Here is a 70,592-nt window from a genome sequence, read left to right on the forward strand (position 1 = left end):
TGTGAGAATATAAGTATTCTTTTTGCTTATTATATTTTATTATTTTATCACTTTATACTGCTTATTATATATATATTATTATAATATCGATAGATCTGTGCAATAGGAATCGGATCGTAATGAGATCACGATAATGAAACTGATTCACCTTTAAACACAGACCCTAAATAATCCTGGTCATAGGTTACTCAAGAGGGACATCGAGATAGCCAGATAGACTTGTGTACTGTATATCCGTCCATATGATAGAGGCAGCTAGTCTCATAGCTACTCGTGTTAGAACACTATGGCTACAATACAGGTGCTCATTGGAGAATGAGTTCATTGATTGATCTGCTCACGGAATGCTGGATATTTAATTATACCTCATTATCAGATAGCAATTTTGTTATTCCAGTGGTATACTTGGTTCTTAAACTTAAGACACTAAAGATATCCTGTATGAGTACTTCATTCTATGATACCAGACTTATAGGCCTAGAAGTTTCAGATCTAGCACAACCAATCATAAGTGGCAGCCAACCTTACGAGGACTATTGAGTGTTGATAGAGGATCATCCACTCTTAGTGTTATGAGAAAAATATCTCATGTGTTCTTGCTCGGACAAATCCCTAGCCATGGTCATTCAGATTGAGAAAGAGAAATAGTTTTCGGGGTGAATCCAATTAAAGCGAGACTTGAGTAGAAACTATATAGGTTTGATAGCACGATGCTCAGTATATGGTCTCTAGGATATTAGATGGATGAGAGACTATAGATACATGGTAATTGAGGATATATAGGCCCAAAGGTTTGGATTCCTTTGTATCATTTGGGGGTTATGGCGTAGTGTGGTCTGGTACATCCGTAGTCGATGAGTCGAGTAAATTATTATAAATATAATAATTTACTAGGCTAGAAGGAGTTCTGACAAGTAAGACTCACGACCAACTCGATATTGGGCCTAGAGGGTCACACACATATGGTAGGTGTTGCAACGAGTAGAGGTTCAAATATGAGATATCCGTCGAAGCTCTTTTCTTATTGGATATCTAATAAGCTCCTGAATTATTGGATCCTATAGATAAGATCCAATAAGAGCCAACAAGAGATCATTGGATAGAGATCCACTAATCTAACAAGCTTGGGTAGTTGGATGGAGATCCAATACCCAATAGGGTAGGATCCATTAGGGTTAAGTTGACATGGAATCTCTATAAATAGGAGGGAACCAAAGGCTCATAGGCTAGAGGTTTCTTGGTTGCCATCTTCTATTCTCCTCTCCCCTTCTCCTCCTCAAATAGTAGGTGTGAAGATTTGGGCAACGATTTGAGGAGCGACATTGCAACCCTACTATGTGGATCACCAGATTTATAGTAGTTTGATCGTCATGACCTACGTTTACTCCCGATTTCTCCTCCATCGAGGCCACTGGCTTTCACTATCGATCTTCTTTTACTATGTGAAGATCAACTATCCTCTTACAACCCTTTTCTCCTTTTCACAGGTTTAGGAGATAACCTTTACAAGTCACACCCCTTCCTTCAACTAAAATCAAGCTTAGAGAAGAGGAGATGAATTCTTACAAGATTACAACAGCGTTTCTCAAGTTTTTATTCTCATATCTTATATAAACTGAGCAGAGATGAGTGAGATATTTATAGGCCTCAAATGAATTCAAATTTAGAGCCAAAATAGTCTCATCCCGGGTTTTCAAGGTACTCGTAATACCATCGTCAGTATTGGGTGATACTACTATTGAATCTCGTATTTTGATGATGAAACTACTTGATATATGTTTATGATTTAATCTGCGTTTTGAGTGACGCATGATGCTTCGATCAGGATGAGACAATTAAAGCAGAAAAATCATGTTGTGCCGAAGGAACATGTCAGAAGATTGGACGTCGGGCCGGTGGATCGGTCGACGTATCGACAGAAGGCTTCGGGCCGTGAACTCGGGCATCGGGCCAAGAAGAGCGGGTATTGTGCCAAGGATATCGGAGTTGCGGAGTCAACTGGCCGATTGGGCAATAGGCTGCAGGAGAGGACGATGCGCCGAAGAATCGGACGAAGCGTCGAGGGACCAATGACATGTCGGACAACTTGGTTAATTGCTTAGGATTAATTGTCTCGATCAAAGTTTTGTTTTGTTGTGCAGGATTAACTATGATAACAATGAAGACATAAAGCGAAACAAAGTGTCGGAGTCAAGCGCGAAGGATTTGTTGCGAGTTCGAGAGTTCGACGGAAGTCCGAAGGTTCGTCGGGAATGCTACCGGAACTAGCCGAGAATGAGTTGGGAGCTTGCCGAAGGGTTTTTCGGAAGCTCGCCGGAAGGTTCGTTGGAAGTTCGCGGAGCTCGCCGAGAAAGATCGGAGCTTGCTGACGAAGCTCGTTGAAACTTGCTAAGATTAAATCGTGAAGTCTAGGAGCTTGCCGGGAGTCCGCAGAATGGTTTCCGAGAGTTCATCGGAAGATCACCGGAAGTTTGCCGGAAGCTCGCCAGAAGAAGTCTTGACTTGCGGACTTTGTAATAGCTTAGAAAATGTCTTTAAATTCATAGTTAGCACATTAATTAGGGTTAGGATTAGGTGTTAATCCTATAACCCAAGTAGGGGTCAATTAGGCCCAAGTTCGGACTGGTTTGGACCAAGTTTGGAGCCAAACCAAGTGAGCTGGAATAGTGAAAGAGGTGGCACCGCCAGGGTTGGAGGTAGCACCGCCCAGGCTATGTCTTCCAGCGAGACTGGGAGGTGCAACCGCCCCAGCCAAGAGGTGCAACCGCCCAGGGCTCAGTCTCCAAGCGAGACTGGGCGGTGCAACCTCCTCTGTCAAGAGGTAGCACCGCCAGAGCTCATGTTTCGAGCTCTGCCAAGAGGTGCAACCACCGAGCTCGGTCTTCGAGCTCTAGCAGAGAGGTGCAACCTCTCTGGACAGGAGATGCATCGCCTGAGCTCGGTCTTCGAGCTCTGGCAGAGAGGTGCAACCACCTCTGGCAGAAAGGTGCAACCTCTCTGGTCAGGAGATGCACCGCCTGAGCTTGGTCTTCGAGCTCTGGCAGAAAGGTGCAACCACCCCTAACAGAGAGGTGCATCCGCCTGAGCTCAGTCTTCGAGCTCTGCCAGGCGGTGCAACCTCTCCAGTCAAGAGGTGCAACCGCCTGATCCCGAAATTCCGGGATTTGATCGTTTTGAGCTCCAAAATTGAACTGGGTTGGGGCCTATAAATACCCCACCCATTCAGCACAGAACAGATACAGATCCACTCCGAATTCTTGATCTTTTCTGTGATTCTAAGAGCTCAAAATTGTGTAAAGTCCAAAAGTTCTCCTCTTTCTGTTCTTCAAAGTCTTGAGTCGTAAAGAGAGGAGAGAAAGGATCTGTAAAGGTTGTCTCCTAAGCCTGTCAAAAGGAGAGAAACTGTAAAAGGGCAGTTGGCCTTCGTCTATTGAAGGAAGGCCTCTAGTTGACGTCGGCAACCTCATCGGTGGAGGAAGCCAAAAGTGGAGTAGGTCAAGACTGACCGAACCACTCTAAATCTCTGGTTTGCGTTTATTTTTTAGCACTTTATCATTACTGCAAACCTCCTACATAGCTACTGCCCTCTGTGCTTTTACGAACGATTCTCTAAGTTCAGATCTTTCCGAATCTGCATTGAGACGTAAATCGGTGTTTTCGTACGATCTTTACATCGCAGTTTACGCTTACGCTTTGATTCCATTCATAACTGCGAATTGCTTTCTGCACATTCACAAAAAGATTTTCAAAGTTCAGTTTCTGCGTTTAGACGCAAAACTGTGTTTAGACGTAAAACCACGTTTAGACGCAAAATTGCGTTCAGACGCAAAACTACGTTCAGACGCAAAACTGCGTTCAGACGCAAAACTGCGTTCAGACGTAAAACTGCATTCAGACGTAAAACTGCGTTCAAACGCAAAACTGCGTTTAGACGTAAAACTGCGTTTAGACGTAAAACTACGTTTAGACGTAAAACTGAGTTTAGACATAAAACTGCGTTTAGACGCAAACTGCGTTTAGACGTAAACTGCTCTTAGACGCAATCTGCGCTTAGACGCAATCTGCGCTTAAATACAAACTGTGAATCGGCTTTTGCATCATAATAGATTTTATTGAACGAACTCACCTTTCGGTTTTAAATTGCTGTAAGATTTCCGCTGCACTAATTCACCCCCCCCTCTTAGTGCTCTCGATCCTAACAATTGGTATCAGAGCAGGGTATTTCTCATTTCGGATTTACACCTGAGAGAAATGGCTCTTCAAGAGGGCTTTTCGGTCTTTCGTCCACCGTTGTTTAACGGATTGGACTACACTTATTGGAAAACTCGAATGAGAGTTTTCTTGATTTCTACGAATTTAGACTTATGGAGTATCATTGAAAACGGTTTTCAACTTCCCTCCAAACCGATGAACGAATGGTCGGATTTGGAGAAGAATTTTTCTTTAAACGCAAAGGCTATGAATGCCTTATTTTGCGCATTGGACAAAAATGAGTTCAATCGGATTTCTACGTGTGAAACGGCTTTTGACATTTGGCGAATTCTTGAAATCACGCACGAGGGAACTAGTAGAGTCAAACACTCGAAAGTTAACTTTTTATTGCATGATTTTGAGTTTTTTCAAATGCAACCAAGCGAGACTATAGGCGACATGTACACCTGTTTCACGGATGTCGTCAATAGTTTAAGAGCTCTTGGAAAATGTTTTTCGGATTTTGAACTCGTAAACAAGATTTTGCGTTCTCTTTCTAAAAAGTGGGATTCAAAAGTAACTGCAATACAAGAAGCTAAAAATCTAAACAACTTACCACTTGAAGAACTAATTGGTTCATTGATGACATATGAAATGGTGCATAATGCACATGATGAACATGTTGAACACAATCACCTTCCAAAGAACAGAAAGGATTTGGAACTCTGGACAAATGAATGCCACTTGAGCGATGACTCAAGTGATGAGGACAATGATGAACAAACCAACCTTCCAAAGAACAGGAAGGATTTGGGACATAGAACATTTGAAGACCACTCGAGCGTAAGCTCAAGTGATGGTGAACTTAAACTACAAATGAAACGAAAATTAAAAAGCAAAAAGAATGGAACTACTTGCTTTAAACGCAAGAAGAAGAACAAAAATTGGGATGAATCGAGCTCATCTGAAGACGAGAAAGTCAACAAAAGCAAGACGGCAAACTACGCCTTACTAGCCTACGACATTGAGGTAATTAAAATGCCTTTGGTTTATTTTAAAATTACTTGATGCTTTCATGATATATTTTCTTTTAGAATTAATTTTCTTGAAAATTACTTGTTTAAAATTAAAAATACAAAAAATTATGATCATGCTGATAATTTCGAAAATGATAATATTGCATGATAAACAAATAAAATGATTTTGATCATGGTTAAGAAGTAATAATGTTTATCATGTTTGATTAACATTGTTGAATGAAATCACGTTTGATTTAAAGTAATGCATAAAGATGTAATATTAAATGGTTATTAACAATTTTATGCATAAGATTTTAAGTTATCCATGATCATGAGCTTATTTAATCTTCTTGATTTAATTTCAAGATCTATAGCAAAAATCATGTCTGAATATATGAAAATGTTAATTTCATTTTCGGATTCACTTAACAATTGATATCCTAATAATCAGATTTTCTCATACACTTATAAAAAATATTTTTCTAAAATAGATTTGATGAAATGATTCCTGCTTATAAATTCCATCTTGAAATATGAATGATAGTGTTTTTGCTTGCAAAGATTTGTTTCACATTCATATCTCCTATGATTCATGTGCAGAAAAAGAATTTATAAATCATAATACAATGAGATTTCTTATGCAAAAATAAAGTGCTTTTGTGATTCTTTGCTAAAGAGAATAATCATAATCATGATCTTGATAATTATAACATGAAGCTCTTTATAAATCAAGATCGTTCATTATGCTCCCTACATTTATCAAAAAGGGTTTCTTCAAATGAAATGCAATTCAATGAAGTGTCAAATTGATATCTTGAAACTTGGAATATTTTAAAATGTGATCTTGATAAGAATGTTTCAAGTTGCTCTTTGTACTATATCTTTTCGAATGAATCATGAGCCTTGATATCATATATTTCATAATACAAGATTTATTTGCCTTATGTCTTGAACTTTCATGCTTATCTTAATTTGGCATATAAAGACTAAGGCATGCTTAGATGAAAAAGAATCTCTTAAAAAAAAAAATGCTTTTCCCATCTGATCGAGATTAATGATTTCATGATATTTCGTGAATTTCGAAATTAATTTTAATGACTTGATTATGAATTTCAAGTTAATGATTTGATTTGAATAAGTTTTATCTAAATCATAATCTTGATCTTGCAAAATTGAAGTCACAAATAATATCTTGTGGTATTCATGGATTGAAACATTGTATGCTTAAATTAATCATTCTCCTATGTTTCAAAAAATTCCTTAAAAGCCTTATGTGATGATTGAAAACTAACTTGCTTTACGATGAATCACAAATCATGACTTGATCTATGATGTAAATGCCTTTAAATGATTGATATATTTAACACTTTTATGCTCTTCCCCCTACTTTCTTCTTGTTTTCAATGATAAAATGGCGAGAAGTTTTTATCATGCATGGTAGGATATAATTTGACAAAATTGATACCATTATGAAACATTTATGATGTGCAATTATGCATGCAATACTTGTGCTTTCTAATTATGATGTGATGTATTGCATATGATGTAAATCATGATTTAAAATGCTATGAGTGCCAAGTTACACATTTTGAGAAGAAATTATTATATTGAAATATTAATGTAATTATGAATGGTGATATGATATCATGCATGTAATACTTCAATTTATGATAATGATGCATGCAATGATAAAATATTCATGATGAAAAATTATCTTGACATTCATAACTTGATTATTCATCATTTGTCATGATTTTGAAATCGTTGTAAAAGGAAAAGAGAACTACAAAACTGTATTCTCTCTTTCTTTTTTACAATGACAAAGGGGGAGATAGCTAGCTTGTACAAGTCAAGAAGATGCAAAAACTTGATTGCTAGCTTGCCTATTTTAAGTAGCAAAGATTGCTAACTTGCTTATTTCAAGAAGAAAAATTATCTTCTTGAACATCACTATCTTGAATATCTCAAGAAGCAAAACTTGCAATTTGCACATTGCAATAGGAAGCAAGAATCATGAGCTTACACAAGAAAGCTATCTTCTTGCATTTGCTTTCGAAATTTTTGCTAGCTTATATATTGTGAAACTTGTATATCGTAAAAATTGCTAGCTTGTTGGTCTAAAGAGAAGCAAAAAGTTGCTATCTCAAAAGAAGCAAATGTGCTATCTTGCCTATCTCAAGAGGCAAAAATGCTAACTTGCTCATCTAGCAAAGTGAGCAAAATTTTCAAGAAGCAAGAGTTGCCTTCTTAAACATCTCTAATTTGCTAGCTTGCATGATGTAGAACTTGCTATCTTGAACATTACCAAAAGTGCTATCTTATATGCTATAAAACTTGATAGCATGAATGTTCTAAGCATGATGTAACACTTGCTAAATCTTCTAGCTACAAGATTGCATGATGATAAAACTTGATATTATGATTTTCATGCAATGAGTTGAACCAATATCACACACAAACGATTAATTGTGATACTTCTCCTTTTTGTTGATGACAAAGGGGGAGAAGTATGTTGATGACATGACATGTGATGCATAAGTTTATGCATATGTTCATGTTGACGTGTTGCAAGTATTCATGATGAATATTGCAATGACTTGAATTCAGTTTGAATTCAAGGTTCTATCAATATGGCATATTGATAGGGGGAGTTTGTTTAAACTCTGGGAGTTAAGGTTAACTCCGTTTATGATGACATGTTGCTTAGATTTTTGAATCTAAGAGTTTCTATCAATATGGCATATTGATAGGGGGAGTTTGTTTAAACTCCGGGAGTTAAGTTTAACTCCGTCATCAAGTAGTTGTCATCATCAAAAAGGGGGAGATTGTTGAATCTCGTATTTTGATGATGAAACTACTTGATATATGTTTATGATTTAACCTGCGTTTTGAGTGACGCAGGATGCTTCGATCAGGATGAGACAATTAAAGCAGGAAAATCATGTTGTGCCGAAGGAACATGTCAGAAGATTGGACGTCGGGCCGGTGGATCGGTCGACGTATCGACAGAAGGCTTCGGGCCGTGAACTCGGGCATCGGGCCAAGAAGAGCGAGTATTGTGCCAAGGATATCGGAGTTGCGGAGTCAACTGGCTGATTGGGCAATAGGCTGCAGGAGAGGACGATGCGCCGAAGAATCGGACGAAGCGTCGAGGGACCAATGACATGTCGGACAACTTGGTTAATTGCTTAGGATTAATTGTCTCGATCGAAGTTTTGTTTTGTTGTGCAGGATTAACTATGATAACAATGAAGACATAAAGCGAAACAAAGTGTCGGAGTCAAGCGCGAAGGATTTGTTGTGAGTTCGAGAGTTCGATGGAAGTCCGAAGGTTCGTCGGGAATGCTACCGGAACTAGCCGAGAATGAGTTGGGAGCTTGCCGAAGGGTTTTTCGGAAGCTCGCCGGAAGGTTCGTTGGAAGTTCGCGGAGCTCGCCGAGAAAGATCAGAGCTTGCTGACGAAGCTCGTTGAAACTCGCTAAGATTAAATCGTGAAGTCTAGGAGCTTGCCGGGAGTCCGCAGAATGGTTTCCGAGAGTTCATCGGAAGACCACCGGAAGTTTGCCGGAAGCTCGCCAGAAGAAGTCTTGACTTGCGGACTTTGTAATAGCTTAGAAAATGTCTTTAAATTCATAGTTAGCATGTTAATTAAGGTTAGGATTAGGTGTTAATCCTATAACCCAAGTAGGGGCCAATTAGGCCCAAGTTCGGACTGGTTTGGACCAAGTTTGGAGCCAAACCAAGTGAGCTGGAATAGTGAAAGAGGTGGCACCGCCAGGGTTGGAGGTAGCACCGCCCAGGCTATGTCTTCCAGCGAGACTGGGAGGTGCAACCGCCCCAGCTAAGAGGTGCAACCGCCCAGGCTATGTCTCCCAGCAAGACTGGGCGGTGCAACCGCCCCAGCCAAGAGGTGCAACCGCCCAGGGCTCAGTCTCCAAGCGAGACTGGGCGGTGCAACCTCCTCTGTCAAGAGGTAGCACCGCCAGAGCTCAAGTTTCGAGCTCTGCCAAGAGGTGCAACCACCGAGCTCGGTCTTCGAGCTCTAGCAGAGAGGTGCAACCTCTCTGGACAGGAGATGCATCGCCTGAGCTCGGTCTTCGAGCTCTGGCAGAGAGGTGCAACCACCTCTGGCAGAAAGGTGCAACCTTTCTGGTCAGGAGATGCACCGCTTGAGCTCGGTCTTCGAGCTCTGGCAGAAAGGTGCAACCACCCCTGACAGAGAGGTGCATCCGCCTGAGCTCAGTCTTCGAGCTCTGCCAGGCAGTGCAACCTCTCCAGTCAAGAGGTGCAACCGCCTGATCCCGGAATTCCGGGATTTGATCGTTTTGAGCTCCAAAATTGAACTGGGTTGGGGCCTATAAATACCCCACCCATTCAGCACAGAACAGATACAGATCCACTCCGAATTCTTGATCTTTTCTGTGATTCTAAGAGCTCAAAATTGTGTAAAGTCCAAAAGTTCTCCTCTTTCTGTTCTTCAAAGTCTTGAGTTGTAAAGAGAGGAGAGAAAGGATCTGTAAAGGTTGTCTCCTGAGCCTATCAAAAGGAGAGAAACTGTAAAAGGGCAGTTGGCCTTCGCCTATTGAAGGAAGGCCTCTAGTTGACGTCGGCAACCTCATCGGTGGAGGAAGCCAAAAGTGGAGTAGGTCAAGACTGACCGAACCACTCTAAATCTCTGGTTTGCGTTTATTTTTTAGCACTTTATCATTACTACAAACCTCCTACATAACTACTGCCCTCTGCGCTTTTACGAACGATTCTCTAAGTTCAGATCTTTCCGAATCTGCATTGAGACGTAAATCGGTGTTTTCGTACGATCTTTACATCGCAGTTTACGCTTACGCTTTGATTCCATTCATAACTGCGAATTGCTTTCTGCACATTCACAAAAAGATTTTCAAAGTTCAGTTTCTGCGTTTAGACGTAAAACTACGTTTAGACGCAAAACTGTGTTTATACGTAAAACCACGTTTAGACGCAAAACTACGTTCAGACGCAAAACTGCGTTCAGACGCAAAACTGCGTTTAGACATAAAACTGCGTTCAGACGTAAAACCGCGTTCAAACGCAAAACTACGTTTAGACGTAAAACTACGTTTAGACGTAAAACTGCGTTTAGACGTAAAACTGAGTTTAGACGTAAAACTGCGTTTAGACGCAAACTGCGTTTAGACGTAAACTGCTCTTAGACGCAATCTGCGCTTAGACGCAAACTGCGCTTAAATACAAACTGTGAATCGGCTTTTGCATCATAATAGATTTTATTGAACGAACGCACCTTTCGGTTTTAAATTGCTGTAAGATTTCCGCTGCACTAATTCACCCCCCCCCCCCCCTCTTAGTGCTCTCGATCCTAACAACTACCGCCTGCCATACTAACAACTGGTGGTACCACTGCTTGTTAGTCTAACACTGGGTGTTATCATCGCCTGCCAAACTAACACTGGGTGGTACTGTAACATCCCATTAGTCCCACATCGGAAATGGGCAATGTGTATGATTAGCTTATAAGGGTCTGGTGAGTGTACTACGTTTATCCCGCTTAAGCATTTTGGTCTGTGGTGCTCGGGTTTCCTGAAGATCGCCTAACCTGACGATATTACTGCTTGGGCCAGTTATGGGTCACTGAATAGGCCTTCCACTTGGCCTAAAACAATCTCAACTCAGACCCAATGAGCCACTAATTGAGTTAGCTTGGTTACACTCGAAACTAACTTAATTAGACCTAAACTACTATGATCCACTAATTGAGTTAGCTTGGTTACACTCGAAACTAACTTAATTAGACCTAAACTACTATGATCTAGACACAATCGATTACAAACACGAATCCTATATTGCCCGATCATTCGGTATGTTGTATCCGAATCTTTCGGTCTAATAACTTCATCTTAGATAAAGAGCAAGCGTGCAGCGCACAGCGAGCAACGGCGTAGAGAGAGAAAGTAAGGTTTTTGATATTTCTACTTGACGATCGGTGGCCAAAAGTTATCTATCAGTTTTGGTCTAAATTTTATACGAAGAATCCTTGCAGTAAGCTCTACAATCCTAACGGTGTTGATCTATATTTTACCCTCTTTGAGGTACTTTCCTGCTATATCCACTTTGTGAGACCTAGAATTCTCTTACGAGAAGATCCACCTTATGTGATGAAGATGTGCTATTTTTGAGCCAAGATCTATGATCTTGATATTATTGTGATCCTCTAGTTATGTTTTCCACGTTAAGTCTCATTGTGTGATTGATTTTTGATGAGAAACTCATTTTGATATAAAAAAAGAAAAAGAATATTCTGTTTTCCCACCGATAACTTCTTATTTTAATATATTTATAATGATCCTGGTTTATAATGATCCTGGTCGTCAATCGACTTAACTCGCACAGTTTAGATCTCTATTGAACAACTCAAAGTTCATCACCTTTTCGTACTTTCCGAATCAATCACTGTTCCGATGAAAGGAATATTGTTAGTACGATCCTCACCTAAATCCTTCAACCTCTCGGCATCGAACTTTTTGATGCTAGACTTGGGTTGATTTCATGTCTTAAACTTGCAACAACACTCAATATCAAATTCGATTTCTTTAAATTTTAAATAAATAATCGAATTTAGTAGAAAAATATGATGTTTAGAAATTTTTTTTGGTCTCCTCTCTGTTCTTATTTACAAATCATCACATTTCATCACCACGGTTAGGGTAGCACAAACAGTCAAAGAAAAATAAATTTCACTATAAAGAACAGAAAAGAAAAATGGATAATGCTAATTAATTGTGGCAGTCGAATGCGGTCTCTGGCTTGACGACGGCGGGAACCGTCATCTCCACCCCGCCCTGCGATCGCGTCCTGTCGATGTAACTGCGCACCTCTTCGGCTATCATCTGTCGCATTATCGTCACAAGGCACACGTCCCCAGGCGGCGCCTCCCACGTCCTCTCCACCCCACTTACAGCGGCCATGACTCCTCCGCCCTCTCCCGGCAGGCTCAGCGACAGCGACGTACCCAGTTCAGCCGCCGACGATCTACATCCTCCTTCGTTCGCGTTGTCGCTCGAGCGCCGCCGCTTCTTGGCCGAGCCCGAGTAGGAATCGTCCGGCTCGTGATTGGCGGTGGGAGATGACGAAGACGGGAGGATCGGATCGGGGGCTGCGAAGGTGGCGCGGCGGCGGAGGGCGGAGTTCCAGTGGTTTTTAATAGCGTTGTCGGTGCGGCCGGGGAGGAGGCGGGCGATGGTGGCCCACTTGTTGCCGAACCGGGCGTGGGCCTCGAGGATGGCGGCGTCCTCAGCGGAGGTGAAGGGGCGGTGGTGGACGGCGGGGCTGAGCTGGTTGCACCACCGTAGCCGGCACGACTTCCCGGACCTACCGGGGATCCCCGCGCTGATCAAAGACCAGTTCCGGGGACCGTGCCGCTCTACCAGCCGCGTCAACGCCTCATCCTCCTCCGGGCTCCATGATCCCTTCACCCTCTGCTCCCTCCTATAGCTCTCCTCCGTCATCATCATCATCATCATCATCTTCTTCTTCTTCTTCTTCTTCTTCGTCCTCCTATTGGTGTTCTTCTTATCCTTCTTCCCTTCCACATACAAGAGATAGGAAGTTATAGAGAGAGGAAGCAGAAGCTGGTACGATTCGTTGGGTTTGTTTGTGGGTGGTCTATAACTAAAAGGGTGGGAAGTTTGGAGTTGAATTCCCTTAACACGTTACGCTTCGGCGGAACGGAGATGTGTTGGCTTCGACCCGGTAACTCTTTCCGCAACTAGGTACCAACCTCCGAAACTGCGTGGACCCCATCATCTCCGCCCTCGTGCCGATCTGTTTCGGGGGACGTTTGCCGGTGGCCATTGACTCAACCCGCCTTGGAATTAAAACATAAATTATTTCTTTAAAAAAAAGATAATTACGATAAAAAAAATATTTTTAGTTATAATAATTAAGAAAACTTGATTAGTCTAATTAGAATATCTTAAGTAGAGCACGTAGAAGCAATCGATCACATCCTTTTTTATTTCTAATAATATGGATATCTTTGAGTCTCATGTCATAGAAACATATAAAAATCAGTAGTTAAATATAAATATAAGATTCATATAGGTTAATGTTCCTTAGATCCAACGATCCAAATCAATCAAATACAAGGAATACATAGTTTAATATTCCTTAGATCATCCTTTCGTATAAATATTTTTTTTAAAAAAATATTTTAAATCTACTATTAAGAGTTAGGCATAATCATTCGAACCAAAATCGAACCAATCAATTTTTAAAAAAAATTTAATGAGATGGCAAATGACCAATTTACCTCGATTAATAGTCGAACAATATTTTCAAGAGTATTTTGGTTATTTTCATAATTTAAAAATATAAATATATAAAAAAAATTTAATATCTATATGTATGTACGTGTGTATGTAAGTACGTACGAAAGAACTTATCCAATTCGATTCTAATCTCTAAAAATCTAAAATTGAAATTGTGGGTTACAAAACCATGATCATGCCTACTAAGGGTATTTGCTCTATACCTCCCTAACATCAAGACTATTTAAAATTTGAAATTTAAATTTTTTATAATAAAATATTTACTTGGATTCTTTATCCTCCAACTATGTGATAATTGAGGTTGATGATTTCGCTCCCATTTTGGTTAGGTATACCGCCTGTTTCAGCCTCATTTGATACGAGGTAAGGAATTGAAGGTCAGTGGAGGTGGTAACCAGATGAGTGTTACCATAAAGACAGTGGGTGCATGGGCTTTAATGCAGTACAGTACTGCCATCGTAATGAATGATTATGTTAGTTCTTTTTGGAAGCAAAAACAAAATAAATCTTAGTTTGCAATTAAGAGCTCAAATAATTTCAGTTGTCAGTCGTTTGGTAAATGTGGGTTTTGTTAATCATTTCACATTGTACACTAAGAATGACCAAGAAATCATTTGAAATCTCTATTAGTATTTACACAGTGAAAACTCTCGCTCATTTTTATTTTACTGTTGTCATATTAATCAAGAGTTAATAAAGTGAATAATATTCATCATGTTTGTGTTATATTTTTTGAATCCTTTAACATCATTTTAAAAGCTACCCTAAATTAACACAGGGAATGATACGTGGACGTTTGAATGTGGTAGTCTTGTATCAATTCGGACATCATCTTAGCTCAACGTATCAATCGAATAACTTGCAAAATCAAGGTGATGCATAATCATAATGCTTAACAGTTTGATCAATCTTCACTTAGTTTGTTTTTACAAGAATTATATTCGAATTCGATTATTTCTTAATATTAAAAGTTTCCTCCATTTAAGGCATAACGTGTTGTAGCAGTGTGTGGTACGAAGTTTAAGGATGCCTTCAATGTGACTTCGATTCCCTCGGTAGCAGGATACATTTATGTGATCTCGTTCCGTATTCCCCGCTCTCGAGGGCAGCTGCTCCACTTGGCCGTCGTTAATGGCGGCCAACTCGACAGATTTATATTTCACGTTAGTCTAACTTAAAATTATTAGGAAATAATGTAAGCCCGACCTAATTCTGAACCATTTTCGTCACAATTTCATTGTCGAAATTAAGTAGATTTGGTGAAGCGACTTAGGTCGATGTGCTCGAGAGATTGGGACACAATGGGTGTACTTGAGGCTTTTTATACGTGCAAGTATGTAACTATTCATATTTAATGGATAGTTATTACATAATTAATAGTTTCATTAAGATGAAGAATTGTTTGAGCCTTAGTATGTTAATTTGACATTGTGTGTTGATCTTACTGTCTCCACGGTGTGGTGTCGATATCAGCACAACATTTGAGTTTCCACGTATTATACATATATATTTAAGTTTGATAATTTAGATGAAATCTAGTCGAACTAAGGGATGTCATATAGACGTTTCAAATTTACGATACTCGATGATGTTAGAGTTCATTAAACACTGGGTTAGAACTCACCGCCTACTTTAGTACCAAAATAAATATTTTTTAAAAAAAATTAATATATTTATAAGCCATAATTTTGAGGTGACAAGAAAAGGTATAATCCAACTCAGTTTTTGTGATAACACATCAAAAGAACGAGAGTTGTGCATAACAAATGCGGAGAAAGAAGTGCCACAATTGATAAGGACAAATTTGACACCCTCAGCAACTAAGTCCCAGCCTCCTCACCTTCTAGCTGACATCTTGAGCCATGCATCTATGGTTGATAGCGCTCTACATTGATGATTTACATTAAGCTACCGGCATTAACTCCTCCGTCACACAGGGCACGCTGTCATTAATACCTCTACCTCTCGGCTAACATAGTGGAGAGTGCACAGCACCAAAGTGTAAGAGCCACACCTCAAGCCAAGCTAAGCCAAGGGCGGTCAGCAGGCAACAATCTCTCGACTCTTTACTCTCTCGTTTTTACATAGCTCATACGGTTATCTTTTGCGCCCTCCATCTTATACTAACTTAAGCATTAGATGAGTTGAGCTGAAAAACCCCCTAGTATCAACCGATTATACAGGATCACTAGCGGCCAGGAGATAACCTCGTAGCTTGAAGATGACCCGACAGTTAAGAGAGGACCTCGTGACCGAGTAGATCCCAATTCCTCTACTTAGCCTCATCGCTCCAAGGTCATATCAGCCCTAGTAAATCGTCTCCCTTTAGACTCCAACGCGGGTTCGCCACATCTGCACTCACACATCGACGCAAAAGAGGCACAAGGATAAACCTGTCTTTGACAATGAACGAACCGTGTCGACAGAGACTCACCTGTCGACGGTATCGATGCTCAATCAACAGTAATGGCAATGCATCTTTGTCACGATGAGTTCAACCACTGACACTACAAATAAGCTGTTTCCTTACCCTTTCAAATCTCCTTCTCTCGTTCGCTTTCTTTGTCCTACCAGATCTCTCTTGCTGGTAAAACAGACCCATCTTTATTCCCAACACACATTACTTCACCTCCACGAAAACTCCAACACAGTCCTTCCATGTCACAAAGGCCAAACCAGAAGCTCGCACACACAAACATCCTTCGAAAGGGACTGATTAGAACACTGTTCCTTCTTACACTTCAAGTAGATGTCTGAACTCTGAAGAGAATGCAGACTGCACTGCACACTCTCGCACGAGATGGTAGATGTAGTCCCAAAGCAATTCTGGCTGTAAATAAAGCACCTGAAACAAAGGAAAAGTTCCACCATAAAGAAAAAGCTGGCCATCTTCGATCATCTATCTTGGTTCTCAAATCTTAGTGAAACACCAACATACCACCAAGCCAAGACAGCTACTCCTTATCAACCACTTTTAAGCCAAGCAAGTTCATGTTCAACCCCATGCATCACTCGGTTTACCTACCTGTAAAGAATTGACACCAGCAGGACCAGCCATCGCCAAATGACAAGCGAGCCCTCAGCTGATCACCACCGTGTTCCTTGGCAATGGAGAATCCAGTAATCTTCCGGTGGGAAGGAGAGACTATAAGATGAACAAAAGAGACATGGTTGTTGGCGATCTCAAAAAGCAGGAGCATCACTTGGGCATCCGTCTTCCTTCACCAAACAAATGCCGAAGGAAGAGGAAGATACATGCGAGTCTCTCCTCAGAAGCAAGCTCGAGGCTTCTCTCCAGAGGATTAGCTTCCTGGAGATGGAGAATGAGCAGCTGAGAAGAGAGAATGCTCTGCTTCGAGCCCAGGATGCTGATAGGAGATCGACGCCGAGGAAGAAAACACAGGCTTTGGCTTTTGTTGGCAGCATCAGCTCATCGCAGGAGAAGCAAATGTATCAGACCGGCACCGATGATGGGTTGCAATGCGAGAACTCGATTTCCAGAACAGAGTTATTCGGCACGTCTGTGGCAGCCAGGACAAGATCGCCGAGAGTGCCGAATCCGCCCCCGAGTCCCAAATCCTCTTCCCCGACAGCGAAACCAAGCAAGGAAACCGGGTTGCCTCCGCCGCCACCGCCGCCGCCTCTGCCGCTGCCTTTGTCTTCTTCGAGGTCGAGCTGCAGGTCCATCAAGGCAGTGCGAAGGGTGCCGGAAGTGTTGGAACTCTATCGATCTCTGACAAGGAAAGAAGGGAAGTCAGACACGAGAGCCGGCAGCCTGGGAGTTCCTGCTGCTACAAATGCTCGAGAAATGATAGGCGAGATTGAGAACCGATCCGCCTATCTCCTCGCTGTAAGCTTAGTTAGCACCACTCACAGATCACAATCTCAACCCGAATCTTACCAGTGATCCATGTCACAGATAAAGTCGGATGTGGAGACGCAGGCTGAATTCATCGGCTTCCTCACCAGGGAGGTAGAAAGCGCAGCTCACGGGGACATCTCCGAAGTGGAAGCATTCGTGAAGTGGCTGGACGACGAGCTTTCCTACTTGGTGGACGAGAGGGCGGTGCTCAAGCACTTCCCCAAGTGGCCGGAGAAGAAGGCGGATGCGATGAGGGAAGCGGCGGTCGGCTACCGGGAGCTGAAGAACCTGGAAGGTGAGCTCTTCTCCTTCTGCGACGACAAGCGACAGCCCACCTCCGTCGCCCTCAAACGCATGCAGGCGTTGCAGGACAAGTAAGACTTAGGAACTAATCCAAAGGTGAGCTCTTCTTCCGCATGAACTGCGGACGCTCGCTCAGTCTCTTCACTGACGCAGATTGGAGCGCAGCGTGCACAACATCGAGAGGGTGAGGGAGAGCGCGAGCAAGAGGTACAGAGATCTCAAAATCCCTTGGCAGTGGATGCTCGACAGCGGCATCATCGCCCAAGTACGTGTCTTTCTTTACAAGGCACCAATCAGATCCTTGGCGAAGAAGATGATCTCAATGCATGAATATATGTCTTGTGCAGCTAAAATTGGGATCCATGAACCTGGCAAAAGAGTACATGAACCGAGTTGTGACTGCGGTGAAGCTTGATGCGTTCTCGGATGACGAGGAAGTAATGCTACAGGGTGTTCGATTTGCTTACCGTGTGCACCAGGTAACCCTTTCTCCTGGGATTCTACTACTTCTCCACGCTGAAGTCACCAACATGCGTCAAATTTTTCTTCCAGTTCATCGGTGGATTTGATGAAGAATGCAAGCATGCGTTCCAAGAACTGAGGAAGGTAGCATGTGATTGATTGCTAGTATTCAACGCGGGAATTACCCGCGAACAAAGAGTTGGACGAGTCCTCACGAGAACCATAGCCACATCATTTTGAGGACATTGGCAGCATCAAAGTCAAGATTTTGAGTACGTTATGTTTTGCCAGTAAAATTGTAGTAATTCATTTCCTTTATGTTTGATGCATGTTGGTAAGATTTTTGTAATTCTTCCAAGGCGATAAAACGTTATGTTTCGCCTGTAAAATTTTAGTAATTCATTTTCCTTTATTTGGTGTTGACAATACAGTTTATTAGTAGAAATTTAGTGGATGAGACTTGAGCGGTGCCGCTGTCACACTCAAGCGGCATCGTTCCACTCTTTGCGGGACGGCGTCATACTCGAGTGGTGCCACTGTCACACCCGAGCGACACCTTTCCACTCTTTGCGGGGTGACGTCGTACCCGAGCGACGCTGTCCCAACTTCTCTTTGCGGGGTGACGTCGTACCCGAGCGACGCTGTCCCAACTTTTACGGGTCTGCCACATTCATTTCAAAGCTTTTCGTTGGTGTTGATATGGCTGTGGACGACTACCTAAGGAAGTATTACTAAATTGTGCCCCCACGCTTCGACTCCTCCTAGAGAGGTTCGAGACATGGCATAGAGGGCTAACCGTCGCTCTTGAATTGTTGGTTCAATCATGAGTTGATGCTGGGCTGGTCAGAAGTAAATGACTCCTCCTAGAGAGGTTCGAGACATGGCATAGAGGGCTAACCGTCCTCCTAGAGAGGTTCGAGACATGGCATAGAGGGCTAACCGTCGCTCTTGAATTGTTGGTTCAATCATGAGTTGATGCTGGGCTGGTCAGAAGTAAATGTCGAACGACTTTATGATTTGGTTCAATCATGAGTTGATGCTGGGCTGGTCAGAAGTAAATGTCGAACGACTTTATGATTGGACGAGCAACTGCCTTTACTTTGAACCGAGAGTGGGACTCCCCAATACACTTCACCACATTCTTTATTATTAGCTTGGCTGCCTCTTCTGTTGAATAGTGTATAGGTGCAGTAATGAAAGTTGCATACTTTGAAAATCAATCGACAACATTTCTGGTACGGGTAACTGCTCTAAAAGTCCCATCGTTTTCTGCTGCTTCTGTCACGACCCGAGTCTGATGAGCCAACTGGCCAATAACTCCATTTTGGTCCTTCAACCATGGACCAAAATGCTTAAGCAAGAGTTAACGTAGTACACTCATCAGGCCCTTATAAGCTAATCATACACATTGCCCACTTCCGATGTGGGACTAATGGGATGTTACAGCTTCACCTTATCTTGTTGGCAAATGAGACATGTTTGAACATATTCCTCCACACCAGTCCTTATCTTCAGCTAATAGAAGTCCCTCTCCACGAGAGCCAAGGTTCTGTGAATGCTCAGATGTCCAACTCAAAGGGAATCGTGACACTCTCTTAAGAGATCACACCTCAAATTGTCCATAAACCCTATTCTCTTTTATGTAAATAAGTCCCTCCTGGACCCAAAATCATCGTATCTTACCTTCTTTGATGAGTTACATTAGGGTTACTACCTAGGGATCACTGTACAATCCATCCCTGATCCTAGAAGGGAAGTTAGAGTGCAACTGACTTACTTAGCCTTTCCCCTCCAATTGTACAGCATTCACACACTCCACTTTTCGACTCAATGCATCAGCCACGACATTTGCCTTTCTGAGCTTGTACTCCATTGCCATATCAAACTCAGCTAGGAAGTCCTGCCATCGTGCTTGCTTAGGGGAGAGTTTCTTTTAAGTTTGGAAATAGCTCAAAGCGATATTATCTGTCCTCAGCATAAATCGCGATCCAAGAAGGTAGTGTCACCAAACTCGTAGATAGTGGACCACTGTTGTCATCTCCTTCTCATGCACCGGGTACCGTCGCTCGGTCTTGTTGAGCTTGTAGTGCTCGTAGGCCATTGGATGACCGTCCTGCATGAGTACTCCCCCAATAGTGAAATCTAAAGCATCTGTATGGACTTTGAAGGGCTTCCCATAGTCCGGCAATTTGAGCATCGGTTCTTTCAACACAATAGTCTTTATATCTTGGAATGCAGCTTCACATTTATCATATCACCTCCAAGGCTTCTCCTTCAGCAACTCTGTCAGTGGAGTTGCACGCTTCGAATACCCCGCTATGAAGCGTCGATAATAGTTGACGAAACCAAGGAAGGATCTTAGCTCTAGCACCTTCTTTGGAGTTCGTCATTCCATAAATGCTTGCACCTTCGATTTGTCTATCTAAATGGAACCATCACCTATTCAATGCCCCAAGAATAAGATATCCGTTTAAGCAAAGTATCACTTCTCCCTTTTCATGAATAAAGTATTCTCCCTGAGAATCTTGAAAATTGTCCGAAGGTGCTTGACATGCTCCTCGAGCGTTTGGTTGTAGATGACGATATCGTCTAAGTAGACGACCACGAATTTATCCAAATACTGTTTAAATAGTTGGTTCATAAGAGTACAGAATGTGGCTAGAGTATTGGTTAAGCCGAAAGGCATCACCAAGAACTCAAACGCTCTATAGCTGGTCACGCAGGTAGTCTTTGCTTCGTCGCCTTCAACAATGTGCACCTGCTAGTACCCCGACTGGAGGTCGAGTTTAGAGAAATACTTAGCTTTGCCCAATTGATCGAATAAGTTCACGATGAGTGGGATAGGATATTTATTCTTCACCTCACTTTATTGAGGGCTCGATAATCGATGCATAGTCGAAAGCTCATATCTTGTTTCTTTTGGAAGAGAACTGGAGCTCCGAATGATGCTTTAGAACTACGGATGAGACCACCGCTTAGTAGTTCACCTAACTACTTTTTTAGCTCTACCAACTCTGGAGGGGGCATGTGGTAGGGTGGTCTCACCGGAGGCTTCACTCCTGGCTCGAGCTCGATATAATGATCCACGCCTCTGCGTGGCGGTAGAATCTTCAGCAACTTAGGTGGCATAACTTCTGTGAACTCCTTCAGGATGTTTGCCACCATAGTAGGTTCATGAATGGCCTTCTCGTCGAGTGGCTCTAGCTTTATAATAGCCACGAATGTTAATTCACCTTTTCGTACCCCTTTCTTCAGTTGTAATGTCAAAATCTATTGGAGTTCCTTGGTTCCTCTCCAAGAGACGGGAACCACATAGGGGTTGTCACCTCCCATTATACATAGGGAGTTTAGGAACAACATTGGTACCAACTTTGCTGCATGCATAAACTCCATTCCAATAATCACTTGGAAGTCGTCCAGTGGCACCACCATCATATTTGTGCTCCTGCTCCATGTTTCGATCTTGATGGGAACTCCCTTTGCCAACTCGGAGATCTGCTTGGCCTTCGAGTTCACCGCCTTCATCTGACTTGGGTTTTTCTCCAAGATCAGTCTAAGTCGCTTTGCTTCTCGATCAGTAATAAAGTTATGGGTAGCATCCATATCCATAATTGCATAGGTTGTTTGGCCATTGAGCTTAATGTCTACATACATCAGCTCGTTATTCCCTACTTTCAATGGTTTTGACTTTATGTTCTCCCCCACTTAACCTCGTAATGCATTCAACAAATGCATCGGTCCCATTCGTAGATCTTACAACTCCCCATCGTCGCTACTAGATTCTAAACTACTTGAATTGAGGGCGACAGCTTTGCCCTTGTCCGATTTGGGGGGATGGATGGAAGCTGTTAAAGCATCGAGTGCATATTTTTGTGGGCACTCCCTCACCATGTGTGGCTCTCCGCACAAGAAGCATCCGCTAGTTTTCGGAGCCTTGCCTTTTGAGCTTGGCCCTTTATTGGAACTCTTCTTCCTTTGTTCACCCTCGGGCTCCTTCCCTCGAGAATATTTTGGAGGGCAAATTCCTGGAGATTGTTTCCTTTTTCCTAGGTCCTCAGAGGAAACAAAGTCAATGAGCTATTCTATAGTAGCAATTGCCTCGATCATATCAGTGACATTCCTTCGATGCAGTCCTTGTTGAGCACATGACTTCAAACTATCGAGGAAGCTAAACAGTTTATCCTTCTCGGACATTTCCTATATATCCAGCATTAGTGCAAAAAATTACTTCACGTAATCTCGAATGGAAGTACTTTGGTGGAGTTGTCTTAGTTTCCTCCTTGTGACAATCTCTATGTTCTCAGGTAGAAATTGAGTTCTCAACTCCTGCTTTATGTCCTCTCATGTGTCCACCTGACACCGAACTTATTGGATCTCCTCTCAATGGGTTCACCACCAAAGTTTTATACCCCCGTTCAGATACATGGTTGCTATTGAAATTTTGGTATCTTTAGAATTAGGCCTTGTAGCTTAAAAATACTGTTATATATCAAATAAGAAATTCTCGAGCTCTTTTGTATCCGTAGCACCTCCATAACAATGAGACTCAAGTGCTCTCAGGTTTTGTAGCAGTGCAACGCGGGTGTTGCTCCCTCCTACATTTAGTGCCCTTGTGAGTGTTGTTACTTTAGAAGTGAGTTCCGCCACGACTTCGTGCAAATGTTGCATGGAGTCTTTAGTATCATCTATCAATCGATCGACTATGGCCTCAACCTTATCGATTCGAGATTTGGCTTCTTCTTGCAAGTTCTCTACCCCAAGAAGTCTTCATTGGCCTTGGTAGAGTTCCTCCAAGCTCTCTTCAAGAATATCCAAGCAGGTTTCCACCACTGTGAGTCTCTCCTTATGGCTTTTCTTCCCAGTTGGTGCTCCAAATTGTGCCTCCTCTGCTTGCGAAGAGTAACCAATTTCTTGCTCATCTTGTTCACTGCCATGATCCTCCAATGCAGCTCCAACGACATGAGAGTAAGTTTGCACTTGCAACCCACCTGCGGTTGCTTGGGGCAAAGGTCCGGCTTGCCCCTCTTTGCTCGATTTGTCATGATACTTGGCCACGGCGAGATTGCGAAGTTGCTTCACTGCATGCTCAAATTGTTTGCCAACTCTGATACCACAATGTCATGGACTTAGCAGGAATTGCCTAAGTCGTGAGGCACACTTGCGGCCAAGACGCGAACTTAGCTTGAGTTGCCTAAGTCATGACGCACCCTTGCGCTAACTTTTCAAACTTAGCTGGGATTGCCTAAGTCTTGAGGCATCCTTGTGACATATGCATCCACAAAGGTTCAGCCTAGTTGCAACCTCATACAGGTCCCGAAGGACCTATAAAATAGAAAGTTGATTATAATGAAAATGAGCGACGGACAAGTCCCGACGTCTCGCGAAGAGGGAAGCTTTACAAGCAATTCAACAAGTACCTTGTGTGCATAGGAGAAAAGAGAGAAAGGAGAAAAACAATGATTTTTGAAGGTAGAACGAATAGTTGCAAGTCCACAAACAACTGCTCACCGGGTGCCGGGTGCGAAGGCAAGTTCCCGTCAAGAAAACGTGCGAACTTGTGAAGATTGTTCAACGCCCGACAATATACCGAAGCCCCATCCAACCTTATGCCACCCAGGAGGTTCTAGGATGTTGAGATGGTTAACGTTTTGTGCGCAGCTATGGCTTACAGAAAATAAGCAGTGGCACATGAAAACGGGGCTATTTTATGCAGTTCAGCCCGGTGCGGCGAGCGGTCGCACTACAGCACTGCAACCCATTCGAACATGTATTTCTACAAGCAAAAACACAAAACTAAGGCAAAACATGTTGCCATGTCTCGGTACGAGCATATAAAAGCGATGAACGGTTCGTTGAACGAAGTTGTTGCGGGTGCGCAACGATCGTTCGTGATAGTGTAGGGCACGCTCATCCTCGACATTACCAGACATGTGTATAGTTCATCGTCTGAGGTGTTGATCGAGAAAGTAGCCAAGTCTTTGGTCTAGGTAGGGATGGCTTGTATTCCTCCTCTCTTTCGTTTGTGCTTCTTCTTCTATCTCTCACTGACTTGCTATGCAGAACCAACACTACAATATGGCACTCATAGACTGAGTGCACGATATTGGTCAGGTAATCAGTGGTCTGGGTGACAAAATCACCGAGCTCCTTGGCCAAATTGAAGAGTTGAAAGTGGGGTCGACGTTAGAGGCCATTACGGTAGCCGAGCAGCGAGCGATCGACCTGGATGGGGAGGTTGCATGGCTAAAGTTGGAGCTCGAGAATGCTGAGCAATAGCAGGTGGGCCTTTGGGAATAGCTGAAGGAGTCTCGCGGGTGGGTTCGCTCGATGGAAGGTGAATTGCTAGACCTGTCCCGAAACCTGGAGGCAGCTCGAGCATCGGCAAGGAAGGCCGATGAGGCTCTCGCAGAGGAGACCCGAGTGGCTCCTGAAAAGAACAAAAAGCTCATAGAAGAATACAAGGAGTCTCATGAGTTTTAGCTTGGCTTGTAGAGGTCAGGGCAAGTTACTTATGTTTTTCCCCAATCTTGCGAGGTGTACATTTTCTCTCGTCTCTTTTGGCGATAAGGGCTTTAATCCAACCCGATAGACTTTTCAGACATAGAACTTCTTCAAATTTGATATGTGCCATGTCCTCGACAATTGCTATCCTTCCTGTGTTGCTAAGTGGTAAGTACCATCCCGGACTACCATTGTTACATGATAAGGGCCTTCCTATCTCGGGGCCAACTTGCCTCAGGAGTAAGTCGGGTCGCTGACCTCGGCCTTCCGTAGGACTAAATCGCCTAGCTTGATTGGCCGAGGGCGCACCCTTTGGTTGTAGAGTCTTGCGACAACCCTTCTATAAGACAGGGCTCGAAGGTGCGCGTCGGCTCTTCGTTCTTCAATGGGATCTAAGCCGGCTCGGAGTCCACTTTCTAACATGACATCATCGAAGTTTTCAACTTGAGGTAGTGGAAAGACTACCTTGGGTGGAAGCACCGCCTCAGTACCGAACGCCAAGCTAAAGGGTGATTCCCTCATGGCGGTCTTTGGTGTTGTTCGGGAGGCCCATAATATGCTTGGGAGTTCATCAACCCAGGTGCCATGAGCTCTTGTGACTCTTCTCTTCAGGCCTTCCAATATCACTATGTTGGGTACTTTGACCAGGCCATTAGTTTGGGGTTAGGCCACCGAGCTAAACCTTAATTGTATCCCATAGCTCGAGCAAAATCTTTTGAACTTTTCATTGTTGAACTATGTGCCATTGTCGGTGGTGATGGCTCTGGGGATGCCGAAATGGGTAATGATATACTTCCATGCAAATCTTTCAACTTGCTTTTCGGCAATGGACACCAGCAACTCAGCCTCCACCCATTTGGTAAAGTAATCCACTCCGACGATGAGGAATTTTCGTTGTCCCGAGGCTAGTGGGAATGGGCCGAGGAGGTCCATCCCCCATTGCGCGAAGGGCCATGCGTTGTCCAGGGGAGTTAGCAGAACTATGGGTTGATGATGTGCTCGGGAATGCTTCTAGCACTACTGGCATCGTTGTATATACGTCGTGGCATCTCGACGCATGGTCGGCCAGTAATAACCTTGTCGGAGGACTTTGAAGGCTAAGGTCCGACCGCTAATGTGCTCCCCATAAATCCCCTCATGGACCTCAGCTCAAACTGTCTGGGCCTCCATAGGATCCAGGCAGCACAAGAGCAGTTGGGTGAACGACCTCCGATAGAGTCATCCGTTCACCTTGCAATACCACACTTGTATGCGTCGGAGTCGTTGAGAGGCCGCTTTGTCGGTCGACAACATCTCGTCCCTTTTGTAGCGGAGGATCTCCTCCACCCAAGTTGGGGTTGTACCAATTGTGGCCACCTCTTCGGTCGTGATGGTTCGATAAGGAAGCTGCTTGACCTCTGGGGGCAGTTCAGTGTTTGCACCTAAAGCGAGTTTTGCCAAGGCATCTACTTGTGCGTTCTACGCCCGTGGCACCCTTGTTATAGCGAAGTGTTGGAAATAGCTAGTGAGTTTCTTTACCTCGGACAAGTATTTTGACATGGTAGCATCCTAAGCATCATAATCTCTATTGATATGACCGACCACCAATTGAGAATCGGTGAAAACCTTGATGTTTTTGACTTGGAGTTCAAGGGCCAACTTAAGTTCGGATAAGAGTGCTTCATACTCAGACTCATTGTTGGTGGCTTTGAATCCAAAGTGGAGTTTACGTCTGAACGATTGGCCATCGAGACCTTTTAGAACAAGGCCAGCCCCGCCCCTTTTGGCATTTGCTGAACCATCCACATGTAGGCCCCACCGTTGCTCGGTATGTCTACAGGTACCACCTTTGAGAGGAATTAATTCTAAGATGAAGTCGATGACAGCCTAAGCTTTGATGGCGGTCCTCGAGACATATTGGATGTCAAATTCTCCCAACTCGACCGACCATTTGAGCATTCATCCGGATATGTCAAACTTGGACAAGATTTGTTGTAGGGGTTGGTCGGTCACTACTCTGAACGGATGGGCCTGGAAATAGGGATGTAGCTTCCGAGCCGTCTAGACGAGCACTAAAGGTAGCTTCTCTACCAGTTGGTATCGCGTCTTGGTGTCGCTGAGGATGTGTCTCACATAGTAGACTGGTTGTTGCACTCCAGAATCTTCTCAAGTCAATACAGAACTAACTACATGCTCAGAGGCCGCGAGGTGGAGACTAAGCGACTCACCCGAGGAGACTGCAACAAGTCGGGGTAGCCAGGCCAAGTGCTCCTTGAGCTACTCAAATGCCTTTTCACATTCCGAGGTCCATCTGAAGTCCTTTGGATTCTTTAGGATCCAGAAGAAGGGGAGGCATTTGTCCCCTGATCGGGAGAGGAACCAGGCCAGGGCAGCAAGTCTCCCAATCAAGCGCTACTCGATGATAGCTTGAACCTTCTTCGGGTTTGCATCTATTCCCCTCCTTTGGATGATAAAGCCGAGGAATTTCCTGAGCTGACTCCGAAGGTGCACTTAGCAGGGTTGAGGTGCATGCTGAACTTTCACAATGTTCTGAATGTTTCAGCGAGATATGCTAGGTGTGTTCGGGTGAACTTGCTTTTTATGATCATGTCGTTGATGTACACCTTCATGTTCCTCCTGATCTAGTGGGTGAACATCTTGTTCATCATTCTCTGGTAGGTTGCCCCGGCATTCTTCAGCCCGAATGACATGACCTTATAAAAGTATACACCTCGGTTTGTGATGAAAGCAGTGTGTTCCTAAACCTCTGGTGCCATCTTGATTTGGTTGTACCCCGAGAATGCATCCAGGAATGAGAGGGGCTCATGCCCCAAAGTCGTATAGACCAACTGGTCGATCCTCGGGAGTGGATAGCAGTCCTTTGGGCATGCTCGATTAAGATCAGTGTAGTCAACACACATTCTCCAACTTCTATTAGGCTTTTTAATGAGAACTACATTCAACAGCCATTGAGGGTATTTTGCTTCGGTGATGAATCCTGCCACCAAAAGTAGCTCTACCTCGTTATCCACCACCCTTTGTCGGTCGAGCACCAGCTTCCGCGAACGCTGCTTTACCGGTCGCGCTTGGGGACTGATATTTTGGTGGTGTTGCATGACCATCCAATCAATCCCGGGAATGTCTACTGACGACCAAGCAAATGATGGGATATAAAGAAAAATAAACTTTTGTATATGAATAAATACTAGCAGGCCATAACATGTAGCGGAATTAAATGGAATCACAATCAAATAGAACACCAAGATTTATGTGGAAAACCCCTCTAATGTGAAGGGCAAAAACCACAGGACAAACTAGAGATAATCCACTATAAGAATAATGAATATACAAATCTCAATCTCTTGCCCAAAATCCTAGCAACAATCACAAGAGAATAACTGGGATACAAGGATCACGTCACTTTGCACAATATCTAAATTCTCCCCAAGTAATCACAGTAAGAATCTACTATAGATCTGATCTAACCTTAGATGAAAACACTGCTAGATGATTGAGAACAGTCTCTCTACGTTGTCCTTGTCTTCTTCCCTTTCTTTCTCTTGTTTTTCTGTCTTGTTCTCCTCATTTTCTTTGAAATCACGTGGCTGTAGTATTCACCACATTGCTGCAGTTTTATGCTCACTTTCTACCTCTAAAACACAGCCACCCGCACTCCCTAATATAATTTAGGGTTAGGTTAAGTGAGGAGGTGAGCTGTGGGCTGATAAAGCCCACCATGGGCTGAATGTGGGCTGTCGGCCCAATAGCAAAGACGTCAGCATTTTTAACTAGTAGGTTGATTAGTTGCTCTCGCTCCTCCTTTGGGAGCTCCAACCTGACCTTGACGACCTTGTATGGTTGGTTGTGGTGTAGCAGGACCTCTTGAGTGTGTTCAGTCGGCTCGGGGTGCTGCGATGGCTTGGTGACGTCCCGAGGGTTGACGATGGAACGTTTATTCTTTGGCTTCTTGGGCAACATGACAATTGCTAGGTAACATTGTCGGGATTCCCGAGGGTCACTCCTTGCTTCCCCGATCCTGGCTCGGATTGGGAATTTTATTGCCTAGTGGTACGTGGAGATGATAGCCCTAAGCTTATTGAGGGTTGGTCGACCCAAAATGGCATTGTACGTTGAGGGGAGCTCCACCACCATGCAGGTCATCATGATCGTCTTGGTCTTCAGCTCTTCCCCCAAGGTGACTGGTAGGATGGTGGTGCCGAGGGATGAAATGGAATCACCTGTAAATACGGTAAGTGCTGATAGCATCGGTGTATGGTCTTCCTTGGTCAAGCCAAGCTTCCGGAAGGCGTTAAGGTAAAGGACGTCAATAGAGCTCCTAGTGTCCACCATGATCCTTTTAACCCAAGCATTGACAATTCTGGCCAAGATCACCAACGCATCGTCATGTTCGGGGTACTCGGTTTCCCTCGCTGGGGAGGTGATTTTCGGCACTTGTGATTGCCTCAGATGCTTTTCCACAATTGCTCGGGCGTAAGCCTTTCATCCCGCCATGCTATCCCCACTTGATGTTAGGTCGCCACTGATCACATCAATCTGCTTCTCGACCGGACCCGAAGGGTGGGGCGATAATTCCCGTGGTCTTCTAACGTAGTGACCCAGGTGTCACTGACGGATGAGCTCCTTGATCTGGTTCTTCAAGTTGCAGCACTCCTTGGTGTCATGTCCGTAGTCGCGATGAAATTGGTAGTACTTTGAGCTATCTCTGAACTCACGTGGGGCCTTCATTGGATTAGGTGCCTTCAAGAGTCTCTTCTCCCTGATTTGTAGGAATATCTCTGTTCTGGAGGAATTTAGAGGTGGGAGAGGGGGCCTCGGGGCAAAGTGTTAGGCTGGTCGATCCTTCTCCTTGGTGGGACCAAGGCTTGCCCTCGGGGCGGTTCCGCTCATGGCCTTTTATGCTCCTCATGCTTTCCCATCATCAGCGCCTCGACAGCTATGTATTAGTTTGCACGTTGAAGCATCTCGAGGATAGTCATTGGCGGTCGCTTGACTGGCAACCAGAAGACTCTGGAAGGCCGAAGTCCCATAAAAAATGCCTACATTATCAAAGAGGGATGAGTGTCAGGTAGCCCCCGGATTTCAGTAGCAAAATGAGTCACGAAATGAGAAAGTGGCTCGTCGTCCTTTTGGTTGAGATCGAGGAGCAAGGTCGTGCTAGTCATAGGTGCCCAGCAAGCCAATCATGTGAGTGATAACATGTGTGACTTGGCATAGAATATTTTTGCTTATTATATTTTGGTGTATATCACTTTATAACTATTGCATATATGCATATATATATTGTGATGTCCTTGGATTTTTGCAATGAGAATCAGATCGTAATGAGATCACGATAATGAGATCGATTCACCTTTAAACACATATCCTAAATAATCCCGATCATAGGTTACTCGAGAGGGACATCATGATAACCGGACAGACTAGTGTGCTGTATACCCGTCCATATGATGGATGTAGCTGGTCTCATAGCTGCTCGTGTAGGGACACTAGGGATACAGTACGGGTGCTCATTGGAGAATGAGTTCATTGATTGATCCGCTTACGGAATGTTAGATGGTTGATGATGTCTTATTGTCAGACAGCGATTTCGTAGTCCTAGTGGTTTATCTGGTCCTTAGACTTTAGACACCAAGAATGTCCTGTATGAGTGCTCCACTCTTAATGGCCGTCAACCTCTTAAGCAGCAAACCCATACCTTTTGTGCTGACACCAATTGTCCTACGCGGCGTCGCACCCGAGCGACGCTGTCCCTGCCTTTGTAAGGTGGAGTCGTACTCGATTGGCGTCGTTTCGTTCTTTGCAAGGATGATGTCGTACTCGAGCGATGCCATTCCACTCTTTGCGGGATAGCATCGTACCCAAGCGATGCTGTCGTCACACCCAAGCGGTGTCGTTCCACTCTTTGCGAGACGGCATCGAACTCGAGTGATGCCATCCCAACTTTTGTAGGGTGGTGTTGTATTAATGTGGTCTACCACATGGACTTCGAAGGTTTTCGTTGGCACTGATGTGGTTGCGGACGCTACCTGCGGGCATGTTATCAAGTTGTGCCTCATCAAGTTGTGCCTTACGTGTGCGATGCATCCGCCGAGCCCCATTCCTTCAAAGATCTGGTGGAAGGCAAGGGCGGCGACCTGGCAGCAGTCGACGAGGGCACCGAAGGCGTCGCGGAGGACGGCCGAAGCACTTGATGGCGCGGCCGCAGGCGGGCTTCCCCTCGAAGAAGAGGACACGACACCCTCACTACCTATCGCCCACCCACGACATTCACGTGGGACCCATACTTACTGGATCCTTTCTCCTCCGAAACGACCTTTGCGTTTTATGCAGATGGAGCCCAGCATCACCGACGATGGCGTCTCAGGAATCGCTAGTCGATAGAAATCAGACGCCGAATAATTACCTAATTATTCAAACTCATTCCAAACTAGATTCGAACATTTCTTTTTATATTTACTTAATAAATATTTGTTTCAATAATAGATACATGTTTAATATTAACCAATATTCTTGTCCTTTTATATAGTTGTATTGGCTAAGTAATTTTTCTTTTTTAAAAAAAAATCTTCGTTCGAAAAAATAATTATCAGTCAACAACAACAAACATATTGAACGTTCCCTCCCCATAAAAGCATTTAGCATTGGGTAAAGTTAACAACCACACAGATTGGCTTCATCCAATCTAAGAGCTTAAGAATCATAAGCCAATTTTAACACCATCAGCATGTATGTACCATTTATAAATAACATTTACCTATACATAATAAAACACTGGCCACATGCTTCACCATCCTATGAATTCTCTCAACTTAGCATTCTTGTACAACAGGAGAATGATCTCATTCGCATACAATTGGTATCTTGAACCTGTCTCGTACGATATTGGTTTATGAGCTGTGAGATTTGTCCCTTTTCATTGACCCCGAAGATGATGGTTCGCCTGTCGAGGAGGGGGAATCTGGCAATGGCTCTTTCTTTAATGATGTTGGCATTCCTGAAAGTTCCTGAGATAAGTGTCACACTTGATAAGTGAGCGTACATTTGAGAAATAAGAAAGGAAAAGGAATAATGTAATCAGATAAGAACTTCCGCAGTGACCGTATATATGCATTTACTCGTACAATGAATGAATGATAAATAACTCTTTGAAGGCCAACCTTTGGCAAAACTTTTGTTTTCTTGCAAGCTAAAGCCTGCAGCTTTTATAAATCATAAATAATGGCTACATTTATATTATGGGACAGGTACTTAAGCAAAGATAGAGGTATCCAAATTAGTGGGCTTCATATATATAGTGAAATTCACAATGTAATCCATAATGTTAGACAATAAAGGATGGAGAATAAAAGGGAAATACCAAAAATTTGGAAATGGAGAGAAGGATTTTAGAAATAAAAGGAAAACAATCACAAAATTTTGAGTGAGCTACAATGGCAAGTTTACTTTCTATAGACGTGGGTTTAAGAAATGGAATGTTTGCCTTTATTTGTTCAGCACAAATACTATGAATATCAGAGTGTGGAATCTAAAAATAAACCATAAACCACATTTGGATGGGAGAAAACTCACAACAAAATGGTAATAGACAATGCAAATTTGAATGCAGAAAACACATAAGCTTGTGTCGAAAAGAACATTTACATGTCCATATCATAAAACCACTCAATACACAATCAGCTGGGCCAGTCTACATGTGTGCCATTCTTGAACAAAAAACTCCTAAAATTTCGGTAGCTGTCTAAGGTGGGAGGATATTTTAAGAATGATTCGAACTTGTGGACAAAACTGCGGTAGTTGCTAGCTAGATAAGATTACAGAAAAACACTAATCTTTCAGCATAGGCATAAAACTAAGTCAAGAAGGTGGTTATAACAAGTAACTTAATGCATTGTCAGTATTATTCAGCATAATGTATAAGTTCTCTTTACTGATTGTTTGACCTGAAGGAAAGAGACATGTAGAGCAATTCAAACAGCACCAACCAGCAATATAGATGCCCTTGTGATAATCATTTTCAGGATAATGGCTAAATGGCCTCCTTTAAAAGATTTTGTTCAAACCTTAATAATTCTCAAATAAAGCTTCATATCTACTTTTGTAATTTGTTTTCACACTGCATTGAGTTGGAATCTTAACATATCAGGATAAACATGAAACCTGATCACATTTGGTCAAGATCAGGATGACTAACTCATAAAAGATAGATGTGTGAATGCAAAAAGATGGTTATCAGAGAAGAGTAATAACTGAGAATGAAATGTAAGCCTAAACTAGAATAATGGGCGGAAGGTCCTACATTTTAAGGAAACAAGGCTCCCTCTACAATCACATAGAAAGAAATGTATACTTCACCACATTCATTGTTTTGGATTTCTTGATTGCCATTTTTCCAGAAACCATTCTAATCATCATATAGAAAGAAATGGATACTCCACATTCATTGTATTGGATTTCTTGATTGCCATTTTTACAGAAACCATTCTAATCCTGGCTTGGGGAGATAACTAGAGACCAGAGCATCTAGATAATGACAAGCCTGTCATCCCACACAGTGAAGCCTACTGAATTTAACGGTTAAAAGAAGAGAGTAGATATCACAGAAACAATAGAGATATCAATACTTTGAAGCATGTGACTCATCTTACTCCATAAACTTCTATTATTCTTATAAAAGCATGTTCTCCTTGGGAAAGCAATATATGTACTTGTAAACAAGCAACTCTCAATGACATTTGGGATTGGGTCTATTAAACCATAAGGCTTACCGATTTAGTTGCAGTAATTTGATGCCACTAATGAAGAAAAGATTTGGAAAAGAGAAATGAAACGTGGAAAAGTGTACCTTCATTAAGTGCAATCTGAGATCAGTTGGCCGAACTCCCTCCCCAATACACACCATAACAAATTGAGAATACTGGTACAAAACATCAGCAGCAGCTTGCTTTTGTTGTTCAGTCTATATTTACACAATAGAATGGTTAAAATCAACTAATAGTAACAGCTTAGGCTATTAAGACATGAGCATACAACAGATTCTATGCACAATGAAACAAAAGAGTACATTTATATACCATATATCAGTGACCATCCTGCAATACGTTGTAGGACCACTAAGATCATTCCAACACTTCAGTGATCCCCATTCTTTACTTACGTAATGCATTAATTAATTCTCTAGCCAAGTTGGATTTTTTCTTACTAATAGAAACGTTTGTGACAAAAAATAAACCATTTATTTGAGTAAGAATACTTGTGTGGTCATTGTAATCCCAATAAGAATATTACTAAATGTTGAATAGGCCACCTTTTCATGATACAAGAAAAAAGGGATCCAGACAGTGGAATTTTATTTTAAATCCAAGCATCAGCATCCACACAATGATTCATGTCAGATATGAACTGGTGTTGACTTTCGACAATCGGTGCATACGACACCAAGATATCAATTAGGTGTCAAGTTCCAACAATAATTATCATCCTATTACAACGATGTAAGAAGTTGAATATTTTAGATTTCTTAGGCTTCTTGATAAGAATAATTTATAAACAACTATAATTAACAAATTTATGACATAAGAGTTATATATGATTTGGCCAAAGTTATTTGCCTCCTGGGCATCCTTGTTTCTCCTCTTTGTTTTCTCAATAATGGACTCTTCAACATGCATTGAGACCACTGTTTTTTTCAATTTTCATGTAACACTCTGACACATTAATTCAACTTCTTTATTCAACATAAGAGGCCTCTTTGGATAATAATCTCACACAGATAAATATAAACAAGGCACAAGACCTGCTACAAAAAATGCTCATAAGAAGTGTTGATGCATGTCCTTTTCAAGCCGAAAGAGCCAAATAACACTATAAGGCAAATGAGCGTATCCAAATAAAATTTTGGAAAGGACACAAAGGTAGACTAAATAAAGAATTTTCATATGCACCACAAATTATAAGCATTTAAAAACCACTAGAGTTACTCTGACATTTTCTTTGAACATTGTTGACATTGTTATGCTCATGATGCCTAAATCACTCTTCTATAGACAAGACAGTCAATATAGACAGCCATGAAAGAGAGAAGAGTATCACAAAATCAGCATTTCAAAAAGATTTTCTTTTCTTTCTGTACAAATGCTAAGTGGTGAAGGCGGAATTTGATCTGAGGGCCTTGTTTTTAGATAGTCAATGTCTTTTAAACTAGCTAACATATTCAAAGAAATTTTACATATATATATATATATATATATTGTTCATCTAAATCGTGAATGTTATCAAATAATTTTTGCTTTCAAAGCTGAAAGTCGTGGAATATGCCTTTGACACCGATATGACAGCAGAGTAACATCAACGGATCTCTTGATATAATTTGAATAATTATCAAAGGCCTATTGCATTAAGCATAAAAAATAAGCTTCCGAGTATAACGAATTGACACAAATTACATGGCGTACACGGGCGAAAATAGAATTCGACAAAAAAACTCCACTTTCGTATCTAGGGTTTCACGAACCACCCTTTCGATCGCAACCAAAAAAGCCCTCCAAAGACGAAATAGAAACGCATGTTTCAACCCGATCCTTCAGCTAATATTATAGCCATACACAGAACAAGGATCATGAAACATTACCTCGTAATCATCCTCCACGATCGCCCTCGGCGTCCGCCCCATCTCTCCACTCCCTCTCCTCGATCTCAAGCGCAAAGATGCAAACCTGAAAAGAACAAGAACCGTCGCTCCCCAAACCCCCTTTCTTCGCCGCCGCTCGACCCTGTTAAGCTACACGTTCGTTCAATTATACCCCCCGACCCAACGCACGACGGTGTCAAATACCTCTTCCGCACGTCACCGAAAGGCTTCGCCGCACGGTGGAAACGTGGCAGTAGATGAATGGTTTCGTAAAGAGCGCAGGTTAAGCTAAACCTGGACGCGAGAAGCACGACAACGAGGTCTAGGTATATCGGGTCGGATCCACTAATGTTCGATGCTAATAACTTATTGGGGATCCATCCCGGATCGGATCGGGTTCTTAAGTGCAATCCTGTGTTACCCACTTTGCGGGGCGTTCCGTATTTGGTGACTGGATCCGGCCCAATAAGAGGAGACCCACGCGCCATTTCAAAAAAATAAAAATTAGGTTTTTGCCATCCCGCCTCTATTCCTACCCAAAACACCTCTATAGATCCCCCACCGATCGCTATTCGAAGCTTCTCCGTTCCTTCCTCCCTCTCGTAAGCGCACGGTGACGACGGAGTGAGCGAGAGCGAGGCAACGGTCTTGGGCAGATCCTAACTCCACTCTTTCTCTTTCTTCGGAAGGCGACGCATCTTTGTTCCCTCATTTCCTATCTTAGGTCTCTCTCTCTCCGATCCCTGATGCATGCTTTCCTAATCGATCATCCAGGTCGGTCAGATTACCTAATATTTGACTTCGTCACCTCGATCCCTATGATATTGTGTCTACTTTACTGTCAGTCGATCATGTAGGCTCTGTATAATTTGTCCGTCATCGGTGGCTTTTTTCTGGTATTTTCTCATTGAACTAAATATTTGTACTTATTATAGGCATATGCTTGTGGTGATTTGATCTTTTGGTTGTTTTAAGTTGGGATTTAGGGTTAGGGTTAGGGTTCAGGGTTTACATTTTAATCTTCTATGCGGGAGCTACATTTTATTTGAAAATTTTGGTCTGGGTGAATTTTTTTTCCTTTTCTTTCGGTGCATATAGGGTTTTGCTGGCACAATTATAGGAATTATTTTTAAGTTGGTTTTATGGGTATCAAAGTTTGTTAAGCTCATGTCTTAATGTGGATATTTTCCTGGAGTTTTTGTTTGGTTAATTGTTTGTTTGATTGATAAGTGATATTGTGCTTATGTCTCTAAATACTAATAGACGAGGAACTTAATTTTCTCAGTAACACCAGATCTTTTGAGTCCTTGACAATGCAATTTGTAGAAATGATTCCTATTATGGCATGCAGACTGGCAGAATTTTGGTTAGGAGAATTGTGTATATAATTGGTAGTTCAAGTAAGGTTCTGTAACTTTGTTAAACATGCAAGTGGGAAATATGACATAATGGGCTGTTATAAGTTAATATAATTGGGTGTGTATTCTGGTAATCGAATTATTTGAGCCTTTATCAGGTGATTGTTGCCCTTTAGTCTGTGGTTAAGTCCTTGATGAAGTTGCTTGGTTTTGCTAATTTTATATTTTATCTGTTGGCTTCCATATTGTTCTCTAGTGCCATAAACGTGGTGATGGAGATCACCCAGGTCCTGTTGTCTGCTCAATCTTCTGATGGGCAGATTCGAACTGTTGCTGAAGCAAACCTTAAGCAGTTTCAGGAACAAAATCTCCCTCGTTTTCTACTTTCTTTATCTGTTGAGCTATCAAGTGAACAAAAGCCTCCTGAGTCTCGGAGACTTGCTGGTATCATACTTAAGAATTCCCTAGATGCAAAGGATGCAGTACGGAAGGAAGAACTGACTCAGAAGTGGGTCAGTGTGGATGCATCTATCAAAGCGAAAATCAAGGAATCCTTGTTGCAGACTCTTGGATCATCAGTATCTGAAGCACGTCACACATCATCCCAAGTCATTGCCAAGGTTGCATCCATCGAGATACCACGGTGTGAATGGCTGGACCTTATAGGGCGGTTGCTAAAAAACATGACTCAGCCAGATGCCCCTGCTCCTTTGAAGCAAGCAACCCTGGAGGCACTGGGGTATGTTTGTGAGGAGGTATGTCCTCAGGACTTGGAGCAGGATCAAGTAAATGCTGTTCTAACTGCTGTCGTTCAGGGCATGAACCAGATGGAACATAGTTCTGAAGTTCGCCTTGCAGCTGTGAAGGCACTTTATAATGCTCTAGATTTTGCTCAGACTAACTTTGAGAATGAGGTAGAGAGGAACTTCATCATGAAAATTGTCTGTGAGACTGCTATGTCAAAAGAGTTGGAGATCAGACAAGCGGCACTTGAGTGTCTTGTTTCTGTAGCCTCTACATATTATGAGTATCTTGAGCCTTACATGGAAAGCCTCTTTGATTTGACTGCAAATGCAGTGAGAGTAGATGAGGAGCCTGTTGCTCTTCAAGCCATTGAGTTTTGGAGCTCTATATGTGATGAAGAGATTCAAATTCAAGAGGAAATTGGGGAAGATGGTGGGAGCTCTTCTCCCCATTCTAATTTTATAAAACAAGCACTTCCTGTGCTGGTGCCATTGATGTTAGAAACATTGCTGAAGCAAGAGGATCAGGATCAGGACCAGGAAGATGGTGTTTGGAATCTGTCTATGGCGGGTGGGACCTGCCTTGGACTTGTCGCAAGAACCGTTGGGGATGCAATTGTGCCCCTTGTGATGCCATTTGTGGAGAATAATGTAACAAAGAGTGACTGGCGAAGTCATGAGGCAGCTACTTTTGCATTCGGGTTAATTCTTGAAGGTCCATCCATTGAAAAGCTTGCACCACTTGTTCATGCTGGACTTGAGTTCCTGTTGAATGCAATGAATCACCAAAATAGTCATGTCAAGGACACAACAGCATGGACCCTTGGTAGGATCTTTGAGTTTCTGCATTCTGCAAGTAGTGAATATCCAATTTTGACTACCACAAACCTTCCTCGAATCGTGTCTGTATTACTGGAAAGTATCAGAGATGCTCCAAATGTGGCTGAGAAAGTTTGTGGAGCCATTTATTTCCTTGTCCAGGGCTATGAGGATGACGGTTCCAATTCATCAATGCTCACGCCTTATCTTGGTGATATTGTTTCAGCTCTCCTCTCTACAGCTGATCGTACCGACACAAACAATGTGAGGCTTCGTTCATCTGCATATGAAACACTGAATGAGATAGTTCGACGTAGCAGTATACCTGAAACTTCAAACATGATTGCCCATCTACTCCATGAAATCATGACTAGATTGAGCAAGACTCTGGAGCTCCAGATCGTCTCTTCGGTGGACAGGGAAAAGCAGAGTGATCTGCAAGCCCTGCTATGTGGTGTTATTCAAGTAATATTACAGAAATTGAGTTACTCAAATGAGACAAAGTCTATAATTTTTCAGTCTGCTGATCAGATGATGATCCTGTTTCTACAAGTTTTTGCTTGCCGCAGTTCTACCGTGCACGAAGAAGCAATGCTTGCAATTGGAGCCCTTGCTTATGCCACAGGCCCTGAATTTGCAAAGTGCATGCAAGAGTTCTACAAGTATCTGGAGATGGGTTTGCAGAACTTTGAGGAATATCAGGTCTGCTCTATATCTGTTGGCGTGGTTGGTGATATCTGTCGTGCATTAGATGAAAAGGTTCTTCCATTTTGTGATGGTATCATGAGTCAACTTCTAAAAGACCTCTCCAGTCCTATGCTTCATCGGTCTGTAAAGCCTCCTATATTTTCATGCTTTGGAGATATTGCTCTTGCAATCAGTGAGCATTTTGAAAAGTACATTCCTTTTGTGATACCGATGCTGCAAGGAGCTGCAGAACTCTGCTATCAACTTGATGTAAACGATGATGATATGCAAGAATATGGTAATCAGCTTAGACAGGGTATTTTTGAGGCTTACTCTGGCATACTTCAGGGGTTTAAAAGTTCCAAGTCAGCTCTGATGTTTCCTTACGCAAGTCCTCTTCTGAAGTTCATAGAAGCTGTTGTTATGGATAAGAATAGGTGCGTAATAGAATACCCTAGTTTAATTTCTATCCATACTTTCATGACATGTACAAATGGTGTTCTGTGTGGTCACTTTCCAGGGATGAAGAGGTAACTAAAGCTGCCGTCGCAGTGATGGGAGATCTTGCAGACACTCTTGGTCCAAACACAAAGGTCCTATTTAAGGATGTTACCTTCCATATGGACTTATTTGGGGAGTGTTTTCGATCAGACAATGACCAGTTGAAGGAGACTGCCACTTGGGCTCAAGGAATGATTCGACGAGTATTAGTTTCTTAAGTGGATATATCTTTCAACAGTCTAACCAAGGTTTCTTTGTCAGGTTAACAAGGTAAGGTTTCTGCATGGTCTTCTGTAGTGTACCAAAGTTTCTGTTCTTGTGTTATTTCTTCTGTTTCTGTGTTCTTACTGGCAATGTTTTTCCACCATAGACCAGGTGGTACATGTGGTATTTGGTTCACGATCCACTAGTTTGTGGTCACAAATTTCCTGCTCAATCAATTTCTTTGCTTCTTTTTTGATGCTCAAAATTTTAATGGCTTATTCACAGTTTAGATCAGGTTGCTATCTCAGATGTCAGATTGAAAGGTAGATTGACAATCTTAAGTGAGATTTAGACTTTATGTTAGTCCCAGAAAAGATTATATGTATTAGAGTGTTTTTATGCCTAAAGAATGTGATTGTGGATTTAATTGGGTAAAATCAACACAATTATGTTGTTTTTATTTTTTGTTTTCCAAATTGTGCATTCATTAAACATGGCCAAATGTTAAAATTAAAAGATCTTGAACCACCCACTGGTTTGTGGAAGATAAAAAGAAAGGGTAGGTGGGAGTCTCAAAAACAATAGAAGGATATTGAATCTATCTTTTCTTTCTTTAATTTTGATTAGTATGATATAATGGTATAGATTATTATACCTAGTGAAGTCAGAAATTAAACAAAATTATTTTAAACACCCAAAGATTTGATTTTATTTTTCTTTTTTTCCTGGTCCTCGAGGCTAAGGTGAACAAGCATTTTATATGTTAGGATGATGATCGTAAGTCAATTATTAGAGTTATCCATGCTTAGTATTTAAACGAGACAGTTGTTTTTTGGGTTCGAACATTTTGACGTGCAGCTCCATCAAACCCGAATGGGGACGTCTCTCTAAAGCACACTGAATAATAATCGCACCCTTTAGTTCCAAATGTTTCAATAGATAGATGGATAGAGCATTGGTTGTCTTTATGTTTGCTGAGAATGGTGGGTGATTGATACATTAGGTCCAGCTTTGGGTCTTCCTCAGAGTTGATATAGTCAAGCTCTCTTTGTTCTTTTGTGAGGGCCCTACTGTGGGTTAGGCGTCGTATGTCACCACATAAATGGCACCTACCTTATCACCACAACAACTTGGTGATACATGAAACATGAGGTCGTGCCATAGTTAGCAATTTTTTCTCTCTCTCGCTCTCTCTGTGTTAGTTTGTCTTTTGGACTTGCGTGACAGCCTCGATGACACAAGGAATCGCTTGATGGCAACCATACATCCAATGGGGAAGGAGAAATTTTTAGTCATATGTTTGAGTTTTGGTGCAAAGAAGCATTGGATTCTTTTGCCCCTCCCTCCTTCCAAAATGGTACGAAAATTACAATCATTTCAGCTTAATTTAATTGATTGATCGAGTGGATGATGTAGTCATCCTTGGCAGACAACTCCTAGTGGGCCTATTAATTTATATTTTAATGGAAAGAACATAAACCATGATTGACCTATTTTTTTTAGTTTTAGTATAAAAAATTAAACATCGTGTCTTAAGAACGATCATTGAGATGGATGCTTCTTAGAGATATTTTTTCTCAAAACAAATCACTCCTCAAGTGTCATTTGTAAAACTAGCTAGCGTACAAGTATATCTCAAACTCATTTCTTTAAAACGATTAAGGATAATTTTTTTCACAACAAATCGTTTCACAAGTGTTATCTATAAAACTAACATACAAGTGTGTCCCTAATGAATGCTTCTCGGGGATAATTTTTCTCAAAACAAATTATGTGTCCGATACATCTACTTTGATACACAAGTCGAGTCTTATACGAAAGTTGAAAATTATGGTTTCGATCCTAAAGTAACTGAATAAGAAATATTTCAGTGAATATATTACTCCTTAATTCATGTTGATGTGATGAGTTTGAGTTTGGTTAAGTGGGCTTTGCGTGTGACGAGTCGCAGCAGTTGATCCGAAATATTAACCATATCACCTACATATCATATGCTTGCCACTAAAAATAAGTTTATCATGTCGTACGAGGAAGATTATTTGTTTACTAATACTTGAGATCTTCCTTTTCTTATCCTTCCTACTACTAGGATGTAGGATGTAAGATGTACACATGCAATGCAATCGTGACTCCATCAAATACTTTTTTGGATTAAGTTTGCTTGGGTTGTTTCTAGTGATTGATGGATTGTTTGTTGTCCTCTGATTGCCTCTTAGTGGATTAGAATATGTTTCTCTACATGTTGTTTAGATCAGCTTTTGCTCTCCACTAATGCATGGTTGGAGGCCAGATAAAAAAGAAAACATAAATAGGGAGTGAAGACCTCGAGCATATATGTTGACAAGCATGAAACGAGACAACAACACTCATTCTCTAGTCCCATAATTGAGCATGAAAAGTATGTTGTAATTTGCATCTTATTAATCCTAAGTTTAGTCCAACATGCAAAAGTGGATAAGAATTTAAATCCACAGTATATATAAAGAAAAAAACACTCGACATTAGTGTTAATTGGCCGCAGTTCGTATGGAGATGAGATGACAGGGAAAGTTGACTTTCTCTTCAGGTGTCAGATTAGATTTTGGATCACGAATTTTCCAGCTACTGGAGCTTAACCTGGAGAAGCAAATCCTTACTGCTGAAACACAAAGGTTCCTTCTCCACCCACCGAATCCATTATGTTCTTAGTCTTCACTCTCTACAGGCCTTGTTTTATGTGATCGGAGGAGATGGTGCCGCTGCTCCCATTATTCCCACACTCGCAGTCATCATAGAGGACCCATCCCTACTCCTCACTCGTGGGTTCACAGTCTATCAAATGGCCAAATTTGTCAGAATATGTATGTTGTGCCATTCACATAAGCTACATAGGGTACCATCTTCATCATCCCTCTTTGGATGTTTGTCACAGTAATCTGCTTAGATCTTGTCGTAATATTGCGTTAGTGGTGACAGTGTTTCCCGCACATCCGTCAGATGACCATACGAACACTTCAGATTCCTTCATCAATATATATTCATCCATTAGCAGCACTACCACTTTTGACGTCCGATCTCAACCCGCCCTTTCTCTCCCTTTCCTGCCAACTGCAAAGCTTCCTGACAAAGATAAAGAAGCTGTGTTCGGAGAGGAATCAAAGGGTTGTAAGAGAACAGACTTCAACCAAAGCAAAACCCTTGCACACCAAAACCACTAGGGCAGACACAGGAGACCCAAGGAAAGCAATGGATACTGACCCGGCCGCATCGTCTGTCGCCGGTGATCCATCTCCGCCACCCCCACCACCACCTCCTCAGCAGCAGCAGCCACCGAGTCGGTACGAGTCGCAGAAGCGGCGGGACTGGAACACGTTCCTGCAGTACCTGAGGAGCCACAGGCCGCCGCTGAGCCTGGCGGGCTGCAGCGGGGCTCACGTGATCGAGTTCTTGAAGTACCTGGACCAGTTCGGGAAGACGAAGGTGCACGCGCCCGGATGCACCTTCTTCGGCCACCCGAACCCGCCGGCGCCGTGCGTGTGCCCGCTGAAGCAGGCCTGGGGCTCGCTCGACGCACTCATCGGGCGCCTCCGGGCCGCCTACGAGGAGAACGACGGCCGCCAGGACTCCAACCCCTTCGGCGCGAGGCCCGTCGGTGTCTACCTTCGGCAGGTGAAGGAGAATCAGGCCAAAGCTCGCGGCATCCCTTACGAGAAGAAGAAGAAGAAGCGGAAGCGCTTCCAGGACACGGAAACCCCCAGCGAAGGGATATCGGTTGGCGGAGCCGGAGCGGAGGCTTCGCTGTCCGCAGCCGTTGCTGTTTCCGGTGCGAGTGCAACTGGCACTAGTACTGTGGCTGAGGCTTTTAGCACTTCAACGGCAGTCGGAGACGGATCGCTTGCGTCGCCGGCGGGCTCATCAGCTCCTTAAGTAGCTCATTTCTTTTCTTCTTGCTGCTATTTGTCGAGGAAGGATACAGGAGATCGTACAGACAAAGTTCTTGGCTAATTCTTCATATTTCCGAGACCAATTCGGCATGTTTTGATCTTTTGATCCTTCCTTTCTCTTTCTCTGCCGCTTTTCTTCTGATTGAATTGGTGCACAGCATCGACAATTGTAATCTCTTTGTTCCCTATCCGTATGAAGCCGACAATTCTATTACTTATGTGTGTTGGCGACGGCAAGTAGTGGGTGTTCATCTGATGAAAGCAGAAAACTTACCAACAGCAGTATGATTATTCTTCTGATGTCTCCTTATTTTGCTGCTATTTAATTATCAGCTTCATCAGAAGGCTGCTGTATTCTCTCTACCTGTGAGCTTTGATTCCTTCTCTCCTTCCAACATTGGCTTGCGAGGGCCAAACTGAGGAACTCGAACCCTACTCGCCTCCATGTTTGAAAGAGGACACTGTTTAGACTCAATGGAAGTGAGACTTCCACAGAAATTGTTGCCTTATTTTATGATTCATATGCTGTTGAATCGGACTCATATCTCCTGCACAGTTACATCGAGGGTCGCATACATAACCTTACGGCATCTCATAAATCTCGTATGCCTCTTTGCTATCATGAGCATAAATCAATCAATACTACATTTGTCATATCTTGATCAAAGGTGGATGAGAGTGTCCACTCGGCTTTTTCTACACAGGGAGCCGCCGCAGAGAATGACAAATGGTACCTAAGTTTCCCTGTCAGCTTGTGTTATCAACCGTTGTATCCTCACTCGATCGTCTTTCTATCGCTGTTGTCAAGCTTCTTCTGCATGCAATGTTATCGTGGGTGAGAAGAGAGAAAGAGGGAGGATCTACTTCGCTGCAAGCCGAACTCATAGTTACTGTACACTAAAGGGAAGCAGCAGCAGCAGCAGCAGCAGCGGCAGAAGAGATTCTTGTACGGCCCGTTGGAGAAGCCGACTTTTGTTGCAGTGAGAAGTTTGAACGACTGAAAAGCTTGCAGGTGGACGCTCGAGTGCGCTCCATTATTTTAAGAGGGAGATGGAGGGATGAAAGGGAAAGGCACGGCAAGCAAAAGTGATGAGGAACTCGTCGTCATCTGTGATCTAAATGAATATATTCCTTAAATAGCCCGAACTACAACTGCGTTCATCACTTGACGACGTACTGCTCCAGTTGCCATTTTTCGTTCCTTCTTTTCTCTTGATATGATCTAATTGGATTACCATTCACCGAACTGTAGCAGCAGATCGGATGTGGTCGTCTCTTCTTTCTTGCTTTCTTTCAAGATCAAGACAGCATAAGATAAAAAGCTGGAATTCTGCTTTGGAGCTCCATAATTGTTGCGGGGTAACACTTTCAGTAGGAAAAGAGATAAAAAAGGAGAAGACGACAGCCAAATTTAAATGTTGAGAGTTCAGCAAGTCTTGCCATCCGACAATTAATTCTTGTATCATCATTTCAACTCTTTCTTTCTTTTTGGGTTATTTCTTTAATTGCCAAATGATCTATTTTAGTCCAAAACACAATTTAACACCACAATTTCTCGTCCGCGAATACTTTTTTTATAGTCCTAACTCTAGTTCAAAATGGATAATTTCGGTTTTATCGAATTTAAAATTACAATTAAACCGGTTCTAGGTGATTCTAGTTCCCATATGATTTTTGTTTCGAAACTTTTTATTTTAACCCTCCAATTGGTTCTTTGCTAAGTTGTTTGAAGGACAAATTCATTAGTCGGAGAACATTTAATTATTTATATTTTTTTTATTTTTTTGGTTGGATCTAAATCGAATCAAACAATCGATTTCGATTTCGGTTTCGTACCGAAACTAAACCATTAGAACTCGATTGGATGTTGCGAGTGATAAATTATAAATTATCTTATGCTATGAATTTAATAGCAAATTGTTATGTTGGTAGAGATCAAGATTACCATTAGGCACAATAATTAAATTTATAGTTAAAATAGTACATCTATCTAATCCAAAAAACCAATACTTTTTATCTTTAATATATGTACGATTCAATCGACAGAATAATCGATTCATTTATTTGATAGGTATAAAATTAAACCATCCAAAATTTTCAAGTCTAGATGAATAGTAATAATTCATTTTCTTCAACTTTTGATATAAAACTAAATTGGGGATCGGTATATACGGGAAAACGCAGTTTTGTGGTAATGTCATGGGAAGACTATATATGTAGTTGAGAGCTGCATCAACGAGTGCCCCATTAGAGAGCCAGCAACTGGCCATCGGTGGCTCATCATGTTCTCCGGTACAAAGGTCTTTTGGTTGTGTGTTTTCCTGCCTGCCGTGCAGCGGTGAGCCTACAAGGTATCATCATTTTGATGGAAACACCTTGGAATAGTGGAGCAAGGACCGGTGGCATGCATCAACGTCGGGCACGTACATGGTGGCATGATGGCTGACAGGGAGAAGTGACCAAGGAGCAGCAGCAACGCTTACTCCTGCCACTTCTCTCTCCTCAGTATCGTCAGTCTCACCCGTGGCTAAGATCGATGTACGCAATGAACCAATAAAATGGAGGTGGGAGATGTCTACTGTTTAGCTTGGTTCAGCACAGTCGTCTCACTGCACAAGCATCAAAGGAAGAAGAAGGCGTCGGCAATGGAAGGAGGGACTCGATCCAGCCAATTGCAATGGGATGGAGGAGAAGACGTCGGCAATGGAGCGGGGAATGCGGCGCAGCCGACTGCAAGTGTGCAGCGAACTGTGGTGATCCGACAAGCCACAAGTTGCTGGGTGTGGGGAGTTGGGAGTCCACGTAGTCGTGTAGTCCGTGAATGAGGCAGCATTATTCTCATGTACTCTTCTCATGCTGTTGTTTGACAAGCCAAGCACTATATGTGAGAGAGAGAGAGAGAGAGAGAGAGAGAGAGAGAGAGAGAGAGAGCGAGAGCGAGAGAGAGATGGCAGCATTTGATTGGTTTGCTGCAAGAGATCTCGTTCAAGAGTTGGAATCCTCAATTGTAGCGTCCACCATGCTTCAATATTGGCACCATAGATCATGTCTTGTGTAATTACAAACCAGATGACTTGTCTTCTGAAACAATCAAATCAAAAAGAGTGAAATTAGTAAGTTGGATGGTGAGTATTCTTCTCGGATGTATTTATATTAGATTTCACATACCCATATATGGTCACAGGGACCGAAAAGATCTACTGGGGGCAATTGGATCACTAGATCTTGCAGTGGATCCTCATGGATAGGCTGAGAGTGGGCACCATTAACTTTGACCAAATCATTAAACCCTGTAGTAGGACAAACATAAAGCTAGAGAGCCACTAGTCCCGCAGACAAAGAGAGCAACTGATGCACTGTAATATTACCATTTGGAAGCAAAAGCATTTCTTTCATATGATTTAAGATAATCTAGATAGATAAAGTCTTCTATTTTTTTTTCACTTTCAATCAGAAAAAAGATTAAATATTTGTCATTATAAAAAAATTATTTCTGAATCAAGTTATATTTAAATTTATTTTACTGAGTCTTCACTATAAATAAAAAAGTGCTGTCATAGTTTCGATTCTTCTCTCTCTTTCTACTTAGGCATCAGAATGATTAAGTTAAGGGTAAATCGGCTGTCGGTCTTCTATTTTAAGAATGGAGGTTTATGAAAGCTTGGTTTGACTTTCCGAACATCATCCTATGTCCGTTTCTCCCTTACATCGTTCCTCGAGTAACTCTTGTGTCAATTTTAGGCTCGAGACAGGTCGGATCGTCACCGTGGCTCCCAATCGATGATCAAATCAAAAGACTAATCGGTAGTGGTTTCGACTACTGAAAATGGCTTGGACAATGACCCAAGCAGAAGAGAAGTTCCAACTGTGGGACACAAGAGACAACAAGGATCATTAAAGGCCATGCAAGTTGCATCTCAAGTTGCGGACCATCTCATTCGCCAGTACCATAGAAATAATACCCAACAGAAGAAAGCTCGAAAGAAGGGGAAGAGTAGCAACTCAAGGACAAGAACCTGATGGAGAAATCAAGTAAAGAGACCCCAACTTGCTTCTCTTTTATCACCAAGTTGAGGTTGCCAGTGTCAAGTTGCTCCGCTGGCCGAACAGCTGTTGATTCGCCCATATTAATGGGGAAATAATACTCCAATGCAACTTGCAGCTGCAGAAAAATGGACGACGCCTGCACTTCCCACCATCTTCTTCTCTCCTATGAGAAGCTTTATATGGTGAACTGTGATTCTGAAAGGCATAGGTAGTATTGGATTGTTACTGGAATGTTGTTGTGATCGATGTCGATGAGTTCTACTGCTGGGGATTTGTTATGCCAACTCCTAGGTTTTGAAGACGAGAAGAAGCATAGAACTTGCTTAAATGTGGATGGGGTCTTCACAGGAATCCCATCTCATTCCAACTTGACTAACACTGTAATGTTGATCTAATCTAACTCCATTTTCAAGTTATCAACTAAACTTAGTTAAGATCTTGAATTCGACTTCTGCCTGCTTAGAATTAAAATATATTTATATAGTACTATTTACATAGTTTTAGATTTGTGATTGTCAAGCAATTTGATGAGGAAATATATATATATATATATATATATTTGATATCATGACGTATCCGAGGTGGTACGTTAGTGGATGCTTTGTCATATCTAAATTGACTCTGCTACCCCCAAAGTTTGATGACAAAACTAGACATAGAAAGACGTCATTGTATATATTTTTTTAAAATAAAGTAAAAAAAATCATCATCCATTTTTTTCACCGATGAGAATTTATAGAAAAAAAAGTGAAACATACGTGTCCAAGATATTATTATTCACAGCATAATTTGTTATTTTGTACTACACTCGCAAAATAGAAAGAAAAAAGGGGCAAAGAGAACATAAAGGTGGAGGTGAAATAAGAAAACTGCGAAAACGTAAACGAACGATGGGAATCGAGAACCCCACCCATCCAATTACGGGTTCGCCCTCCTAACGCCGGCCTCGATACCAGCGACGGCGCTGCTTTGCCTGACGAGGCCTTCGGCGATCCGCGCCAGCGACTGCAGGTTGCACTTAACGATGGTGTCGACGAACACCCGCGTCTCCTCCGTCGTGTTCCCTGGCGGCACGTCCACCACGTACGATTCCACCACCAGCGTGCAGCCGCCGCCGGCGCTGCCTCCCACGACCGGGTGGAGCGTGGTCACGGAGCAGTAGTTGGCGAGGCGGTGCTCGCCGCCGACCACCCGGAAGCTGAGGACGTGGCTCTCGTCGTCGAGGATCTCGAGGCGCTCGGTGCTGGTGGCCGCCGGCAGGCCCGACACGACGCGCACCTCCCGCAGGGTGCCCACGTCGCCGTCCCCCACGATGACGCTGCAGCTCTTCACGAAGTGCTTGTAGACCTGCGGCTTGTCGAAGCGCCGCACCACCGACCACACTGCCGCCACCGGCGCCGCCACCGCCTGCACCACCGCGGAGCAGCATTGGTTGGGCCCCACCGCATGATCATGGTGCCTCGCGACCGCCTCCTGCACATCATGCGCGGCGCACATCTCCCCCGCGGGGTTCTCGTAGTGCCCGGCCACAGCCTCCAGCACCTCGTGCGCCGCCGTGCACCTCTCCCCCGCCATCACCGCGCCGCCTCCGACGCCCGCGGTTGCCCTTTGGTGCGGGACGTAAGACGCGGCAGCAGGGACGCAAGCCATTGCTTTGCCTCCTTATCAGTCCAAAAAAGAGAAGAGAAGAGAAGAGAAGAGAAGAGAGAGTGAGAGAGAGAGAGACAGATATTTGGGCAGAGGAGGAAGGGATGGAGAAGAGGGGATATATAAATAGAAATGAGCTGGAGAAGAGTTGTCTCCCTTGACACAGCAAATGGATTGTTTCTTTCTCCTTCGTTATTTGTTTCTGGCTGAAGATAGTTATTTGAATTGTGTTCTTACTGAGACAATTAAAATATATGCGTGTATTTAATAGCATCTTTAATGAGAAAATTATGGTGCACACAAATCTATGAAATGTTCTTTCCAATCTTGTGATCCAACACTGAAATATGATGATCTATAATTCCAGCATTCATATATATATATATATATATATAAGATTGAGAGGAAATCTGCAGACAATTGGGTGGATAATTACCAAGCTCAAGTCAAATGAGGAAGATAAAATGAGAGTGTCACAAGAGAACATGAATCTGCATCTACTTGGCTCTTACAGTCAAACCTTAGCTGCCCAGTTGGCCACTAGCAACAAGTGATGTTTCATCACTGTTCTCTATTGGACAAATATTATCCATATACATATATCAAATTGATGTGATATTGTAGGGCTAACCATCAATCAAGAAACAAAGATAGTTTGAAACATCAGCTAATAATAATATCATCTATGAAGGATTCTTTTGCATATAAATTGGGAAGTAACCCAATTAATGAGAAAGAGCGACATAATCGACATAGAACCCACATTTGGTAAAACAATTAATTTTTGACAGTGAGTGTGAAATCATATAAATATTTTATTGACTTTCTTATTTATTTGATCTCTGATCTTTCTATTTTGTGAGTTGAGTTTTTCCATCTGGAAATCCATCCACTAAAGTGGAGTGTTTCTGATGAATTTATAACGAAGAAAGAAAGAAAGAAAGAAAGCAGCAAATGGGGGCAGTCAGTCCAGTCCAGTCCACTTGCAGGGATTGTTCAAGGCAATGGATAAGCAGTGGGTTAAAGCAGACGGAGGTGACGCAAAGCGCAAGTGGTACCAAAAAAGATGGGGTCTACTCGTCAACTTCACATGTAACTCGTCCCGCTTCTTTGCACGCAGTGTCTTCCGGTTGTCATTTTCCTCGTGCAAGGAGATGCATGGCTTGGGGACAGCTCGAGGTGAGTCGATGGCCGTCTCCTTGGAGTGCACACGGCCAGCATTTACTCGATGAGTGTGATGCCTATTTATTGCCTACCATCCATTTTTTCTTTTGCGTGTCCAACTTTTCTTTTGTGTTCCTGCATCAAATACTGCAGCAAAACAAAAAAACACTGCTGCTGCACGGACTACGCATGCAGTTCTTGCATGGCCACCAGGAATTCTGCCGACACGTATTTGTTGGTCCTGAGAATGAGAACCATCGCCTTCCTCACTCGTGTCTTCTGTCTGTAGTCGGGAAAAGACGTCCACGGTCACTCGGTTAAGTTGATAAGAATTCTAACCCACCGTGTGGGATCTGCACATTCTGATTTAGAATTATAGTAATATGATGATGCTAAGAAAACACACCGAAGAAATATAAATTTATACAAAAATGTAAATCTTATACATTTCCGGAACCATTTCTGATCCCATCTTTGCACCGACCCCAAACAGCAATGACAATGGAAGAAAGGGTTTCGAGTCAAACGCAGAGGCAGATCGCTGTTCGTCAGAACTAAGCGATGGAATTACACATGGATGGGTTTACTAACAATCTGCAAAGAATAGGTGGTCTTCACATCTTACCTAATTGCTTTCTCTTGCATAGCCACATGTTTCTTCCACTACAGCAGCCCAAGCAATGGCAACTTTCTCTGAATACTCGACCTTCTCAACATGCAGAACGCAGAGGACGGAAGCTCATTAGTTCCATTTTACGGATGAGATAACCAATTCGAAGTAAAGCATGATAGCATAATTGAAGTAGATGATCTTGTACATTCACACATCAGAGTTAGTGTCACCCGAAAAAGGAGTACACTGAAACGAAAGTGTATACTGTCAGTTAATGCACTTCACGATGCTAAAATAATGATACATTTTATAGATCCTGATGGATAGAATAGATGATTCAAATTTGTGGTGAAAAATGTCAGCACAAAGTGATCCAACACCCAGAAAATTGATCGGAAAAGTTTTAGTCTGACACAGTAGGAATCGTGGACAGTTCACTTTTATCTAATTTATTTTCTCTTCTTTTAAGGAAAAACCAATGAACAGATGAAGGTCATAATGGCACCACCACCAGCCACACCGATATGGTCTAACAAGGAAACATAATCGTATAACACAATGAAGACACAGTGTTATATTTGCAAATGCAAGACTAGTGGTGAATGATCAATAGCTTCTCTTTTATAGTCTTCGAGATCATTAAAAAAGATTTGGTGTTTCAGCTATAGGAAAGCCTTTGCCTTTGCATAGGCACAGTCCAACAAGGCAGTTGAAAGAAAGTCAAACATAGTTTGATGCACATATTTCATCTTTATAATATGAAAATTGCAAAATGAAGAGCAAGACATACCTGATTTATTAGAAACCCTTTAAGCATGTTTAGAAAATCATCATGCTTCTCTCTATCTAGTCTCTCAAGCTCGTTCCGGTTGTTTTCCTTGCATAGAAAACATAACCTGATTATATTCTATATTTTCTGCATATATTTGCAAAGTTCATTATTAATAAGAACAATTGATGTATCATAATTATTTATTCAGATGAACTGAACTTGGTTAACAGAGGATAATGGAAATGTAATATAAGAGCATGCATCATATTCATGTTTAGCACCTCATTTTTCTGTCATCTAATGCAGAAAACCTACCTATTCATCATCATTACAGTAAGAACAACCTCTCCATGCAAAGTCAACCGAATTAATATATGTTTAAGTTAGGAAAAGAACAAGCAAAAAAGTGCATATAAGGAAGAAGTAAAATTAAATATAGGAAATGTGGACATCCTTAAATTCACCCCACAAAAGTCACTATCTATTTAATTTCGACATACTCCTATCTAGAAAAAAGTTCTTGGTTATCTCCCCCAAAGTCAACATCACCAAGTAGTAACTTCAGCAAGTGCTAATAAGCAAACAACTGCAACATTCGACACAAAAAATGATACCTCAATTTGCGTAAGGCGAAGTGGGAAGTACCTTTATCCTTTCATACTCTCCAAGTGCACAGCTTTTAGCATCTTCGGTAACCCTTATTGTTTCGTTAAGTTCCTCCACTTTGCGGAGTCCTGATCGGTCACCACCAAATATCTTCGAAGATGCAACCTCAAGTTTCTCAACCTTTGCATGCAAAGTTGATAAATCTGTCATCAGCGTTTGCGCCGTCAATAAAGCACTGGTCCGATCCGAGAATGCACTCTGAACAGCTAACATTACCCCAAGATATTCATGTAGAGTGTCCTGTCAAAAAGAAATCGGACCAAGGAATAAGGAAAATTTTAGAAGCCAAAATGTCCCTTTTCGAAAATTTTCAAGTTTCACAAATGAGCATATACTATACGATTGATCTGCATGTTACCAGATGCTTTACGGTTTGAGCATTCAGTTCGCGACACAATCTGCTTGCTTTGACAGCAGCAGTTGCCACACATTTGGCATCAGCTGATAGTGTTTTCTGAGAGCTGAATATGGCCTCCTCAGTCTCAAACTTGGTGAGTTTGATGAATGCCAAACCCATTTCTCCCATTGTCTCACCAATATCTTGTTGTGCTTTCACAAGTGCCTCAACCTGAATCAATGTAAAACTATTCATATTGTATATTACAGAAATGGCATACGATTGAAAGTTCAAATAGCACACAACCATGGGGCCATTATGTCCTTGCTGTTTCAGATTCTAGGCATGTTAATTTCTCCCATACAGAACCAAAAACACTTGTGCATGCTAAAGCACGTATCTCTCTTATGTCCGGATTATCTATAGTCATGAAAGATTCATAGTCGAAAACCAACTACTATTATGATAATAAGCTTAGATTTTAGGCCAAACGATGACAGCCTATGGCTGCTTATATTGGACATTTAGCATCAACATTCAAGAAATTTGTTATTACTTTGCGAAGTACCACAAAGTTAAGCCACTTAAAATGATGTAAGGTTATGATAAGCACCCAAAGGCATTATGTCCTCGCTATTTCAGATTCTCTAGTCATGATAATTTCTCTCATACAGAACAAAAACCTTCTGTATCAGAACTTAGTTTCACGTATACATTTCTTTTTCCTAGGTTATCTATGCACACTTGTCGACCGATTAGGATCCATACACACTTAATTAGGACCCATCATGATATGTATGTATCAAATTAGCAAGACTCTAATTCAGATAAAATCGAAAGTGGCACAAGGTAATAATAAAATCACAAACAAAATTGGGATCATCATTAACATTGCAACAATCATGATTGATTGTTACCTGTTGAGAAGCTGTGCAGAGCTGCTGCTCGAGGACCTGCATCTTCTCCTTCCTCTCCAAGAACTCTCTATCCTCTTCCACCACCAAGGGCTTGACCCCTCCCCAATCATTAGCCACCGCCTGCTTCAGCTCCTTAAATATCCTCAACAGGTCCCTCCCCTCCTTCGCCGGCTGCACCACATCCTCCGGCGCCACTCGACCAGCTGCCGCGTCCCCAAACAGCTGCTTCGGCAACCGCACCGCTCCATCTAGCATCCTCGACGCCACATCGGTGGCCGCCGGCAGCGGCAGCTTCCCATGCGCCTGCAAGAACACCCTAAGCTCGTCGCTTCTCCCAATCACGGGATGCTCCGCCAGCCTCCGCAGGTACTTCTCGAGCTCCCACCGCCGCTGCTCGGCGAACTCGTGCTTCTGCATCACCTGGCCGTCGACGACGCTCTTGTCCGGCCGCTGCGGGATGAAGTACCCCCGGTACGCCTCCGCGAGCCGGGCGGCGAGAGTGACGACGTCGCGGAACCTCCGTTGGACGCAGAACACCGAAGGGCCGCCATGGCCGACGGCGCGGACCCAGGTGGTGATGGGGTAGGTGACGTAGGTGGTGCTGCCAAGGACAGGGGAGTTCGAGGTCTCCTGCATCGTTTCCGGATCCGACACGACGATCCTGAGATAATCCGAGGCGGCGGCGCGCGGGGGATAGGACCCGCTGCCGGGGGTGGTGACGGCGTTCTGAGGCTCAAAGGTGCTTTTTAAGACGACGTCGGCGTACGATGGCGGTTCGACGAAGAAGGGAAGGGAGGAGGGTGCGGTGGCGTCGGAGAGGTCGAGGCTCTCCATCTCTTCCCTCACTGCCGGTGATTCCGACGCGAAGAAACCGGTATCTGGGTCCATCATCGACGAAGCCGAGGAAACGTGAGGAGGCTGGCAGGGGAGAGATGTGGAGGGAGACGACGAAGGGCACGTGGTTGTGTGAGCAAAGCCGAGGTGGTGTAAAAGGGTTGCCAAAACTCGAGTGCGAGAGGAGACGGGAAGGGGTGGCGCGTGTCACGTGACACTGTACATGGTATTTTAGCTCAAACACGGAGGATTGAGAAATGACAGAAAGGTTATTATCTTTCAATATATGTCTTTGTCATATTTATTGAATGAAGAAATAAAAATTATTCTATGTGAATATGGATCCAAAATAGATTATTATAAATTATTTTTATCCTTTCCATGAAAAGAGATTAATTATTAAATAAAAGTTATCTTATATTATTGATGATCGTGCTTATTTATCTCATATTATTAACTTAGGTATTAGATAAATTAGGTTAGAAATTTTGTTTTTAATCTTAAGTGATAACTCGAGAGCTTGATGTTTCTATCTTGGAGGTACCATGAACAATCTTATGTATACATGTCTGAACTATGTCAGATTGACCTAGACATTAATGATATCTTCCCTTAATATTTTTATCGTTAGAAGGAAAGGAATATCGTATATTGGTGCATCCACAGTACTTTCACCCTAGGGAGATGGTATTCACCCTCTCCGCATATTGGTGCATCCAACTTTGTGCAAACTTTAATATGATACTAGTGCCAATTCAATGACCCTAGTCTCTCACTCTCAGAGATGATCTTGGGCCATCTCTTTGTTCTTACTAAGGTGTTCTTAAACCTCACTCAGCAAGTACAAGCGCTAATAGGCATAATACAGGTTATCACTTCGCTTTTGTCTAAACTGGTCTAACAAGCAATGCCATCAACTCAATTGTAGTCCCTAGTTCTACTCCCATTGGCACTCACCGAGATTTTCTGACTCGACGTGGTGCCGACATATTAGGAGAGCCCAAGGTTTGTCAAATCATCACCCGAGGTGGATTTCGATTCCTGACCGTGGAATTTAGTGGACCGTACCACTCTCACTTTGCCCTACCTGAATGAGATTGAGTCAGTTAGCTTGATAGAGGATTCCTTATCGATTGAGATTGAGTCACTATGATAGATGAACCAATGTTTAGAGAAGCGATGAGAATTCCAACAATAAAAAAACAAAAGGAGGTGCTAGTTGTCCCCACCTTGGGTTGATCGTTGTTCACCTAGAAATCCAAGAGGAACTAATTCTAATATATTTTCGTCTCCCATTTTTGTAAGTGTTCGATGGTAATACCGATCCAATGGAGCATATTGTAGTGTTCTGTGCCTAAATATCATTATATGGCATCTCGGACACCTTAATGTATCATACCTTCTTGACCATGTTAATATAGAAAAATCTAGGGGCCGACATCACATGTGCAGGGAAAGAACATAAAATAAAATCTCCAATTTTCCAAAGAAGTGTTCGTCGTTGTGTGAAGATTGATGTGTAAAAATCGTAAAATCGAAAACTGCGTATATGAAGATCGTGTTACCTAGGGAGATCGTATATCTCTGAATCATTGCAGATCTGTAGGAGAGGGTGAAGGAGACCAAGCGCCATCCTCTCTAGCTGTGATCCACACAGTATAGCTATGACGATGCTTCTCAAATCTCCAGGCCTGCTATATGAGGAGAATAATGGGAGAGGAGAATAGGAGGTGGTAATAAAGAGAGGCTCTAGCCTATGAATCTTTAGTTCCCTCCTATTTATAGAGGTCCCCTATCAACTTAACCCTAATGGATCCTATCCTATTAGGTATTGGATCTCCATCTTGTTGAATCTTGAATTTTGATGATGAAACCAATTGATAGTATTTATGATTTGATCTATGTTTTGAGTGACGTAGGAAGCTTCGATCAAGGAGAGACAATTAAGGCAGGAAGAATCATGTTGGGCGGGAATGGAACATGTCAGAAGATTAGACATCGAGCCGGAGGATCGATCGATGTATTGGCAGAAGGCTTCGGGCCATGGGTTCAGGCATCAGGCCAAGAAGAGCAGAAATTGCATCAAGAAAATTGGAGTTGCGGAGGTAAACTGGCCGATTGGGTAATATGCCGCAAAAGAGGATGATGCGCCGAAGAATCGGACGAAGCGTCAATGAACCAATGACATGCCGGACAACATTTGATTTAAGCCTTATAATAATTATCTAGATCGAAGTAGGTTTTAAGTGTGCAGGATTAACGATAGTGATCAAGGTTTAAAGTAAAATGAAGTCCCGGAGTCAAGAATGAGATTTCGTTGAGAGTTCGAGAGTTCGTCGGAAGTCCGAACGTTCGTCGGTTGTTCTATCGAAATTGATCGAGAAGTCCAGGAGCTTGCTAGAGAAGCTCGTCGAAACTCGCCAAGAAGATTGCCGTGAAGTCTAGGAGCTTGTCGGGAGTCCGTTGGAACATTGTCGAGAGATTGTCGGAAGTTCGCCGGAAGATCACCCGAAGCTCGCCGGAATAAATTAGACTTATTTAGCTTAGTGTATGCCTTAAATTTCATAGTTAGTACATAATTAGATTAGAATTGGGCCAACTTAATTAGGGGCCAATTGGGCCCAAGGTAAGCTATGTTGGGCCAAGTAAAAGGCTCAAACAGTGACCCAACATGTGGAATCATCGTGGCACAATCTCTGAGACTATGTCAGGCGGTGGTACCGCCCAGACTCAGTCTCCGAGACTGTCAGGTGGTGGTACCGCCAGTCTAGGCAATAGTACCATCCAGACACAGTCTCCTAAGTGGTGGTACCGTCAGATTGGGCGATGGTACCACCCAGTGTCAATGCTGCAAGCGGTGGTACTGCCAGGACCCAGGAAACCTGAGATGAGACATTTTTAGGCTCCAAGTTTGAATCAACTTAAGGCCTATAAATACCCCTCTTATCCTTGGATAACACACACACACACACAACTGAGAGCAAAAAGAAAAGAAAACGCTATTTTAATATTGTGTGAACTCCTCAAACTCTAAAGTGTTAGTCTTACTTAAGAGAGGAGTGAAGGGGGGGTTGTAAAGGTTCTCTCCTAAACCTGTCGAAACGAGAATCAAGTTATAAGGGTAGTTGATCTTTGCCCATTGAAGGAAGATCGTTAGTAGATGTCGGTGGCCTCGATCGAAGAGGAATCGGTGGAGTGAATATAGGTCACAACGATCGAACCACTATAAAAATCTGGTTTGCATTTCTTTTGAGCAATTTACCTTTACTTCAAACTACTTTACTTTCACTACACTTCCATATGCTTTCAAGTTAAACTAACATTTCCGAAATCAATTTTTATCGTACGAAGTTTTTCAAACCGATGTGTTTTATCCGCTGTACTAATTCACCCCCCCCTCTTAGTGTTGACTCATTCCTAACACATCCAACTACCTAAGCCTCTTATATTAGTGGATCTGTATCCAATAATCTCTCATTGACTCTTATTAGATCTCTACCATAGGATCCAGTAATTTAGTGACTTATTGGATATCCAATAAGATATAGGCTTCGACGGATATCTCATATCCGAACCTCTACTCATCACAACGCCTACCATATGTGTGTGACCCTCTAGGCCCAATATCGAGCTAGCCGTGAGTCATACCTGTCAGAACTCCTTCTGGCTCAGTAAATTATTATCTCCATAATAATTCACTCGACTCATTGATTGCGGGCGTACTAGGCCACTACGTCGTAGTCCCTAGACAATACAGGAGAATTCAATCCATTAGACATGTTTGTCCTCAGTTATCGCATACCTATAGTCTCTCATCCATCTAATACCTTAAAGACTCTATACTGGGCATGCTATTGTCAGGCCCATACAGTTTCTACTCAAGTCTCGCTCTAATCAGATTCTCTCAAAGAACTCTTTCTTTCTCAATCCGAATGACCATAGCTAGAGATTTATCTAAGCAAGACCATATGGGATATTCCTCTCATGACACCAAGAGCGGATGATCCTCTATCGACACTCAATAGCCTTCATAAGGCTGGCTACCACTCCCGATGACCGACTGTGCTAGATTTAGAACATCCAAACCTATAAGTTCGGTATTAAAGAGTAGAGCACTCATACAGAACATCCTTGGTGTCTCAAGTATAAGGACCAGGTATACCACTGAGACAATGGAATCACTGCTTGACAATGAGGCATTATTAACCATCCAATATTTCATGAGCGGATCAATCAGTAAACTCATTCTCCAATGAGCACCTCCATTGTATCCTCCACACGAGCAGCTATGAGACCAGCTGTCTCCATCATATGGATGGGTATATAGCACACTAGTCTGTCCAGTTATCTCGATGTCCCTCTCGAGTAACCTATGACCAGGATTATTTAAGGTCTGTGTTTTAAGGTGAATCGGTCTCATTATTGTGATCTCATCATGATCCGATTCCTATTGTACAGATACATGGACATCATAATATATGTATATGTATATGCAACAATCAATATAAAGTAATAAAATATCAAATAATAATAATAAACAAAAAGATTGCGTGTCAAGTCACACGTGCCATCACTCACGTGATTGGCTCGCAAGACACCTATGACTAGCAATCTCCCAATTGACCTAAAGTAAATTATCTCTATGTATGATTCTCATTATAACCCTATGACGCTCAAAGATAACTTGAGACAACAACTTTATCAGTGAATCTACGATATTATCTTCGGATGAAACTTTTTCTACTACATCTCCTCAGGTAACGATCTCTCTGATCAGGTGGAACCTCCTTAGAACGTGCTTAGACTTTTGATATGAGACCTGGGTTCCTTCGCTTGAGCAATCGCCCCGTTGTTGTCGTAATATAAGGGAATCGACTCCTCGTTGCCCGGCACGACTCCCAAATCTATGATGAACTTCTTCATCCAAACTCCCTCCTTTGCTGCCTTTGCTATAGTAATGTACTCCGCCTCTATGGTTGAGTCAGCAATAGTATCTTGCTTAGAACTCTTCCAGCATACTGCTCCTCCATTCAAGGTATACGCATACCCCGAATTCGACTTGCTATCATCGACATCGGACTACAAACTCGAGTCCATGTAGCCTTTAACCCTGAAGCTACTACATCCATATACTAGTAAAAGATCCTTAATGCTTCTCAAGTACTTAAGGATGCACTTTACTACTTTCTAGTGCTCTAAGCTTGGATCCGCCTGATCTTTGCTTGTGACTGACAGTTATGGCTCACGGCCAGCTCGATATTGGGCCTAGAGGGTCACACATATATGGTAGGCATTGCGATGAGTAGAGGTTCGGATATGAGATATCCGACGGAGCCCTTGTCTTATTGGATGTAGATCCAATACCCACTAGGGGAGGACCCATTAGGGTTTGATAGGGGACCTCTATAAATAGGAGGGATTCAGAGCTAGAGAGGAGGATGCTAGAGAGGAGGACGCTTGGCCTCCTTCACCCTCTCCTAAGGATCTGCAAGGAAACAGAGATATACGATCTCCCTCGGTAACACAATCTACTCTATATGCAGTTTTAAGTTTCGCGGATTTTGCGCATCAATCTTCGCACGACGATGAACATCTCTTTAGGAATCGAGGAATTTGTTTTCTTATTCTTCCGATGCGCATGTGATGTCACCCCCAAGATTTCCCAACAATGGTATCAGAGCCAAGTTGTTCATGCGAATGATTGGTTTTGAACTGCGTGTGTTGTGTTTAGGAATAAAAACTTTTTACGTCAAAATCGTTGACGCAATAGTGAGAAAGCACAGCAACAGTTGTTGCCCTCGATCTACTTGCCTGTAGCGCAACCGTAGGCAGGCAGCACAGGGGCTGCGTCTGCAGCAACCGGCCGGCGGCCTGCTTGCAGCAGGCTTGCGTCCGGCGGGGCTAGCAGCCCACGGCCAGAAGCGCCTGCGGCCGCTTCTCCCGCGGGGTGAGGCGCCACAGGGCAGCGGCGCCTGCCGCCGTTGCTCCCGCGAGCGAAACCCCCCCGCAAAGGGTGGCCGCCCGGCGGGACAACACCGCATGCGGGCATTGCCCCGCCAGTAGAACCGCCCGCGAAGGCGGCGGCGCCCACCTGCAGCGGCAGCGCCACCAGCGGGCGTGCCGCCTGCAGGCGAGGGCGCCCGCCGCATAGACCGCCGCCAGCAGGGTGGCGGCGGCAGCAGCAAAGGGCAGTAGGGCATTAGGGTTTTCTGGGCAAAAGATAGTTTTACCCCTCCGAATTTGAGAAATTTCATTTTTTGTCTTTTATCCAAATTATGAAAATACCCCTATGAATTCAGAAATTTCCTATATGTCCCTGATTTCATAAAATACTAATTAATTAAATTGTTTAGTTGATTATTATTTTTTATCATTATCTAGTAGTCCTATATGATGATGATTATTTATACATGTGATGTATGATGTGTGGACGGATGATCATGAACCGTGTGATGTGTGTACTTGTGATTATTATTATTGAGGTCTACGAGCCTCCATTATATTTCTCATTTATTGTCGGGCCTGCGTGCCTATGATTAAGTTGTAATTGCATGAGGAGGCACAGCGGGAGCGTGGATGCGATAACGGGACCCACGATACAGACGATCGCGATGCATAAAGATGTTAGGATCGAGAGCACTAAGAGGGGGGGGGGGGGGGGGGGTGAATTAGTGCAGCGGAAATCTTACAGCAATTTAAAACCGAAAGGTGCGTTCGTTCAATAAAATCTATTATGATGCAAAAGCCGATTCACAGTTTGTATTTAAGCGCAGTTTGCGTCTAAGCGCAGATTGCGTCTAAGAGCAGTTTACGTCTAAACGCAGTTTACGTCTAAACGCAGTTTTACGTCTAAACTCAGTTTTACGTCTAAACGCAGTTTTACGTCTGAACGCAGTTTTGCGTCTGAACGCAGTTTTGCGTCTGAACGTAGTTTTACGTCTGAACGCAGTTTTGCGTCTAAACGTGGTTTTACGTCTAAACACAGTTTGGCGTCTAAACGCAGTTTTACGTCTAAACACAGAAACTGAACTTTGAAAATCTTTTTGTGAATGTGCAGAAAGCAGTTCGCAGTTATGAATGGAATCAAAGCGTAAGCGTAAACTGCGATGTAAAGATCGTATGAAAACACCGATTTACGTCTCAATACAGATTCGGAAAGATATGAACTTAGAGAATCGTTTGTAAAAGCGCAGAGGGCAGTAGCTATGTAGGAGGTTTGCAGTAATGATAAAGTGCTAAAAAATAAACGCAAACCAGAGATTTAGAGTGGTTCGGTCAGTCTTGACCTACTCCACTTTTGGCTTCCTCCACCGATGAGGTTGCCGACGTCAACTAGAGGCCTTCCTTCAATAGGCGAAGGCCAACTGCCCTTTTACAGTTTCTCTCCTTTTGACAGGCTCAGGAGATAACCTTTACAGATCCTTTCTCTCCTCTCTTTACAACTCAAGACTTTGAAGAACAGAAAGAGGAGAACTTTTGGACTTTACACAATTTTGAGCTCTTAGAATCACAGAAAAGATCTGAAATTCGGAGTGGATCTGTACCCTTTCTGTGCTGAACGGGTGGGGTATTTATAGGCCCCAACCCAGTTCAAATTTGGAGCTCAAAACGATCAAATCCCGGAATTCCGGGATCAGGCGGTTGCACCTCTTGACTGGAGAGGTTGCACCGCTTGGCAGAGCTCGAAGACTGAGCTCAGGCGGATGCACCTCTCTGTCAGGGGTGGTTGCACCTTTCTGCCAGAGCTCGAAGACCGAGCTCAGGCGGTGCATCTCCTGACCAGAGAGGTTGCACCTCTCTGCCAGAGGTGGTTGCACCTCTCTACCAGAGGTGGTTGTACCTCTCTGCCAGAGCTCGAAGACCAAGCTCAGGCGGTGCACCACCTGTCCAGAGAGGTTGCTCCTCTCTGCCAGAGCTCGAAGACCGAGCTCGGTGGTTGCACCTCTTGGCAGAGCTCGAAACTTGAGCTCTGGCGGTGCTACCTCTTGACAGAGGAGGTTGCACCGCCCAATCTCGCTTGGAGATTGAGCCCTGGGCGGTTGCACCTCTTGGCTGGGGAGGTTGCACCGCTTGGCTGGGGCAGTTGCACCGCCCAGTCTCACTGGGAGATATATCCTGGGCGGTTGCACCGCTTGGCTGGGGCGGTTGCACCGCCCACAGCACCTTGGGTCCGAATGGGTTGAACCATTCGACCTAATTTGAGTTCTTCAGGGGCCCAATTGCCCCAGGATTAAGCTAATGGGATCACCTCCCATTCCTAACTTAATCAACGTGCTAACTACGATTAAATCTAAGACAATTTCTGCAGCTTTGCTTCGGTACGTCAATCGCTTCTTCCGGCGAGTTTCCGGCGAACTTCCGTCGATCATCCGATGAACCCTCGGTGATGCTTCTGCGGACTTCCGGCAAACTCCTGGATTTTGCGACGATTCACTTGGCAAGTTCCGACGAGCTTCGCTTGGCAAGCTTCCGGACTTCTCGGATCTGTTCTTGCAGAACCTCCGACGACCGTCCGAACTTCCGTCGAACTCTCGAACTCCCAACGTGATCATGATCTTGACTCCGGCGCAACTCCTGCTGCTTGTCTAACTTTCATCGTAGTTAATCCTGCACACTTATCTCAACACATAGATTAGACAACAAATGACAATTGACTTCATCATCAAAATCCGAGATTCAGCAATCTCCCCCTTTTTGATGATGACAATCAATTGATAATGGAGTTATCCTTAACTCCCCCTATCTATATGCTATTGTTGAGATAAGTCAGCCTTGAATTCAAGACCTAAGAATTCAAGTGACGTATTGATAAGTTAGATCAGTTAAACTTATCAATACTCCCATCATGATACTCATCATGATGTATCTCTTCAAGAATGATGTCAAAGCTTGACATACATCATCAAGTTTGTATGATTGTGTTTGTAACTATTCACCATGTAATTTAACATTATCATTTAAAGCTGCGAGGGACTATTACATGATGCACACGTATTATCATTCTAGCAAGTTTGCATTTACTTCACAAGATAGTTTATCAACTCAAGACATAATGCAAACTATAGCACACGTTCATATATCTCTTGGTGATGCAAGGATGGCATAACCATAACATAGTTTATAGCATCACTCAAGTATTTGCAACATAGACATGATCATGGCAGTATTTATCAATTCATATGTTTCTCCCCCTTTGTCATCAACAAAAAGCATGGTAATTGTGATACGAGGAAAATAATATTAGCAAGCTTATAGAGGAATTTTGCATAGATTGCTTTGAACATTTCTTCCCCTTTTTTATGAAAGTGGAATCACTTTATCCCGCAAAGATATTACAGAATGAAATACATACACAGGAATCACTTTATCAGATTTATTTCAGGAACTTATTTTTCATGAAAGTGTACGAATAAATCTGTTTTATAGCATTCGAACAAATAAGATGCATTTGGACAAGATTTTGTTGCAGATTTTCATATATAAACATGGCAATCAAGTGATCTGATAATTCAATATAGTCCGAAAGATAAGTTTATTTATTCGGACACATCAACATTCCTAATTCTCTTCTAATGAAATCAAATTGTTCTTCACTTAGAGGTTTTGTAAAAATGTCAGCCAGTTGATGTTTAGTATCGATGAACTCTATGGTTACGTCATGATTAGTGACATGATCTCGTATAAAGTGGTGTCTAATATCAATATGTTTTGTTCTTGAGTGTTGTATAGGATTCTTAGTTAAGCATATTGCACTCGTGTTATCACATTTAATGGGAATATCTTTTAGATTAACTTTGTAATCTTCTAAAGTGTTTTTCATCCATACAACTTGTGCACAGCATGCACTTGCTGCAATATATTCAGCTTCGGTTGTTGAGGATTTCTAGGAGTAGAGAAATTATGATTGTATCCATTGAGTTCACAAAATTCCTGGAAATCATGGTTTTGAAATTCACCACCATGATCACTTCTAATTGACGAAATCATAGAACCTTTCTCATTCTGAACAAGTTTACAAAACTTGGTAAAATATCTAAGGCATTCACTCTTCTGTTTTAAGAAGTAAGTCCATGTGTATCTGCTATAGTCATCCACGATGACAAAGGCGTATTTGCTACCTCCTAGGCTTGATGTGGAGATAGGTCCGAACAAATCCATATGGATCAATTGTAAGGGCATAGAGGTGCTTATTTGGTTTTTAGATTTGAAGCTACTCTTAATTTGTTTACCTAATTGGCAAGCATCACATACATTGTCTTTGATGAACTTGATATGAGGAATTCCTCTTACAAGTTCTTTGGATGATATTTGAGTGATTAGTTTCATGCTAGCATGACCTAATCTTCTATGCCATATCCAAGCATCCTCATTCAAAGCAGAAAAACACATTTCATTACATAAATTATTGATGTCAATAGTATATACGTTATTTTGTTTTAATGCAATCATAGATATGTTTTTGTGTGGTTTTTCAATGATGCAAGCATTAGATTCAAATCTGATAATATATCCTTTATCACATAATTGACTAATGCTCAAGAGGTTATGTTTTAAACTATCCACTAGCAAAGCATCTTCAATAGAGAAGTTGGATTTGTTACCTATGGTTCCTTTGCCAATGATTTTACCCTTGTTGTTGTCTCCGAAGGTGACATATCCTTCGTCTATGCTAGTGAGCTTAGAGAATTGAGATGGATCTCCGGTCATATGCCTTGAGCATCCACTATCAAGGTACCATCTCTTGCTCCTAGCTTGCGATGGTTTAGTTTTCTACAAGAAAGGATGATGTTTAGGTACCCATTTGCTTTTGGGTGCCTCACAAATAGATCTACATTTTCTATCATGTTGCATAAAATTTGTCATGGTTCCTTTAGGAACCCAAATCAATTTGTTTGGACTAATTTTCTTAAATGGATAATAGTGCGTCTTGTGTCCAAACTTGCAACAAAAGTTGCATTTGCTTTGATGTCTAACATGTAAGATGGGGCCTTTTATGAAGGTGGTTGGATTTTGGTGAGGACTTCTCACGAATCCAATTCCACTTCTTATGGGAACGTGACCCTTGTTGGTAAGGATCATGTTTAATGACTTGCTACCAACCTCGAATTTCTTCAAGGTATCCTTAAGTAGCAAGTTTTCTTTTTGGAGAGTTTCTAGATCATGGCATTTTATGCATGAGCTTAAGCTATTATGATATTCAGTATTTAACTTATCGAAATTACAAATAAGACTATCATGCTGCTTTTTTAGTAATTTGTATTTATTACTAATAGTCTTACACTCATCAAACAATTCATGGAAAGCATTTAATAATTCATCGAATGATAAATCTGCATCTATTGAATTTGTTACCTCGTCTTCGATGGCCATTAAGGCGTAATGAGCAACTTGCTCGGTGTTGGACTCCTCTTCTTCGGATGCGCTCGAGTCATCCCATGTTGCTTGAAGAGCCTTCTTCCTTGATGTTCTCCTTTTTACTTGGGGACAATCACTCTTATAGTGTCCCGGCTTTTTGCATTCATAGCAGATCACTTGGTCCTTCTTGGGTTCAAGTTTATTTTTTGCATCATTCTTAAACTTGTTTCTTTTAAAAAACTTTTTAAACTTTCTTGTTAGAAGTGCCAAGTCATCATCACAGTCCTCATCACTTGAGTTTTCTCTCAAGTGGCATTCAGAGGTTTTAAGTGCCATATCCTTCCTGTTCTTTGGAAGGATGTCTTCTTGCTCTTCATGAGCTTTACAAGTCATTTCGTAGGTCATTAATGACCCGATTAGTTCTTTAAGAGGGAAGTTACGCAGATCTTTTGCCTCTTGAATAGCAGTGACTTTAGGATCCCAATTCTTAGGAAGAGATCTTAGTATCTTATTTACGAGTTCAAAATCCGAAAAACTTTTTCCAAGTCCTTTTAGACCGTTGACGACATCCGTGAAACGGGTAAACATGTCGCCAATGGTTTCACTTGGTTTCATTCGAAAAAGTTCAAAAGAATGTAACAACAGATTGATTTTTGACTCTTTCACTCTACTTGCGCCCTCGTGGGTCACTTCGAGTGTGTGCCAAATATCAAATGCAGTTTCGCAAGTTAAAACACGATTAAACTCGTTTTTATCAAGTGCGCAAAATAAGGCATTCATAGCTTTTGCATTAAGAGTGAAAGCCTTCTTCTCCTATTCATTCCAATCGATCATTGGAAGAGAAGACTTTGAAAATCCGTTTTCAACAAGGTTCCACAGTTCAAAATCCATAGAAATAAGAAAGATCCTCATTCGGGTCTTCCAGTAGGTGTAGTCCGTCCCACTGAACATGGGTGGATGTGTAATAGAATGCCCCTCTTGGTTTCCGGCGTAGGCCATCTCTCTTGGGTTTTAATCCGTTAGAGAGTTAACCTTGCTCTGATACCAATTGTTAGGATCGAGAGCACTAAGAGGGGGGGGGGGGGGGGGGGGGGTGAATTAGTGCAGCGGAAATCTTACAGCAATTTAAAACCGAAAGGTGCGTTCGTTCAATAAAATCTATTATGATGCAAAAGCCGATTCACAGTTTGTATTTAAGCGCAGTTTGCGTCTAAGCGCAGATTGCGTCTAAGAGCAGTTTACGTCTAAACGCAGTTTGCGTCTAAACGCAGTTTTACGTCTAAACTCAGTTTTACGTCTAAACGCAGTTTTACGTCTGAACGCAGTTTTGCGTCTGAACGCAGTTTTGCGTCTGAACGTAGTTTTACGTCTGAACGCAGTTTTGCGTCTAAACGTGGTTTTACGTCTAAACACAGTTTAGCATCTAAACGCAGTTTTACGTCTAAACACAGAAACTGAACTTTGAAAATCTTTTTGTGAATGTGCAGAAAGCAGTTCGCAGTTATGAATGGAATCAAAGCGTAAGCGTAAACTGCGATGTAAAGATCGTATGAAAACACTGATTTACGTCTCAATACAGATTCGGAAAGATATGAACTTAGAGAATCGTTCGTAAAAGCGCAGAGGGCAGTAGCTATGTAGGAGGTTTGCAGTAATGATAAAGTGCTCAAAAATAAACGCAAACCAGAGATTTAGAGTGGTTCGGTCAGTCTTGACCTACTCCACTTTTGGCTTCCTCCACCGATGAGGTTGCCGACGTCAACTAGAGGCCTTCCTTCAATAGGCGAAGGCCAACTGCCCTTTTACAGTTTCTCTCCTTTTGACAGGCTCAGGAGACAACCTTTACAGATCCTTTCTCTCCTCTCTTTACAACTCAAGACTTTAAAGAACAAAAAGAGGAGAACTTTTGGACTTTACACAATTTTGAGCTCTTAGAATCACAGAAAAGATCAGGAATTCGGAGTGGATCTGTACCCTTTCTGTGCTGAACGGGTGGGGTATTTATAGGCCCCAACCCAGTTCAAATTTGGAGCTCAAAACGATCAAATCCCGGAATTCCGGGATCAGGCGATTGCACCTCTTGACTGGAGAGGTTGTACCGCCTGGCAGAGCTCGAAGACTGAGCTCAGGCGGATGCACCTCTCTGTCAGGGGTGGTTGCACCTTTCTGCCAGAGCTCGAAGACCGAGCTCAGGCGGTGCATCTCCTACCAGAGAGGTTGCACCTCTCTGCCAGAGGTGGTTGCACCTCTCTGCCAAAGCTCGAAGACCGAGCTCAGGCGGTGCACCACCTGTCCAGAGAGGTTGCTCCTCTCTGCCAGAGCTCGAAGACCGAGCTCGGTGGTTGCACCTCTTGGCAGAGCTCGAAACTTGAGCTCTGGCGGTGCTACCTCTTGACGGAGGAGGTTGCACCGCCCAGTCTCGCTTGGAGATTGAGCCCTGGGCGGTTGCACCTCTTGCTTGGGGCGGTTGCACCGCCCAGTCTCGCTGGGAGACATATCCTGGGCGGTTGCACTGCTTGGCTGGGGCGGTTGCACCGCCCACAGCACCTTGGGTCCGAATGGGTTGAACCATTCGACCCAATTTGAGTTCTTCAGGGGCCCAATTGCCCCAGGATTAAGCTAATGGGATCACCTCCCATTCCTAACTTAATCAACGTGCTAACTACGATTAAATCTAAGATAATTTCTGCAGCTTTGCTTCGGTACGTCAATCGCTTCTTCCGGCGAGTTTCCTGCGAACTTCCGTCGATCATCCGATGAACCCTCGGTGATGCTTCTGCGGACTTCCAGCAAACTCCTGGATTTTGCGACGATTCACTTGGCAAGTTCCGACGAGCTTCGCTTGGCAAGCTTCCGGACTTCTCGGATCTGTTCTTGCAGAACCTCTGACGACCGTCCGAACTTCCGTCGAACTCTCGAACTCCCAACGTGATCATGATCTTGACTCCGGCGCAACTCCTGCTGCTTGTCTAACTTTCATCGTAGTTAATCCTGCACACTTATCTCAACACATAGATTAGACAACAAATGACAATTGACTTCATCATCAAAATCCGAGATTCAACAGAAGATACATCAAGATGTCGATAGAACCAACGAGGGCGAGATGGACGATCATAGGGCATGGAGATACATCGTTGCACACATAGATCTTGATGTGAGTGATTAGGTCTACTGGCTCGGGCCTAATCACATTAGAATGTGGTCCACGATCATCTAGTGTGATTGCTTATACAAATACTAGATATGTATATATATTTGCATGCGATGTAGATATATATTAAATATGTATATGTGTGACATGTCATATTAGGAGACCAAATCATAGAAACATCTCTCTCAATAATATTAAGTCGGTAAACGTAAGGCAATTAGATTGACCCACGTGGCCTTCCATCGTTATAAGTAGGAACCGATTCCCGGTGTAGGTTGAGTTGGTCGAGTCCCTCGAGACTCACCTATATCGCGATTCGCTATCTTGCTTACGACATAGAGATGTCACCGGTGACCTGAGGGCATGGTATGCTTGGTCAAGTCCCTCGAGGGTATATCATCAAATCAGACTCATCTTGTAACGAAGGTGTTGACTTAACTGAGCATCATGGTTGGTCGAGTCCCTCGAGACCATGGTGATTCGGAGGCCGAATAGGACGGGAATCACAAGGAGTTGTGATCGGCAAGAGTTGCCTACCTTTTAGGCTTAGTGTGATTGGTCGAGTCCCTCGAGGTTACACTAAGACGCTGATTGGATCCTGATCCCCACTAGAAGTCTGCCAGAGACTTCCGTTTCACGTGCTGAGGGTGTCACGTGACTCGTTAGTAAAATAGTGGGAACATATTAAGATAGAAGTCCATATCTTGATAGTTTATTTTTTGTAAAATCTACATGTTATTCATTTCTGCTGCATCTTTATTTTTTGAAAAATATCACTTTCAAATCCCTTACGTGGCATACTTGATGTCAACCGCCTCACTGGTCCAAATTATATGGATTGGCTCCGTAACTTGAGAATTGTTCTCACGACGGAGAAAATCGTGTACGTCCTTGATACAGTGATGCCTACGCCCGAAGAAGGTGCAAGCGAGGATGAGATCGCTTGCTACGTGAAGTACATTGATGACTCCACTTTTGCTCAGTGCTATATGTTGGGCTCTATGACTCCTGAGTTATAGAGACAACATGAAAAGATGGATGCCAGATCCATTCTCCTATATGTCCGTAAATTGTTTGAGGAATAGGGAAGGACTCAACGATATGAGATATCCAAGAGCCTCTTTCGCGCTAGGATAACTGATGGGACACCGGTTTAGAACCATGTCCTAAAGAGGATTAAGTGGATAGAAAAACTCACAAGTCTAGGAATGGTCCTAGAGGATAACTTGTGTGTGGACATTGTGCTTTAGTCCCTACCAGATTTCTTTTCACAGTTCATAATAAATTTTAATATGAACAAGCTTGAGGCGACTCTCCCAGCTCCTTAATATATTGAGAGAGGTAGAGAGTACTATTAAGAAAGAGAAGTCGGTTCTCTACACTGGTGAGACTAGAAAGAAAAGGAAAGTAGAAAGGTCCCTTAAGAAGGGAAAGGGCAAGGGCAGACCAGGTAAAGCAAAGGTTGCTAAGAAAGACCCAGTAAAGGATAAAGGCCAGTGCTTCTACTATGGTAAAGATGGGTATTGGAAGAGGAACTACAAAGAGTACCTTGCAGAAAGGGCGAA

The 70,592-nt window shown here is 42.7% G+C and overlaps 7 protein-coding genes across 9 annotated transcripts; 3 read left to right on the forward strand and 4 right to left on the reverse strand.

The window, feature by feature from the left end:
- Positions 1-11,921: 11,921 nt before the first annotated feature.
- On the reverse strand, positions 11,922-12,836 carry LOC103974682 (transcription factor MYB44-like). Its single transcript, XM_009389555.2, has one exon. It carries the CDS (start codon positions 12,725-12,727, stop codon positions 11,978-11,980), a length of 750 nt encoding a protein of 249 aa, XP_009387830.2. The 5' UTR covers positions 12,728-12,836; the 3' UTR covers positions 11,922-11,977.
- Positions 12,837-16,643: 3,807 nt separating this feature from the next.
- On the forward strand, positions 16,644-18,584 carry LOC103974679 (INCREASED PETAL GROWTH ANISOTROPY 1-like protein 1). The gene is made up of 5 exons (XM_009389554.3): positions 16,644-17,381; positions 17,451-17,767; positions 17,850-17,961; positions 18,044-18,175; positions 18,249-18,584. Exons 1-5 carry the CDS (start codon positions 16,764-16,766, stop codon positions 18,315-18,317), a joined length of 1,248 nt encoding a protein of 415 aa, XP_009387829.2. The 5' UTR covers positions 16,644-16,763; the 3' UTR covers positions 18,318-18,584.
- Positions 18,585-31,267: 12,683 nt separating this feature from the next.
- LOC135625887 (uncharacterized) lies at positions 31,268-35,446 on the reverse strand. The gene is made up of 3 exons (XM_065131010.1): positions 35,287-35,446; positions 33,502-33,615; positions 31,268-31,663 (listed from the first exon to the last, which is right to left on the reverse strand). The coding sequence occupies exons 1-3, from the start codon at positions 35,326-35,328 to the stop codon at positions 31,547-31,549; spliced, it is 273 nt and encodes a 90-aa protein (XP_064987082.1). The 5' UTR covers positions 35,329-35,446; the 3' UTR covers positions 31,268-31,546.
- Positions 35,447-35,822: 376 nt separating this feature from the next.
- LOC103999607 (importin subunit beta-1-like) lies at positions 35,823-39,846 on the forward strand. 3 transcript variants are annotated; one of them, XM_009421398.3, is made up of 3 exons: positions 35,823-36,060; positions 36,901-39,330; positions 39,414-39,846. In XM_009421398.3, exons 2-3 carry the CDS (start codon positions 36,917-36,919, stop codon positions 39,610-39,612), a joined length of 2,613 nt encoding a protein of 870 aa, XP_009419673.2. In that variant the 5' UTR covers positions 35,823-36,060; positions 36,901-36,916; the 3' UTR covers positions 39,613-39,846. The 3 variants fall into 3 exon arrangements, with proteins under 3 accessions (XP_009419673.2, XP_009419674.2, XP_018674375.2); XM_009421399.3 differs by having other exon boundaries at positions 35,823-36,010; XM_018818830.2 differs by having other exon boundaries at positions 35,823-39,330.
- Positions 39,847-42,188: 2,342 nt separating this feature from the next.
- LOC135624225 (protein LIGHT-DEPENDENT SHORT HYPOCOTYLS 5-like) lies at positions 42,189-43,735 on the forward strand. Its single transcript, XM_065127644.1, has one exon. It carries the CDS (start codon positions 42,575-42,577, stop codon positions 43,502-43,504), a length of 930 nt encoding a protein of 309 aa, XP_064983716.1. The 5' UTR covers positions 42,189-42,574; the 3' UTR covers positions 43,505-43,735.
- Positions 43,736-48,316: 4,581 nt separating this feature from the next.
- LOC135624146 (abscisic acid receptor PYL4-like) lies at positions 48,317-49,333 on the reverse strand. The gene has a single exon (XM_065127548.1). The coding sequence runs from the start codon at positions 49,216-49,218 to the stop codon at positions 48,487-48,489; it is 732 nt and encodes a 243-aa protein (XP_064983620.1). The 5' UTR covers positions 49,219-49,333; the 3' UTR covers positions 48,317-48,486.
- Positions 49,334-51,004: 1,671 nt separating this feature from the next.
- LOC103999626 (sorting nexin 2A-like) lies at positions 51,005-54,636 on the reverse strand. Its single transcript, XM_009421425.3, has 5 exons — positions 53,685-54,636; positions 52,789-52,998; positions 52,410-52,670; positions 51,783-51,869; positions 51,005-51,085 (listed from the first exon to the last, which is right to left on the reverse strand). Exons 1-5 carry the CDS (start codon positions 54,573-54,575, stop codon positions 51,005-51,007), a joined length of 1,530 nt encoding a protein of 509 aa, XP_009419700.3. The 5' UTR covers positions 54,576-54,636.
- Between the last annotated feature and the right edge of the window lie 15,956 nt (positions 54,637-70,592).

The sequence above is a fragment of the Musa acuminata genome, chromosome BXJ2-10 (assembly GCF_036884655.1).
Source record: "Musa acuminata AAA Group cultivar baxijiao chromosome BXJ2-10, Cavendish_Baxijiao_AAA, whole genome shotgun sequence".
Lineage (NCBI taxonomy): Eukaryota > Viridiplantae > Streptophyta > Magnoliopsida > Zingiberales > Musaceae > Musa > Musa acuminata.

Excerpts from the sequence above, each read along its gene's own strand:
- LOC103974682 (XM_009389555.2), bottom strand. The coding sequence starts at position 12,727 with ATGATGATGATGATGATGATGACGGAGGAGAGCTATAGGAGGGAGCAG.
- LOC103974679 (XM_009389554.3), top strand. The coding sequence starts at position 16,764 with ATGCCGAAGGAAGAGGAAGATACATGCGAGTCTCTCCTCAGAAGCAAG. Across the intron at positions 17,382-17,450 it reads GATCCGCCTATCTCCTCGCT|ATAAAGTCGGATGTGGAGAC; the intron begins GTAAGCTTAGTT and ends TCCATGTCACAG. Across the intron at positions 18,176-18,248 it reads TTGCTTACCGTGTGCACCAG|TTCATCGGTGGATTTGATGA; the intron begins GTAACCCTTTCT and ends TTTTTCTTCCAG.
- LOC135625887 (XM_065131010.1), bottom strand. The coding sequence starts at position 35,328 with ATGGGGCGGACGCCGAGGGCGATCGTGGAGGATGATTACGAG. Across the intron at positions 33,616-35,286 it reads TCGTGGAGGATGATTACGAG|ACTGAACAACAAAAGCAAGC; the intron begins GTAATGTTTCAT and ends GTGTAAATATAG. Across the intron at positions 31,664-33,501 it reads TCAGATTGCACTTAATGAAG|GAACTTTCAGGAATGCCAAC; the intron begins GTACACTTTTCC and ends CACTTATCTCAG.
- LOC103999607 (XM_018818830.2), top strand. The coding sequence starts at position 36,839 with ATGAAGTTGCTTGGTTTTGCTAATTTTATATTTTATCTGTTGGCTTCC. Across the intron at positions 39,331-39,413 it reads GTTGTTATGGATAAGAATAG|GGATGAAGAGGTAACTAAAG; the intron begins GTGCGTAATAGA and ends GTCACTTTCCAG.
- LOC135624225 (XM_065127644.1), top strand. The coding sequence starts at position 42,575 with ATGACCATACGAACACTTCAGATTCCTTCATCAATATATATTCATCCA.
- LOC135624146 (XM_065127548.1), bottom strand. The coding sequence starts at position 49,218 with ATGGCTTGCGTCCCTGCTGCCGCGTCTTACGTCCCGCACCAAAGGGCA.
- LOC103999626 (XM_009421425.3), bottom strand. The coding sequence starts at position 54,575 with ATGATGGACCCAGATACCGGTTTCTTCGCGTCGGAATCACCGGCAGTG. Across the intron at positions 52,999-53,684 it reads TCTGCACAGCTTCTCAACAG|GTTGAGGCACTTGTGAAAGC; the intron begins GTAACAATCAAT and ends ACATTGATTCAG. Across the intron at positions 51,086-51,782 it reads AAGGGTTTCTAATAAATCAG|GTCGAGTATTCAGAGAAAGT; the intron begins GTATGTCTTGCT and ends CATGTTGAGAAG.